Raw genomic sequence first — 72089 nt, forward strand, 5'->3', positions numbered from 1 at the left:
AATCGGACACCACTCAAAACTATTGAACAACAAAATGTGCTGTTTGCTCTTCTAGAGAGATACAAAGTCAAAAATTAAATGGTTCATTCCCTCCAGTGGCATATGTGTACGTATATATATTTGTATATGTGTGTGTATATATACATACACACATGTATATATGTGTGTAGTATGTATGTATATGTAGTACGTATGTAAGAATACACAAATTATATTCCAAACAAATGCAAGGTGATTTTTATATGGAGGGGAACACTCCATATAGACGGATCAGAAAAGTCTTCATGTAGAAGGTGGTACTTAAGCTGGATGTTGAAGAAAAATAGGAATTCTAAGAGACAGAAGTGAGGAAGCAAAGGCACAGAGATGGGGAAGCATTGTGTATGAGGGATGGTAAGAAGATCAACTTGACTGGACCATAGAATCCACTGAGGGGAGTAATGTAAAATAAGATTGGAAAGAGGTTTGGATCAGGGGTGGGAACCTGCAGCCTCAAGGTCACATGTGGCAGCCCTGTGACTGAATCCAAACTTCACAGAACAAACCCCCTTAATAAAAGGATTTGTTCTGTAAAACTTGGACTCAGTTTGTCAAAAGGCCACCACAAGGACTTTCTAGGCCATATGTGACCTTAAGGCCACAAGTTCTCCATCCCTATTGGAGAAAGATCATAAAAACTTTAATGATAAACAGTTTATATTTGATCCTAGAGGAAATAAGGAGTCACTGGAGTTTGCTAAGTAGTCATTTGATAATTAAACCATGGTAATGAAAAGATTGGGCCAGCTGGGTGGTGCAGGGGATAGATCACCAGGCCTGGAGTCAGGAAGATTCTGATTTCAAATTTGACTTTGGATACTTACTAGCTGTGAAACCATGGGCAACCCACTTAGCCCTGTTTGCCTCAGTTTCTTCATCTATAAAATGAACTGGAGAAGGAAATGGCAAACCACTCCATTGAAAATCCTAAAATAGGGTCATCAAGAGTCAGACACAACTGAAACAACTGAAAATGAAGATCAACTGAGATAATAATGTGTGTCAAGTATTTTGTAAATCATAAAGTACAAAATGTGCATTAGAGAGTCAATATGGTGCAGTTGCATCATGTTGGACTTGGAGTCAGGAAGACTGAATTCTGCACCTGCTGCTCATTAACTTAATCTCTTGAAGTCTCAGTTTAAAGATCTGTAAAGTAGGTATAATTCCTATAACAACAATGCCCACAAGACTGCTGTAAGGTTCAAGTGAGATACTACGTAGGTAAAAAGCCTGAAAACTTTAAAAAGCATCATATAAATCTCAGATATCACTATTAATGCTGTTGTTATTGCAATAACAATAATAAAATAATGATAAAACTCTTTGAAAATTTTAAAGCCCTGTTAAGTGTCCCATATTATTATTACTATCACAATGAAAATCATGGTTTTAATTTCAGAGTAACCTAGAATCTTTATTTTATAGACTCAAGGGACGTTAGTGATCTGGGTCCATTTTACACTTTTTGCAGATAAGTTAACTCAGACCCATGGCAATGAAATTACATGCTGAGCCTCACATAACCTAGAACCCAGGCCTAGACTCTGATTCTTAGTTCAGGGGTCTTTTCATCATACCCATTAAAACCCATATTTATTATGTTCATTCACTAGTTGGCTTCTGTCAAATAGGATTCATCAGGAAGACCAAAACTCTGCTGAACTCATCTACCAATATATGTCAGTCCCTGGCTTCATTACCTGTTAGAGGCCCCAGAAGGATAGGTACACGCTAAAACTGTGGTGTAATTTGCAAAGATAATGAAAAATTTTAATTTCATGTGCTTCTTTCATCTTCAAAGGTACATAATTTTATTTGATAGTTTTATGTTAAACAGCTTCCTTCTTTGGCTCTAACCCAGGTTAATGGTAACTAACCATTTACTATTGCGTGTCCCAAAAATCTTGGTAGAGTTTTGAACTGTACTTCATATGCTAAATCCATTTGATCAAGAAATGAAACAAATAAAACAAATTATTCTGAACATTTTTTGAATTTTTTGAATTTTTGAATTTTTCTCATATATTTGAGAAGGAAATATCCTTCATGAATTTTTGTGACAAAAATCTCTATAAGGTAGAAATTTCTGTGGTCACCTTTAGATAAATGTCTATAATGCGCATATAAATGACTTTTGATATAATTACTATTTTCTTCAAATTAATATCATTAATAAGAACTATTAGTGCACAAAGCCTTAAATATAGAGTGAAACAGAATTCTCTTGTCTGTCTTTTCATCATGCTGACAAGTTCTACGAAGACAAATTGAAACAGTGTTGGCATCGATTCATGTTGGCTGTCTCTACAGCCCAAAGGTGCTGCTGCAAATCCCTAGTTTTCTCTGTGTGATATAGGCTTTTTCCATGACAGGCAGAACAGCCAGTTATGGAAGAGAACCTGCATTACTATGAAACACCAGTTTATGATTTCAGCATTTACTTCCAAAGCACAAAGTACTTACTTGAACCTTGTAGACACAAATGTATAATAATTGGGGGGAGGGGGGGCGCTTTACAGGGGGAGGTAAGGGAAGAAGGAAATGTATGCACAAAATACTTAAATTTAATCTGAATTATTAATATTTTCTCCATTGGCTTCTTAAGTCTAGACAATTCACAAAAAAAATAAATCAATCAAGCTCCAGTTTGCAGCATTTTGCCAATTATCCAGGCGTAAATGTTCACACTAAAAAATTAACAATTAACTCTCTGCAAGAATTGGCTCTAGCACACTCCTGATCATCCTAGACTTAGGAGATGATTTCCCCTTTTGTTCTGTGCCAGATCTATAGGGTATGGATGAACCAGTTGTAAGACTATAAAATCGGGTTGTTTTCCTTCACCAGAAGCTCTCCTGATGCAAATAGCAGGTAGAATGCCTCTGAATCCCCACCACACAGATTAGTTGTAGAGCTGAGTGACAGAGAACCAGACAGATCTAATTTTTCAATCCAAGTCATCTGAGCTATAGCACAATAGCTAAAAGATTAAAATGTCTGTCTAATCTTTGTGTATGCCTAGTCCATGGCTGCCACTCAAAGGTGACTGATTGGATAAAATAACCATAAAGTTATTAGTTCCATTAATTGCCCGCCATGTTACTACCCCCTCAAATCACTGTTATAAATTTATCTTCCATACTGAGAAAAGTGCACCTCCCACTCCAAAAAAAATGTTGATTAGGTTGAAGTCTAAAGAAAAATCTCCTTCTTAAAAAACATTATTCTAGTAGAAGACATTTGAAAGACCTTAAACAGTAATATCATATTACTATATTATGTATATTACCTAATATATTACTTCTTAAGGGCTTACAAGTAACTTCAACAAGAATTTGTATCTGTCAAAATGATGGCTCATGCTGTGTCCATATTTCTTTATCCTTCCAGGAAGAAGACGTTGCTCGGGAGAGTCGTTTTAATTTCAGTGGCTATGGGATGGGTCATTGCCTGCAAGTTAAAGATGGAACAGCAGTCAAAGCCCCACCACCAAACCCACCCCCAGCACCCCCAAAGGATTCAGACTCCATCAAAAAGAAGTTTGTGGACCGGGCTAAAAGGATTGACACAATATCTCGAGCTGCCTTCCCACTGGCCTTCCTCATATTCAACGTCTTTTACTGGATCACATACAAAATCATTCGGCATGAGGATGTCCATAAGAAATAGGTGAACCCTTTGGGCCTAGGGACATTATTACCCAAATGTTGTGCTTGTAAATAAACGGTGAAATTGTCTATCATTTTGACTGAGGGGTTGGGGGGAGGTAAAATGGGTGGGGGCAGGATTTCATGACACTGAAAGAAGACAGAAAAGTTTCAGTCCATGAAGAAAATTGCACAAAATTAAGGTAATCACAGGACCATGTGACAAGGGTCCCCTTACAAATCCCTTAACATTGTTCTTCCAGATCTAGGTCAATCAGATGTGCACATCAGGCCAATTTTTTTTAACTAATTCTGGTACTGAAATGTTCACTTAAATAAGACCTAAAATATTTTACATCAAATTATCGCGGCTACCCTCCTGTGAGTTAAGAGGACCAAACTTTTTCAGGAAAATGCTGCCTTTGTATGTGAAAATAAGTCCACTGGGCTACATTCCATGATAACATCAGTAGTTAGTGTTTCACCAAGTCTTTTTGTGGCTCATAAATTTATACTCAAAAGGGGAAAGAAATGAACACTTCCAACAAAACCAGATCTCTACTTGATTAGCCTTGTAGGTGTGCATTTTCACATCATCTTGCTTTCCTAGAATTGTAATTTTGGGGTTAAAATTATGTACTATGTGATTAATTTGATAGTGTTCTCTCCTAGAAATCAATGAGACAACCCATGTTATTTTCTTTCCAAGATGGTGCACTGACTTTATTCTGGCTGTATTTACTTGCAACTTGAAGTGCCAATGTGTTCTTCCCTCCCCTCTACCACAGTATTCATGGACCTCTTGATTCCTAATTGGTGTAGCTCAGATTAGCATTAACTTCTCCATCACTGCTCTCATTGTAGCTGCAAATCATAGTCCAATAGGTTTACAGACCACTGATTTCTACCTTCATTCAAGTGGTTGTCATTTTAAATACCATTGACCTAAAACTGTACTGTGATTTTCATAACCTGTAACCTTTTGGTACCAGAGCTACGTGGTTTGAATCCTGGCTACGTGTTTTAAGTAAGAAAAAAAAAAAAAGGTATTTTTGCTTATTCAGATAAAGACAATCTGTAAAAAAAAAAATTATAATAAAATGAAAATAAATTTTACAAGTGCAGTAAAAGGGATTATTTTAAAAAAAAGATTTATTTGTTCAATTTCAATAAAGCTAAGTGTGCTACAGCACTTCTCCAAAATGTTTCCTTTTTTGCGGTGTCATATGAACAATGAGGATGAGGATGACGATAACAACTTGAATTTCTGGATCGCCTTTTCTTTCAATAATATCAAAGTGGTTTTACATTTAATTATCTTTTTTTTCCTTCTAATACCCCATCTAGGAAGAAGGAGCAACTATTATCCCAATTTTAGAGGTGGGGAAACTGAGGCACACAAAGGATTAAATATCTGATAAATAACTATATCATCCTATTGGAATGAATAAAATCTCTTTTATTTCTTATGTGAACATGCATGATAAACTATAGAATTTATTTTTGGAAAGGTCTTTCTTATGTGCATATACTGGGTAAACTCTAGAATTTATTTTCTTTAATACTGAATAAGAGGTAAGGGAAGTTTTGCTCAAAGCCAATGGAAACAGGACAGGAAAAGGTTGAGAATCCCCTGGTCTAGAACAATGGCTGTCAGTCTGTGTTCTTTCAAATATTAGGCATTAACGAACCCTCAACCAACCCTAGAATAGTGGAAAATAAGATCTCCAAGGGCAGGAATGGTTTCATTTTTGTCTGTAATCCTAGCACCTAGCACAGTGTCATTCACATAACATTCTTAATAATTCTTGGTAATTGACTAATTAGGAAAAATTGGTCTGATTGTTTTAGGACCTGCATTTCAAAAGGTCCTGTGATTCTAGAAAGTATCTTGGGAGACAGGCAGCAGAAAAGATTTGATGATGATGGTGATGATGATGATGATGATGATGATGATGATGATGATGATGATGATGACAATGATGAACATTTACATAGCACTTACTATGTTCCAGGCACTCTGCTAAGCACTTAAAATTTTTTTCTCATTTGATCTTCACAACAATCCTGGGAGGTAGGTGCTGCTATTATCCCTATTTTACAGATCAGAAAACTGAAGCAAGAAGTTAAATAATTTGCCCAGGGTCACCCAACTAGTAAGTGTTTGACACTGGATTTGAACTCATCTCCTTGAGAGGTCAGGCACTACACCCTGCTGTCCCATTTTACAAGCAAGTTCTATAAAACCCTGAGGCTCAATCATCTGCATACTTAAATGAACTGTTATTTCATTGGTATAGATACTTCCTCCAACAACCCAGCTCTCTCAGGCCCTAGGAAACAGTGGTTATGAATTTTTGTGGTCAAAAATTTCATCTCTTAGTAAGCAGCCTTCTGATTGACTCAGGCTGTCTGAACCTAGTTTGAATTGTTCTAGGACAAAAGACCCACAATCCACCACCAGGCCTGTGCTCCAGTCCCTTTCAGCTTGACAGGATCTGCCAGAGCTTGTACCTTACTGGCAGAGCATTTTGAGAACCCAGTGTTATTTGCTTACTACAACATAATGAGCCATCAGAATATTAAGCACCTACTTCATGCCAGGCATTTTGTTAGCCTCTGGAGATGTAAAGACAAAAAAAAAAAAAAATTAAACAATCCTAGATTTTAAGTATTTCATATTCTATTGAAGGAGAGAAGATATACATATTGTACATATATGTAGACACATGTAGGCAGATATATATATATTGTTTGCGTAAGTATGTGCAGACTAACTACAAAATAAATAAGAAAATATTAAAAATAAGGCAGTTGGTCAGGGAGGGAGGGCACCAGTAGTTGGGGAAATCAGGAAGGGTTTTCTTTAAAAGATGGTACCTGATCTGAGTCTTGAAGGAAGTGAAGGATTCTGTGAGGCAGAAGTGAGGAAAGAGTAATATTCCAGGCACAGGTGAGGCTTCTGTCCACGAGGAATGAGATGTAGCTAGACTACAGAGCACACTAAAGGGACCAACCTATAATGAATTTGAAAAGATAGGTTATTTAGGGTCTTTAAAGCCAAAGTAGGAGCTGATATTTTATCTGAGAAGCCATAGGTAGCTGATGTATTGTGTAGAGGATGGTCAGATCTGCTTCTAAAGGAAAATCTTTTTGATTGCCTGGAGTAGGGAGAGATTGGAATCGATAAGACAAATTAAGAAGCAATTGCAATAGTCCGAGCAAGAGGACCAACAATGACCCTCCTCTCAGTAGTCTGAGCTTGACACAACAGTAAGCTAGGGACCCCCAGAGCCTCAGAGGAAAAATGAGAGCTATCCTCAGGCAGCAGTAGGTGAACCCTTCATCCAGATCCTGAAAAGGAGGGAAACTCAGAAGGGCAAACTCAAGCTTAGACTAGGGAGGGTAGTTCTGAACCCCAAACCTAAATCAAAAGGTCCTTTTGCTCTTCTATGTCATGGTTTGGATATGATATGGTCCCTAGGATTCTTGATTTTTAATCACCACTTAGCCCCTCTTCTTCCTCCTTAGGATCTGCTCACTGGACAAGGCATTGGCTGAGGGGATGTTCTTCTTGGCCAGAGTTGGTATCCTAATCCTTCAGATTGCTGAGGAGGGCTATCAGTAGATCCCTGAAGGCCCAGTCTGGCCTACACGTGTAACCCCAGGAGAAGTTACTTAACCTCAGTTTCCTCATCTTTCCAATGAAAGGGTTAGAATTTAGGGCATCTGAGGTCCTTTCCAGATCTAAATCTATGATCACCTGAGAATTTCTAGTGCACATACCTAGACCCCTAGTTGATTGCAGCCTGAGGTCTCCCGTTTTCCATTTGTTCTAAGGATTCATAACCAGGACCTCTGAACATGTTTGGTGTCATGGACTTCTTTGGCAGTCTAGTGAAGCCTAGTGGATCCTATTTCAGGATAGTAGAAACAGCTAGATGGTGTGTGGTCTTGAAACCAGGAAGACTTGAGTTCAAATCTAAACTCAGATACTTGCCAGCTGTGTAACTGGGCAAGTCACTTCACCTTTGTCTGCCTCCAATGTAAAACGGGAATAATAAAGAACACATCCCTCCCAGGTTTGCTGTTATGAAGATGAAATGAGATAATACTTGTAAAGTGCTTTGTGCAGTGTTTGGCACATAGTAGGCGCTTAATAAATGCTTGTTAAAATTCAAATAATGTTTTCAAATGTATAAAATACTTTGATTACAAAGAAACCAATTATATTGAAATAATTATATATGTGCATGTATATATACTTATGTATATAAAATATACACATTTATATGTATATATTAAACAAATTCACAGACTCCAGGTTAAGAAACCCTATTTAGAGCAAGATTCAGATGTCTTTTTCCATTTCCCCCCTGATGTTTCTAGTCAGTAATTACCTTTCTCCTCGGACTTCGTGTAGCACTTTACTCATTCTTCTCTAAGGTACTATGGAATATGTATTAAAGTTCTTTTGGCTCCTCATCTGCACCTTGAGAGCAGGGGTGATATCTTGTTAACTTTTGTCCCATTCAGTGGAAAACAAAAATACATGTATTGTCTTGTTCACCTCCTGCATGAAGCCTTCCCTAATCCCTCCAGCATGGTAACTGCTCCTCTCTGAAGTTCCTCCATCATTAGGTTACCGTATCATCTTTTATCTCATGGGAGACAGTGTGGCAATATGGAAAAAAGCAGAGGAGCTAGAATCAGAGAAAAGAATTCAAATACCAGCTCCTCAATTTACTACCTGCGTGTCTTTAGTCGAGTCATTTCATCTCTTCAAACCTCCATTTCCTAATCTGTAAAGTAAAGGGCTGTACTTGATGATCTCTCAGATCCATTCTAAATCTCCAATCTTGTGGTGAGGATATGAATTAGTGATGGCTCTGCAAATAGAGAGAAGAGGCCATGAACATGAAGGATGTTGTAGAGGCTGAAATAGCAAGGTTTGGCAACTGACTGGATATGTGGGGTGGGATATAATGAGGAATCTATATGAATGAATCAATTAGCCAAGTCCTGGAGACACAAATAGAAAGGAAAACAGAACAAAGCAAGACAATCTCTGCTGTCAAGGAACTCGTATTCTAATTAAGAAAGAAAACACATATAAAAGGGTTATATCTGCAGGGCAGATATAAAGGTCCAGTATTCTTCAGACAACAATGGCAAATGGTAAGGCCCAATGGCCAACCATCTGTCCAGAAGGATGGTAGTTGATGAGTCCTTGCTCATTTAAGTGTGTGTGTGTGTGTGTGTGTGTGTGTGTGTGTGTGTGTGTGTGTGTGTGTGTGTGTGTGTGTATTCTATGCCTCTACTCCATAACTGGTAGAAATAGGGTAGTGGGACTTTGGATCCAAGTGAAGCAAAGGCTCTTGGTAAATTCTCACTGAAATGGGAATGAGTTGGTAGGGTCAGCATTTTTCTGGGAGGGGTCATTCAATACTTGGTAGAAACTGGGCAACAGGGGTTAGGGTGAATGAGAGGAAGGTTTCTGTTTCATTCAATAGATTGTTCTTAATCCTGCTGTGCTCTGAGACCACCTAATGACATCAAATGATTGCATCCTAAAGACAATAGGGAATCTTATTAAGATAGATGAGTTAGGAGAGGCAATGAAGAAAAGAGTTTAGTTTTAGACATAATGAATTTGAGATGTCTAACATACCCAGTTTGAAATGTCCAAAAAGCAGTTGCTACTATTAGACTATACTTAGACTATAGCTCAGAAAAGAAACTGAGGATGGATATATTGATCTTCAATTGCATCTTCAATAAAGATGCAATCGGAGGTGATAATTGGGAGCTAATAAAATTACCATGACAGAGAATGTAGAAAAACAATAGAAAATGACCCAAGACAGAGTTTTAGGAGACACATATAATTAGAGAGAGTGACACTACAATGAATTCAGTAAATGAGACTGAGAAGGAACAGTCAGACCTTTAGGAGAACCAGGGGAAAACAGTGTCATGAAAGCCCAAAGACGAGACAGTACTAAGAGAAGAAGGGGGTTCTTCAGAGAAATCCAGAAGGATGGAGGCTGAGAAAAGACCATTAGTTTTGTCCACTGAGATCACTTGTAACTTTTGAAAGTAGTTTTAGCTGCGTAATAAGTTCAGAAGCCAGACTGCAAAGGGCCAAGTAGTTAAAGAATGGAAAGACAGCTGAGGAAGGGAATAAAGATAGCTTTTTTCCTAGGAATTTGGCTGAGAAAGAGAAAAGAAATATAGCTTGATGGAGATGGTAGGGTTTAATGAAAGGTTTTTTTTTTTTAAATAGAAGAATAAGAAGACGGGCATATTTAAAGGAAATACAGATTAGTAAATATTTATATATACAGACAAAGTTATACATACATATAGAGATATAAATATTGTAGACATAGATACTGATAGTATCAATCAACAAGCATTTATTCAGCACTTACCATGAGCTAGGTCAGTTTTGTGCTGGCCATTGGACATACAAACAAAGAAATAAAACAGCCTCTGCCTTCAGGGAGCTTATATTCTGGGGTCGGGGTGGGGGTAGGAGGCATCTCCAGTCATCCTGGCTTATGTCTTGCCGCTGGACTCCAATGACTGGAGAAGAGAATGAAACTGATGACTTTGAAAAGCTCTGCCTCACTTAAATCCAACCCACTTGCAAGTCAAGACATCACCCTCCTGAGGTCATGCATTGGACCTCTTCAGAAATGAAGGACAAATAACAACAATTCTATTAAGGCAGACTATACAATAGGAGTATGCAAGTACACATACCAAATAAATGCAAGGAAAAAGGGGGAGCAGTGGGAACTAGGGAAGGAGGATCAGGAAAGATTTTATATAGAGCAAGTTTTGATGAAAAGAATTTGTTAAAAGGCTATGAGTTGTGAATGAATTCCAAGTATATGAGACCATCATTGTAAAGGGATAAAGATGCAGATGGATAAAATAAGGGTAAAAGATGCAAAGAGGTAAAATAGTATATTGAGGAAAAGAAAGAAGGTCAGGTATGTTGAAATATAGAGTAGAAAGAGGAAAGTAATGTATAATAAGGATAGAAAGGTACATTGGGACCAGACAGTAAACATTTGAAGCATAAGAGTTTATATTTGATCCTAGAGGCAAGAGACAGCCATTAGAGACTGTGGTTGTGGGTTTGTCCTTCTTTCTCAAAGTGGACATCAAAGTGTATCATCAGGATGATAATGACATGATTTGCAATCGAACTGGATTTAAGTGAGGGAAGGCTGTGCAAGGTCATCAGTCTCACTTTCTCCTCCAGAACCATCTGGGTCCAGTGACCAGACATTCATGAGGATGACTGCAGATGACCCAGGATGCAATGGGAGACCTTGATCTTTTTAAGCTGAGGTCTTCTGAGTTCTCACTTTGAGTGAGGCAATGTCCATTCAGCAATTAGGTCTGTTTAAGAGATGAATCAAGGGATGACCCCTTTAATAAAAAAATATCACACTGGGAAGGGAAGACCCTCAGGGTTTCTGGCCAAAAGAGAAACAATTACTATTTACAGGCACTAAGGGCCATGAGGTCCCCCAAAATAACCATTAAGTGGTGCCTGTGCAGAGACCAATAGTCTAATCAATGACACTCAGAACGAATTGGGTTTAAAGCATGGTCTTCCAGAAAAAAAGACCTAGCCAGAAAACCCCAAGATAACCAGGTAGATTTCATTGGAACTTATTGATTAGGGAAATAACATGGCCATAACCATGTTTTTTGGAAAATCATTTTGGTAGCTTTGAAGAGGATGAATTATAGATCAGGTAGATGAGGCAAGATGACTAAGGACATAGATTAAGTGACATCCAAGATCACACAGATATTAAGTAATAGAGACCAATTCCTTCATTGTACAGATGACAAAGCAAGATCCAGTTAGGCCAAATCACAAAGTAAGTGGCCAAGCCAGGATTTGAATCCAGGCCCCACTGCCTTCAAATCCAACATTCTTTCCAATGCATAAGTTTGTATAGTTTCCATTTCATTTTCTGTTAAATTAGAAAATTTCCTAAAAAACCAATAGAATTTCCTTAAGCCATTTGTCTTTGGCTACAGGATCTGAAATGAAATCCTCAAACGAGTGAAATGATGTCCTTAAGAAGAGTAATTTATATATTGTTCACAGCAATTGCTTGCAATCCTTCCTCACTTTGGTCTCTTAGGATCCCTGGTTTTCTTAAACCTCACTTAAACTGTATCCCCTGTCTTATTCTTAATTCAAGTCAACAAGCATTTATTAAGCCTCTATTCTGTAACAGGCACTGAGCTAAGTGCAACATGTAACAAGAAAGTCGAAAATAGTCCCTGCCCTCAAGGAGCTTAGAATCTACTGAAGGAGACAGATTGCAAACAACTAGGTACTAACAAGATATATTTCCATCTATTCTAGTCATTAAGCCTTCCTCCAAATTTGCCTTGTGTGGTAGAAACAATATTCCCAGGCCCTGCCCCATCTAGGCTATGCTAGTGGTGTCTTCAAAGATATTGAAATCACCCTTTAGAATTAATTGACAAAAGAAATCTCAGGATATTCATGCAGCTTCCTAGGGCCCTAAGAACCAAAGACAAGGTAGAAATAGTCAGTCACCTGGCCCACCTTTCAGGCTTCTGACTAGTGGACCAACATCATCATCACCACTATCACTTAAATAGCAGTTTAAGGTTGGCAAAGCACTTGGCACATGTTATCTCATTTGATCCTCACAACAAATTTGGAAGATAGATATTATTATCTTGAGTTTTACAGAGGAGTTAACTGAAGCTGAGAGAGGGTCAGTTGTCTAGGGTCACACAGCTAATAAACGTCTGGAACTCAGGTCTTCCTGACTCTATTTCCTGTGCCAGCATGGGCAATATGGCTACAACAAAGCTGTGCTCATCTGAATCAATGCTCCTTCCTCTGTTGGAAGATTATTTCCTTGCTATGGCTAAGTTAACCTCATTTTGTTAATTGTCTGATGTTCTGTGTCTCATTTCATTCCAGTCTTGAAACTGAAGTACCAGCCTGGACCATGTATCTACCTTGTATCTCTTTCGTATGTATTTATATGTATGTATGTTTTTCCCCTGATAGAATGTAAGCTCTTTCAGGGCAAGCACTGATTTGTCTTTGTACTCTCAAACCTGGCATTGTGCTTAGCACACAGTAGGCATTAAATAAATACTTGTTGATTGACTGAGTAAATGATTTAAATGAGCATTTTCATTAGATTATGAACGATTTCTCCAATAACACCTACTCTAATGCCTCCTTGTGACCTGGAGGCATCCCTAAGTTTCCAAAATTTCTATAGGAGAAGTACAAGTTCTTACAGGTCCTACAGCAAGCAGGAAAGGCTCAGGAATGGACACTAGGTCTGTCCTCTGAGGATCAGCCAAGTTATATTTGTCAGGGCTCATCACTAGTACCCTTCAGTAAACAGGTACTTTATACAGTGTACATAACAGAGAATTCCTAACATCTTCACTTCTTCCATAGACTTTAATTTCCACCATCAAGTTTGCTCTCTCCAATGATAGAGGATGCAAGCCCTTCATGTTTTAGTAGGTGTGACTTGCTGTGGCCCAAATGACTCATCACCTGGTAATCAGCACTCTAGTCCTGAACCTTTCTCAACTTAATCAGGCTGGTTATCAGGTAACAATTATAGTACCTAATATATGCTACACCCTACAACACAAAATCAAGCTGCCAGGTAAAAGCAACACCAGGGGTTGAACAGATTGACATTCTTTCCAGCATAAGAAACTGTTCCATAGGTTTCATAGCTAATGTGCCCAATTCTCTCTTTTCTTCTGATAATGGATTACTGAGGGATTAAAGTGAACAAACCAATCAAATCCCATTACACTTTTCAATCACTGCTAGGCACTGGGCTAGCTTAAGCCTCATATTCTGAAAGGGATCTTTGATCATCTTAGTAATAAGTGGGTTCTGAAAACCAGACTGATGATCATTAGCAAATCTTTCTCAAAGATATTGGCATTAAGTTCTTCTGTGTCACTAATGGAACTGCCAAATACTAAAGGCAGAAATTTCATTAAACATTAAAGAAATATCATTTTACATTTCACTTTATTAATATTCAATAAAAATTTTCCTCTAAAAAGAAAATAAATTTCATATGTAACATTATATGCACTCAGCAATCTCTAAAAAATAATTGGTGAAGTTTCTTGGCTGCTGACCTTAAAAAGTAAAATAATTTCCTAGGATAGGTCATAAAAATAAATCTAGGAATAAGTTCATTAAAAAAAAGTAGGTTTCATTTTTTTAAAGACCTGTTAGTTCAGATGCTATGATTTGTTCATGTATGCTATGAACACTATGATTTTCCATAAGCCAAGCTGTAGATAGGTAGCTAAAGACACTCAGAATACCCTCTAACTATTCCAACCAGTTTCACCTTTATATTGTCATTCATGACAGTTCTTAGTGCAGTATCAGGCACAGAGCAGGTGCTTAATAAATGAGTTTTGAGATTTTTTTGGTTTTTTTTTTTTTTTTACTGAAAGTGCTTTGTAAAACAGATAAGACAAACATCATTAACCCTATGTAACAGATAAGGAAACTGAGGCAGCATGAAATTAAGAAACATATTTATACGTAGTAAATTAGTGGTAGAGGCAGCACTTCCTGATTCCCAGTTCCTTTCCCTTAGTATATTGCCTAAAATTAAAGCTGAGAAATAATGGTCTTTGTACTGTTAAGACACCCACATCATAAAGACTAATGAAAATGGGTAGGCCTAAGGCATCAGAGGTATGGATGCTTGAAAGACTAACATGTTGAAAAATAAATTTAAAAAAGGACGTGTACATTTCATTGGCTCACGGATTGAGAACTGGGAGAGAATTCAGAGGTGATCTGAATCTAATTCCTCATTTATGGTAGGAGGTATACCAGTCTTCCTCCTTCTCAACAGCCTAAATAAGGGTGAGGGAAATAGATCTGTGAAACATCAGGAAAGACAGAAAAATATACATAGGAAAATAGATCACCAAACCCCTACATTTCTTATTCCTTTACCCTTAAAGAGACTTCTGGATAAATTCTAATTTGGTTCAGGTGCCCAAGAATGGGTGTGTGTGAGTGTGTAAGTGTGTGTGTGTGTGTGTGTGTGTGTGTGTGTGTGTCTGTGCACTGTGTGCATGTACGAAAGAATGACAGAGATGCTACAATTGAGTAGTTTGTTAGTCATGATGGTCACAAAAAGCAATTTCCCTCAGACTAACATAGGAAAATGACCATGCCTAAAGTAATAGCCCATCTATACTTGAAGGGACCAGGGAGGAGTCTAGGACTATTTTTGTAATCCAAGACTAATATTACAGAAAAGACTAGATCAAAGTGGCCTAAACTGGCAGTTTGTGGAAAATCTCATCAGAGGGTAAGAGAAGGATCACTTCCATTCTTCCCTGCATCTTCCCTTGCGGAAATCATAGACCTGGATTGGATTCCAAAAGCAGACAAGTATGATTCCTTCCCTTAACTGTTCAATGAACTTAAATTTTATATGTTGAGAAACAATTTGGAACTTCTCCCCAGCTCCACCTGTCTCAAGACCTTCCTCTACTCCCCATTACCCCAACCCCTTTGGTGAGGGTGGTTGGAAAGACTGTCAGAAGGTGATTAGGCTAAACACTCAACAAAATAAAACTTTATAAGCTTCTTGTTCATTTGCTTTGTGCAATAAAATGCATGGGGCCACACTGTGGATTGCCTGTATATTACAGAGAAGGTCATTCAAATTGAAGCAAGTTTTGCAGGTGGTAGATGGGAGTTATCCAGTCAATAACTCCAGAATTTCCATATTTCAGAAGAATATTCCGTGTTCTTTTCATATTCCTAGGTCAATATTGAATTTGGACCGGTGACAGCTATACTTTGAACTGAGTAAGACGGGAGGAGGCTAACCTGGTAGGCTCGTGTCCCGTGTTAGGGAGTGGGAATACTTTAATAAGCCATTAGGGAAACCTATGCAAGAACTCAGCATTCTTGTGAACTCATACTCTCACTGATAGAACCTTGGGGGGTGATTTTAGTGGAGCATCAACTGGTGAAATGAATATATGTTACTTAATTACTTAATTGACAACCTGTTTTTCTGGAGGATTGAAAAAAGCAAGATATGACTCCTACAGCAGTACTTCAAGGGTCATGTCAAGGGACATTCACTGAATATACCTGCACGTTGAATATCAAAATCATTATCAACAGGGAAACTGAGCCCATGGGAAATTATATATCTTGTTCAAAATTACACAGTTAATAAACGGAAAAATCAAGAACTCCAAATCTTTTATTCTTTCCATTGCATAATCCATCTTGCAAGGCATTCTAAGATCCAGCTAGCTGTCAAAAAGTATTGATGTGATCCCCCAAAAGAAATATACCAAAAGAAAATTCAATTTAAAGTGAGTTTAAGTACTTAGAGAAAATTGATCACTATGCTGAGCTATAGATGCCTTCTCTAAACCAAAGAAGAGAAGACACTCCGATTTTGATGGAATTCATCTTATAGCTATTTCTGGCAACATCTGGCAGTGTTACATTTCCTTTTTAAAAATTTTTTAAAATATATTTGTTATTTATTTATTTTTAACATTCTTTTAAAAAAAATTTTAGTTCTAAATTCTCTCCCTCCCTCCCACCCACCCACCCACCCAATGAAAAGGCAAACAATATATCAATTATACATGTGAAATAATGCAAACATATTTCCATATTAGTCACATTGCAAAAACAGAAGAAAAATAATTATATTTCACAGGGTTCATCAGTTTCTCTCTGGAGATAGTATTTTTTCATCATCAGTTTCTTGGAATTGTCTTGGATCCTTTTATTGATCAGAATAGCCAAGTATTTCACAGTTGATCATCATTACAACATTGCTGTTAGTACACACAATGATTTCCCAGTTCTTCTCGCTTCACTTTGACTCAGTTCATAGAGGTCTTGCCATGTTTGTTTGCTGGTTTTTTTTTCTGAAACTACCTCTCCCCCATCATTCCTTATACCACAATAATATTTCATCACAATCATATGCCACAATTTGTTCAGCCATTCTCTAATTGATAAATATCCCCTCAATTTCTAATTCTTTGCCACCACAAAAAGTTACTATAAATATTTTTGTACATATAGGTCCTTTTCCTTTGATCTCTTTGGGGTAAGATCTAGGAGTGGTATGGCTAGATCAAAGGTTATACCCAGTTTTATAGCCTTTTGGTATATTTCCAGATTGTTTTCTAGAATGAGTGGACCAGTTCACTATTCCACCAACAGTTCATTAATGTACCTATCTTCCCTCATCCCCTGCTTTAATTTTCCTTTCTCTAATCAATAGTTAGAACATTTTATATCACCATAGACAGCTTTGATTTCTTCTTCTGAAAACTGTTATAACCATTGACCATCAATTAAGAATGGCTGTTATTTTTATGAATTTAGTACAGTTCTCTTTACAGGAGAAACTTGCTGTATTTTTTTTTTTATATTCTTTCATTGTCTATGGTTCTATTCTGTTTGTTGCCATTCAGTTGCATCCAAGTCTTTGTGACCCCATTTAGGGGTTTTCTTGACAACAATAGTGAAGCACTTTGGCATTTCCTTCCCCAGCTCATTTTATAGGTAAGGAAATTGAGGTAAACAGGGTTAAGTGATTTGCCCAGAATCACACAGCTAATAAATGCCTCAGGCCAGATTTGAACTCAGGAACACGAGTCTTCCTCTCTATCCACTCTATCCACTGTACCACCTACCTGTCACCTCATTGTCTCTGGTACCTTTTAGCAAAAAGTAGTTTTCCTGATTATCCCTTTTAATTGGATCATTTATTTTTTGTTTTGTCTGAGACTGTGATTGCCACCCTTGCCCTCTTCACTTCAGCTAAAACATAACAGACTGCACTCCAGCCCTTCATTTTATCACTGTGTGTCTTTCTGTTTCAAGTGTGTCTCTTGTACAAAACATATTGTTGGAGTCTGATTTCCAATGCTTTCCACTATCTGCTTCATTCTATGGGCTACTCTCATTACCTTTCATGGTTAAGTTCAATAACTTTGCATTTCCCTCCATCCCATTTTCCTCTGTTTATCCTTCTCTATCCTGTACCTCTACAAAAGTCAGTCTTGCTTCCAACTGCTGCCTCCTGCAATCATCCCCTTTGTATCCCTTATCCCATTCCCCTCCCATCTCCCTATTGGGATAGATTTCTATATTCCATTGAGTGTGTGTGTATGTATATTATATATATGTATACACATATATGTATGCATGTATGTGTGTGAGAGTGAGTGTGCATATATATAAATAAATGTGTATATTTTTATATATGCATATATATGTATATATGTGGATAGATAGAATCTCTCTTTCAGTCAATTCCAATGAAAGTGTGTTTAAGCATTGCCTACCATCACACACAACCATCACACACACACACCCATTTTCCCCTCCAATGTAAAAATTTTTCCTAAACATGTTGTTTATGAGAATATTTTCTCCATTTTACCTCTCACTTCTCCCTTCACTTATGCATCTCTTTTTCTCACCCCTTCATTTTTTTTGAGATCATTCAGACATAATTCATATCCATATTCTCTGCCTATGCAAACTCCCTTTAATTGCCATAAAATGATAAAAGTCTGAAAAGCTACATGTACCTTCTTCCCACGTAAGAGTGTAAATAGTTTAACTCCAATCAGTCCTTTATGATTAGCCTTTCTGGTTTACCTTTTTACACCTGAGTCTTTTTATCTTGATTCTTCTGTTTGAATGTCAGAATTTTCTATTCAGCTGTTTTTTTTTTTCATCAGGAATGCTTGGAAGTACTCTATTTCATTAATTATCCATTTTTCCCCCAAAGGATTATACTCGGTTTTGCTAGGTAGGTGATTCTTGGTTGTAATCCTAGCTTCTTTGTCTTCTGAAATATCATATTCCAAGTCCTCTGCCTATAGAAAGGAGAAAACAACTGAGATATTTCATATGAATAAACATTAGAGGTAGTAAAAATGGAATGAGAAATATAGAAAACAGCATGATGTAGCAGAGAGAAGACTGGACTTTCTGCTAGATTTTCTGCATTCAAGGCCTTGCTCGCTAATTAACTTTAATAGCTGCAGAACCTGAAGCAAATCGCATCACCACTCTGGGCCTCAGTTTCCCCATCTGCAAAATGCAGATAATAATATTACTCCTGCCTGCCTTCAAGGATTATTGTGAAGAAAGCAATTTATAAACTTTGGAAAGGTATTTCCCAGGGTCCAAGGACAGAATTCCTACCAGGAGCAGAGTCAGGAATTGCAAGCATTATAAGAGTAGGTGTCAGAATCTAGGGCCTGGGTGTACAACAGATGATGGAGAATGCTCATTTAAGAGCATCGGGAGATTTTGGGATACAGTAGTTTGCCTGCATATGAAAGTTAATTGTTGGTAATTTTCTTTTCTTTCACTGTTACTTCCTCTTGTAGCCAGACAGTTGCAAGTAGAAGAAATGGAGATCAATCTGCTTTATTTAATTTTAATTTAATTAATTAAATTAATTTATTTTATTTTATTTTATTTAATTCATTACTCTTACAAAAACATGTTGCTATTACTCAGTGTTGATGGATGCTCTCCATCTTCCGCCTCATTGAAGTATATATGCCTCATATTAGGGTCTCTGGGTCAAAGGGTACAGACATTTTAGTCATTTTCTTAGCATCATTCCAAATTGCTGTCAATTATGGTCAGACCACTCCATCCAACCAACAGCTTGTCAGTGGACCATTTTGTGATTTTTTCCCATGTTTCTGAGGGGAGGCTCCAGTTACTCAAAGAGTAACATCCCTAAAAAGTGGTCTGGCTTTTTACACTATGTCTGTAAAGGATATATGTGTATACTGTGGTCCTTTAGTCTAATGTCCTTGCCTCTCTGGAGAGGCATAGTTTTTTTTTCAAGGCAATAGTACAGTGGATAGAGAGCTAGCCTTAGAATCAGGAAGACTTGTATTTATATCTGACCTTAAGGCATCAACTAGCAGTCTCTTAACCTGCCTCAGTTTCCACAACTGTTAAATTGGGATAATAATAGCACCTAATTCCCAGGGTTGTTTCCAGTGAAATTACATATTTGTAAGATGCTAAGCACAATGTCTGTGGCATAGTAGACACTTAATGCTTATCCCTTTCTCTTCTCCTTTTTAAAGTTACAAATATAACTAGACCAAACCCATGTATTGTGAGGATGGGGAAATGAGGTGGGGGGAGCATAAAAGTAAGATAGAGGACATTCCTCAATACCTCTCTTTCTTAAGTCTTAAGCTTATTTAAAGGTCCAGTTTATATATCCACCTCCTTCTTGCTGTCTTTCTGGATTATTTCAACTTACATTGACTTCTTTCATTCCCTTCCTGAAAAAGCACTTACATTATGTATGACTCAACAGAACAAGAGATAAACAGTGTCTTGTACTATTTTCTATTTGCTTCATTTGTGCATATAAGATATATAAGGCTATAGAGTTGCAAGAGATGTCAGAGAACATCTGATCCAAGGCTTTAATTTTATAGATGGAAAGACTTACAAAAATGGCAGAGAAAAATGAGCAGAGCCAAGAGAAAATTATATACAATAACAGCAATATTGTTTTAAGAATGACTTTACATGACTAAGTCATTTTGACTATTATAAATACAAAAATTAAAAGTAAAGGACATATGAAGAAAGATGCTATCTGCATCCAGAGAATGATAACTAGAAGTCTGTACAGAATAATTCTACATATGTACATACACATATTTTATATGTGTACACCTACACACATTTGTTATGTAATTTGTGTATCTATTTGTGCCTAATGGCAGCCATTGCTAGGGCAGGGCAGGGAGAGGGAAGAAAAAAAAGTAAAAAAATAAAGAAATATACATGATAAGTTTATTATATGTTTTAAAGGAATAGTTTAAGTTGTGCATAGCAGATTTGCAGTTTCATGCACAACCATCTTTCTTATTATACTATGTTATAGAAATCTTCATTTTCTTTCATAAAGTAAAAATTAAATATTTTTTTAAAAAAATTTGTAGATGAGTAAACAAAAGACAAAGAACAAAAGTTACTCAGTAAGCAGCAAAGTGGGAGTTTTTTGTCATTCTATCTTGTTTCTCAAAGGCAGGATCACACATCTTACTTCTTTTGGATCACTCATTGAAACGAGTACAATACTAAGTACATGGTTGATAATTTTTAAATACCTGTGGTAGGAGCAATATCTGCTGTGCAGTTAAGATAGTTTTCTTTTAAATCATATTGAAATAGTCCTTGAGATTTAATTGGCTTAGGGGACTAATGCTCAGGCCATTGATGTAGCTTCCTGATTGCATAGGCCAGCACAAGAAGAATCAGCAGTTAGGACCCTCAGGCTTCTGACCAGCATACCATCATAGTCAGCTCAGAGCAAGGGAGGCAATGGCTAACTGAATCAAGGTTATATCTTTGCTTAATATTTTTTCCCTGCTATAGGTAAGTAATTTTTCTTTTGTTAACTGTTAGATGGTATGGAAGTGTCTCATTTCATTCTGATCTCAAATATGAACTACCAGAAAAGCCTGGACTACAATCCATTCTGATTTGAATTGTTTTTTTTTTTTTAATTTCACACTAAATGAAGGGAAGAAGTGTCTTTTCTGAAATTAGCAATTAGGAGTTCCAGAATATAAAATTATATAGCTTATTTTAAATTTGAACTAATAGAAATATAGGTGACCAAGTTCCATTATCCCAGTGAATAAGTTGTTAAAGAATAGGAATAAATAGTTTTGAATAGAAGAATAACAAGTTATTAACAAAAGTATAATTGCTGCAGATCATTAAATTTTAATCCTTACAACTCTAAAGTTCTGCCTCACACTCAACAAATTAGCAAAGATGACAAAAGCTGGGAGTAATCAATGCTGTCGATGTTGTTTGTGTCAAGGGTTGTGAAAAGGAAGGCACACTTATGAGCTTTTGGTAAAGCTGTGAAGTGACCCAACCATCCTAGACAGCAATTTGAAATGATGGTAAGAAAAATATTAAAATGTTACCCTTTAACTCAGAGACCCTATTATGAGGCATATATACTCCAACAAGATCAAATATAGAGGGGATCCATATACACTAAATTATTTATAGCAACATATTTTGTAGGACCAAAGGATTGGAAACAAAACAGATTCCTATTGACTAGGAAATGATGAAACAAATTGTGATGCATGAATACATTGTAATATTATTGCATCCTGAGAAATAATAATGAATATGAAAAATACAGAGAAGTTTGAGAAGCGATCTTAATTGATGCAAAGTAAAGCAAATAGATCAGGAAAAAGAAACCATACTCAGTAACTACACTATGGTAAGTGGAAAGGAAAACAAAATAGCAAAACTTAACACTAATTAGAATGACCAAGCTTGATCTCTAAGAAGAGTCAAGAAAATGTATTTCCACTTTTCTTTTCAAAATTCGGAGACCTTAGGTTCACAGAATTACATGTGCCATCAGAGTAGGTTGAATGTTTTGGTTAGCTTTACTAAACTGTTTTATTTTCTCTTTCTTTCTCATTCTCTATTAAAGGACTCTCTGGATAGCATGTGGAAGGGAAAATATGAAAATCATGATGATATAAAAAACAAAAGAAATCAATAAAAATGTATATAAGAAATAATAAATGTAATCAAATTATATATATTTGTATATACACATATGAATCATACAATGATCATTACTTTGCATCCTACAGTGAGCTAAAGAGGTAAAAGTCTACTCTGTTCTGTTCTGTTCACATCTGGAATATTGTATTTAGTTCTAGACACACCATAATTTAAGGGGCTTGCCAAATTGTAGCACTACCTCAGGAGACCAGCCAGGGATGAGAGGACTTTAGACCATGCCACACAAGGATTGATTCACCGGGGATATTTAGAGTAGAGAAGAGAAGACTTACAGGAGATATGCTGGCTGTTTTCATCACTTTGCTGTCGTCATTGAAACTTTTTCTGTTTTACCAGAAAACCATGCATAGGAGCAATGCATAAAAATTGCACAGAAGCAGTTGTAGATTCAATATTAAGAGGAACGAAAGTCCTAACAGGGCTCTCCAAAAATGAAATGGTTTCTTTTGGAGATAGTGGGTTCTCCTTCATTGGAGGTCTTCAAAGAGAGGTTGGATGCTCACTCAATAGGGAAGTTGTAGAGTGGTTGATTATTCAGATGCAGGTTGAAGAAGATGGCTTCTAAAGGCCCAACTCTGAAATTCCATTTCTTTGTAAAAAAAAAAAAGTATGAGTCAAATACTTTTCTCTCTGCTTACTTTTTATCAGAGTGACATGAATCTATAGTAAGAAAGAGAGCTGGACTAAAAGTAATCAGTGTTTCTTAAACTGTGGTTAGTGTCCTCTTATGGGGTCACGAAAAATTTGGCAACAACAAAAGATTGCTGAATGCTCAGTGACCAAATTTAAATAAAAATCAAACATAATGGATTCGAGGTGTTTCTGACAGTGCTTGCCTGTGCTACATTTGCAACTTCACTGCAGCCTTGGGTTCTGAATACAAAGCATGTGCACTTTGCACTGCGCATGTTCTCCGGCCAGGCAACACCAATAAACGCCTAGGCGCCAAAAGGGGTCACAAGTAGAAAAAGTTTCAGAAACCCTGGACTAAAGGAATATCGGATTCAAGAAAGAAACAATAAGGGGTTTCAGAATTAAACTTCCTAAGGAAAACAAAAGAAAGAACGACTAACTATTGAAATGAAATATGTGTCTCTTAAGCTGAAATCTTGGGCAAATGGAATTACTTTTCTGGAAAAAAAAAGACAGATAAGCAGCTGTAGGAATTGGCACTGTAATTTGATTCTGATTTTGGGAAAGTTTTTGCAGTGTCTCTTGACAATTTTAAAAATATCCAGTCATTAGCATGGACTTCTATTTAGAGTACGCAAAAGAAAAACTAGCTGAAAACAGTGGAAAAAGTGATAAAAATCTTGGGAAATTTATCCTGGAGAATTCTATCTGTTCAGTCAGTCAATAAAACATTTAAGTGCCTTCTATGTGCCAAATACTGTGCTAAACACTAGGGATATAAAAAGAAGTAAAAGACAACCCCTGATGTCAGAGAGTTCACAATCTAATTGGGGTGACAACAAAGTAACAAATATGTAAAAACAAGCTATATACAGGATAAATTATGTGTGTTTGTCCTTCGTTGCTGAAGAAGACCATGCCATCAGAGAAATAATGACATGACTTGCACTTGACTTTGTATTGAGTGAGGGAGGGCTGTGCAAGGTCACCAGTCTCACTTCTCCTCCAGAGCCATCTGAATCCAGTGACCAGATATTCGTCAGGATGACTGGAGATGACCCAGGATGAGGCATTTGGGGTTAGGTGACTTGGCCAAGGTCACACAGCTAGTGAGTGTCAAGTGTCTGAGGTGAGATTTGAACTCAGGTCCTCCTGACTCCTGCACTGGTGCTCTATCCACTGCACCACTTAGCTGCCTTGGGACAGATATAAAGTTTAGGTAAATCACTATACCTATCCTCATGAAACAAAGTATATATTATGGAGATAATGCAAACACAATTGGAATATTATATGACAAAGTGCATTAGATAGTTGCAATACAAAGCACTATATGAGATCTGAGAGGGAAGGCAATTACTGAAGGGAGGAGGAATTGAGTGATCAATCAACCAATAAATATCTATTACTTATTTATTATTTATTAAGCACCTACTATGTATTGGGGAGTCTGTTGAGTACTGAGATCAGAGGTTTCCTGCATCAGGTGACATTATGATATACTAAAAAACAAGTAAGCCTGCAGGAAAGCAGCCACAGCATGGAGTCAGGGAGACCTGAGTTCCAGAAGCACCTGTGACTTATAGTATCTGTGTGACCCTCGTTGAAACCCTTAATCTCTCAATCCTCTAGGTAACTTTAAGACTATAAGCTTCAGACGTGTACTGATAGAAATAGTCCTTTATCAGGAACTCCTATGCCAGTGAAATCATAGGACCAGTCCCTATCTCTATCTGCTCTAACTAAAAATTACACATACATATATAGGTACATACATATACATATATACATATACTACACATATACACACACACACATACACAGAGGCTTCTGGTAACAGGAGCAAGAGATAATCATGATCAACTTCTTTCCAAATTCCCCATCTTGCTGTGGGGGAACATTAATCAAGTCAACATTAACATCTCTGGAAAAGACAAGCCAATCAATTTGCGTTATGATTCCACTCACTATACTTTTGGATTTCCCAAACCAAAGCACTCCTCCCTGGGCAAGACTCCCCAAATGTCTGGTCTTCTTCCAATAGAATGGAAGTTCCTTTAAGGCAGGGACTACATTGATTTTTCTTGTATCCCCAAACTTTAAAACAGTGCCTGGCACAAAGTCAGCATACCTTTTCATTGATTCATAGAAAGTCCATATGTACCATTTTGGTCCATATAGTACCAAAAGAATATAAAGAAGACCCCTGTTATCTTGGGTGGACTTTCTGTGTTAAACATGGAGGAGAGTCACAAAGGACAGCAAGTAGGCATATATTAGTGGCAATCTACATTGTTTGAGAGAATAACCACATCGATGATATCATAGATCTCCTGGAATACTGTAGCATGGCAGCTAGGTGGCACAGTGGGTAGAACATGTTGGACTTGCAATAAAGAAGGCTTGAGTTCAAATATTACCTTAAATACTAAATGTGTAACATTGGGCAAGTCATTTGTCCTCTCTGTACCTCAGTTTCCATCATCTGTAAAATGCAGGGGTTAAGGTCAAGTGAAAGTCACACAGTGAGCATCACTGGGAATCTGAACCCACATCTTCCAAATCCAGGGCTTGCAGGCCTTAAACTCTCCCATGGTGTTTTCCTCTGTTGAACTTCAGCTGTAAATGATAAATGAACAAGTGAAGCATGGAAGCCTTGAAAGAATCCTGTAGCTCCCAGTTCAGGAGTGAGTATGGCAATCAATATCTTGAGAACAGAAAGATTAACTTGGTTCAAAATGAGGAATTTTCTATTCTGCCCGAGGTCAGTGAGTGACTTCTCCTTAGCTGTGGCTCAGAGAGCTCCTTATAGTGGCCTGAATCATTATAGACACTATTCTAAGCCTTTTTTTTTTTTAATCAGAAGCAATTTCCAGAGTTGGCTATGCAGTCCAAGAGTACACGTGCATCATACAGGTCAAGGGTTAAGCAGAATAAGTTTCTCGCTGATAAACTGTCTCATTTTCTTGCCTTCTTTGGAATGGAAGGACTTAAACTTTCTCTTTTTACGTAAAGCCAGGGAGATCAGTCACAGGCTGAGGTTTGTGTTTTATCACCCAGCTATCAACTATTAAGAATTCACAATGCTAGGCACTGAGAATCTAGATATGAATGTGTTCGGCCTAGAGGCCGATGGGTTACCCGAGTCTGCTTACCTTTCACAGGTCTTCAGAGGCCAACCAGATAAACATATTGAGAGAAGAGACTTTCCAGAGTCGAACAAGGGTTAGGCTTTATTCAGGGTCTTAGTTACGTATCCATATGCAGGGCAAATTCTTCCCCAGGAGAGAGGAATCCTCCTCCTCCCAAGGGGCAAGGATCATACAGCAAGAGGATGGGAGCAGAAGAGGGAAGGGACCCCCGGAGGGGACTCCACTGCAAGAAGAGTGCCTTCAGGCTTTCCTGTCCCTACTTAAGCTCTCCCAGCCACATAGTTTGCACGTGAATACTGTGCGTGCTCTCAGCCCCTAGCTAATTAACAACAGGTGTGCTCAGACCACAGACCAATCTCAAGGGTGGGATGCTCTCCCCAGCAAGTTTCCCACTGAGAAGAGGTGGAAATACACAAGATAGCCTGTGTTTCACGCTTCAATCCCCAGTTGTTCCCTGGGGGGCCTCGTGAGAACTCTGAGGTTTAAAAGTCCTCACTTTTACCTGCCCAAGACTGTTCACATGAAAACTGAGCTTACACCCCCAACATGAATGAAATAGGTCCTGTCCTAATGAAGCTTTTATATAAATATTTACTGAGAGAAATCATTTTTAATCACCAACAGAGATTCCAAGCTGTCCCCTTCTTTTAAAATCCTGATTTTCAATGTCTTTAAAGAAATTATTAATAACAAAATTGAATTAACTCTCTTCAATCTTGGTCAGACTCCATGCAACCTTAAAAGAAATTTAATCTAAGGTGGGGTAGTCCATTCCATTATGTTTTACTCAAACTTGGGTGGAGACAGATCCTTTTGTGTAGATAACCCAAGACCTGGGGTGGTCTAAGTATAGAAATAGCTTCTCTGTCTAAGGGTGACATGATTTTGCTCTGGGATCTTCATTAAACATCTCCCTTTTTAAAAATAATAATGGCAGGAATTTATGGTTTACAAAGCATTTTGCATATGTTATCCTATTTGGTCCTCAAAACAGCCCTAAGAAGTAACTGTTAATATTATGTACATTTTACAGATGAGGAAACTGAAATTGAGAGAATTCTAGAAACTTGTCCAGTTCCACAAAGGTTCATAAAGGTCTAATTCCAGATATGAACTCAGGCCTTCAAGATTCCATATCAATTGATCTATCCACTGTGAGATGTAACTGCCTATGATTGATTGATAGGACAAGTCTACATTCCTGTGCTCATAAAATTTGTTCTGTTTTATAAGGTACGTGATATGATCTTTAATTTTCCTTTGCTAAATATTTTTAAATTTTTTTATTTTTGACATTCTTTTATTTTTTAATTCTCTCCCTCTCTCTTGCTCCTTGCTCTACTCCATTGAGAAGGCAAGCAACATAATATAAATTATATATAAGAAATAATAAAAATATATATATATATAATATATATTTCCATATCAGCCATTTTTCATAGTCAAGAAAAATAAAGTGAGAAAATTACACTTCAATTTGGACTCAGACATGTAGACAGATAGATGATAGATACAGGATAGTATTTTTTTTTCATTATGACTCCTTTGTAAATGTCTTAGATCTTTGTATTGATCAGAGTAGCCAAGTCTTTCACACTTGATCATCATTACAATATCATTGTTACTTTTAAAAATGATCTTCCATTCTCACTTCACTTTGTTCATACAAATCTTGCCATGTTTTTCTGAAACCACCCCCTCATCATCTCCTACAACACAATAGTACTCCATCAAAACCATATCATGACTTGTTCATCCATTCCTAATTGGTGAATATTCCCTTGATTTCCAATTTTTTGCCACCACAAAAAGAACTATAAATATTTTTGTACATATATGTCATTTTCCTTTATTGTTGATTTCTTTGGGGGTATAGACCCACTAGCGGCATTACTGGGACAAAGGGTATGCACAGTTTTATAGCCCTTTGGATCTAGTTCCAAATTGTTCTCCAGTAAACATCTACTCTTAGAAAGGCATATAAGCTATGAGCCCATCTGCCATGATTGTCTTTGGTCTAAAACAGACATTTGACAAAATGACCATTCTTTTATTAATAACAAAATGGTTTTATTAATAAAACGATTAAATTACCCATAAACTATGTCTCTTGAACCTTTTTAGTCCTCTCAATACACATATATATGTATATGTGTGTGCATATATACAAATATGTATGTATAAATGTGTATATACGTGTGTGTGTGCCAAGTGAATCTATGAGGAGTTAAGGTCAAAAAAAAAGTTCATCTGTTCAGCTGCAGTTGACATTTTTCCTTCATTCTCAAAGAGGACCATGACATTGGGGAGGTGATGCCATGACATGCAAGTGAATTGGATTTAAATGAGGGAGGGTTGTTCAAAGTCAGCAGTCTCACTTTGTCCTCTGGAGCCATCTGGGTCCAGTGGTCAGATATGGCTCAAGATAACTAGAGAAGGACAAGGAGGCAATGAGGGTAGGGGGGGAATTTGTCCCTGTCAAGCTAAGGTCTTTAAGAGGTCTCAGTTTGACTGAGGCAGCACCTGTTCAGTGATTAAGACTTAATAAAAAATGAGGCAAAGAATGGTCTCTTTTAAAAAATATATGTGTGTGTGTGTGTGTGTGTGTGTGTGTGTGTGTGTGTGTGTGTGTGTGCACGTATCTTGGAGGGGAAGATCCTCAGGGTTTCTGATGGAAACAGAAACAATTATTATTTACAGTCATCCTGAGTTAATCAGGGCTGGAATAGTGGCCAAGTAGGATCTGGAAACAGAGTGATTTGGGGTTAAGGCTAGTCTTTAGGAGAAAAAACCAAAACAAGAATAAAAAAGTTTCAGAGATTAAAATTTACATTCCCTTTGGGCAGAGCACCCACAGGTTGGGGTGTGAAATGCTGTGTGGAAAGAGAAGAAAGAAAGAAAGAATGAAAGGAAGGAAGGAAAGGAGACAGACAGACAGAGAGGGAGAGGGAGAGAGAGAGAGAGAAAGAAAGAAAGACAAAAAAGAAAGGAAGGAAGGAAAGACAGAGAGAAAAGAAAGACTGAGAGAAAGAAAGACAGAGAGAAAGACAGAAAGACAGAGAGAAAGACAGAAAGACAGAGAGAAAGAGAGAGAGAAAGAAAGAGAGAAAGAAAGAAAGAAGGAAAGAAGGAAGGAAGGAAGGAAGGAAGGAAGGAAGGAAGGAAGGAAGGAAGGAAGAAAGAAAGAAAGAAAGAAAGAAAGAAAGAAAGAAAGAAAGAAAGAAAGAAAGAAAGAAAGAAAGAAAGAAAGAAAGAAAGAAAGTGTTGCCCAGCTGGAAGTTTGGTCCTTAGTGGCCAACTCCTTCTCTACTCACAGAGGCTGTTCTTTGCTCTCTTCAACTACTGCAAGACAGAAAGCTTTAGGGATCTTATTTTCTTCAAAAAATATGTTTCCTTACCTGTGTCTCTCAGTTTTAGAAAGTGGGCATTGCTCGTCTTTTCCAGTCTCTCTCATCATTATATTACTACTAGGTGAGAACTACTCTGTATTCACTTCCTTTGGTTCTCTCACCAAAACTCGAAAAAACAAAACCTGCCCCCCAGAGGGACGTCTCTGAGTCTGTGTGGAGTAGAACAATGGGCAACAAGGTCGTGTGACCAGTGACACAGGGAGCCAGCCCTTACCAAACAACAAAGATGGTTTTCAATTGCTAGTTTTCTGCTCTGTCTTTTTTTCCTGGGAAAAAAACAGAAACTAGATTTGTTTGTTATTGTTGTTGAGGTTGTTTTAACCTCACTTTGGGAAGTTTTATGAAATAAGAGATCAATAAGATTCTCTTTCATATAGCTCCGGAGTCCTCAGAAAATTTAGACAGTTTTGTTTCTCTCTCTCTCTCTCTCTCTCTCTCTCTCTCTCTCTCTCTCTCTCTCTCTCTCTCTCTCTCTCTCTCTCTCTCTCTATCTCAGTAACATCACTTATTACAACTCTGCCCCCCTCTAACTTCCCATTCACAAATAATGAAACTTCAAAACTATAAGCAGTTATGATGTATAAAGTAATTACTTTATCTAGGGTGACAGTATTAATTAGCAGTATTAAAAAAGAAAAAAACTTTACCAAAAGGGAAAAAGAAATTGTACAATAGATTGATTTTTCATTGTTTTCTATCAAAAGGAAACAGAAAGGAGGGTAGAGGAAGTGATGAGGGGATCCCTAACTCATACTATAGAATACATTGTATAATATAATGTATTAAGCGTATGTTTATGTAAATGTTCTAGGTGGGTGAGGATTTGTTCCCCAAAAGCTGCCTTTGTTCCTCTGGGTTTAATGGCTACATTTCTTGCTCAAAGATCAAGACTCAAACCCAATTCACTCTGGAACTCGTAAACTGGACAACAATTCCCCACCCACCTAGCACAGAGTGGATTTTAATACTAAATAGTAATTGTTTCTCTTTTACCCAGGAACCCTGAGGGTCTTATCCTCCCAGTTTGATTTTTTTTTTTTTATTAAAGGGGCCATCTCTTGAGCAAGTACTTAAAGAAGCCTATTCATTAAATGGGTTTATCTCACTCAAAGTGGGAATGCTATAAGACCTTAGCCTGAAAGGGCCAGGGTCTCCCATTGCATCCTGGGTCATCCCCAGTCATCCTGATGAATATCAGGCCACTGGACCCAGATGGCTCTGGAGGAGAAAGTGAGGTTGGTGACCTTGCACAGTCCTCCCTCACTCATATCAAAGTCAACTGCAAGTCATGTCATCTTAATGTCAGTGTCCTCTTGCAGAACAAAGGACAAACACAATAATAACAATATAAATGTAAAATATATTTGCAAAAATTTATAAAATTCTATTGCATCCAAATGAATATATACTTATATATATGCTTATTTAGATTGAATATGCATATAAATATATTCATTTAGATCCAATAGTATTTGTAAATATTTTGAATTTGATTGTATCTAAACTTTGTTTATGTATACAGACAAATACATCATACACATAAACATACATACATATGTATGTGCATTGTCAGCTACAGATATTGGGCTTCTGGTAACAATGGATGATCCTGTCTCATTTAATTTTATTTTAAATGTTGGTCTTACAATCAAAAACAACTTATATGTATGTATTACAGATGATAATGTATAATCTGCTTTAACAGAAATAAATACTGGTAGAAGAAAACAAATTAAAGCACAGATAAACTTTGGATTTAACATGTTCCCTCCAGGTGAGAGAAAGCAGAGGAGGGCTCTGTATGAGGTCTCTATCAGACCAAGGGAAGGGAAGAGAGAAAAAAGGGAATCTAGTTCCCTAACAGGTTGGTCTTGGAATGCAGAACAGACACAGATAAAATTTAATATCCTGGTACATCCCCAGGCAGAGGGCCAAGGAAACTCAAAACCAAGCACCAGACAGGTGGGAGTGTGATACTCTGGCCACTTTCCACTCTGTATCATATATTTTCTCTCAGTACTGTTCCCATTGTTCTCATCTCTCATGCAAATCCTAATCATTATGTCACTTACACTGTTCCCTGACTGGTCATCAATTATGATTGCCTGCCCACAGTCCTACATTCTAAACTACTGTCTCACTTCAAGGCTATTATATCAATCAAATAATTTCCTTGGTTGGTGGACCAACATCCCAAAGGAAAATAAGAGGGAATGAGAGGTATCCTTGATAAGGAGAAAGGATCACATTATTCTTGAAAACTGTGGGAAAAGATAAGAAGGTAGAAGAAGATTTCGAGGTATTGGGGGAGGGGGGGGCAGGGGGAATAAGGGAGTTCAGTGAATAGCTCCAATTTTACCAAAACAGAAAACATAGTATCATCCACCATGAGAGACAGAGATGAGGATAAAATCAGAGTTTTGAAGAGAGAGGAAGTTTAGAACAGTCTTTGTGGGGAGTGTGGTGAGAAAGAAATAAAAGGATTTCTATTCAGCAACGAGGGGCAAGTAGGTGGCACGGTGTACAGATTGTGCAACCGGGAATTAGGAAGAATCATCTTCTTGAGTTCAATTGTAGCTTCAGACACTTACTAACTGCATGACCCTAGGCAAGTCACTTAACCTTGTTTGCCTCGGTTTCCTCTTGGCAAATCACTCTAGGATCTTTACCCATAAAACCCCAACTGGGGTCAAGGAAAATCAGACATGACTGAAATGCCTGAACAAAGACAGCAAAACTCAACAATGAGAGGAGCCTAGTTGTTGGTTTGCTGTTTTGTTTTCTTTTGGGTTTTTTTGTTAGGATTTATGTTTTCATCTGCGTATGAAATCTTCCACCATAGAAAATTCTTCAGAAATGCAGATGAAGATCTATCTCTTCTGGACATTTACAGAGTCTTACAGAGTTGTCTGGGGACAGTAAGAGGTTGTGTCTTCCCCATGAGCATGCTGCTAGTAAGTATCCAAGGCAGGACTAGAATCTAGTCTATTGACCCCAACATAGACAACCTTAGATGGCATAAATCCAATATGGTTTTGTAAATCCCTCCTAGAGATTTGTGAAACATGTTTCCCTACATATGGACATCTCCAGGATCCTGACAATACACCTTTGAGTCATGTATTTATATAGACCTCTTATCCCTCTTTTATAAATGAAGAAATGGAGGTTTTTAAAAGTTAAATTAAGTCACTTTTCTCTGATTATATTGTGTCTGAGAAGAGATTTGAATTTAGGTATCCTGATTCAAAGTTCTGTGCTCTGTACTCTACTAGAGATTCTTAACCAGGGCACAATAAATTAGTATCAGAAGATAGGAGGTGGGGTCTGTGAACTTGGATGGGAAATATATATATATGTATATATGTGCGTGTGTGTATGTATATATATATGTATATATGTGCGTGTGTGTATGTATATATATATGTATATATGTGCGTGTGTGTATGTATATATATGTATATATATACATATTCATATGTATATTCTGAAAGTAAAAACCTCTAACTAGAATTTAGCATTTCCTTTGATTCCTTTAAAATATTATTCTGAGGAGCCCATGGGCTTTTCTAAGCTGCTAAAAGAGAAAGATGAAACATTTTTTTAAAAATTTAAAACCTTTGCACTATTTACCAAAGCTAAAGTCTGTACTGTGGGCAAAGTACAGTTTGTGTTTGCTGGGGCAAACACAAGATACAAAAATAATAGGACACAGTGGTCCCTTCCCTGTTGTGTTACATTTTATACATGCTATATGATACATGTACAAATTAATGACCATTTCCACTTTCTTACTGACCATACAAGTATGAGAAAACAATAACTAATTTTGAAGTGGGACTCTACAACTTGTTAATAGGCTGTGTGATTGATCATTCATTGTAGCTAGATTCCAAACAAATTAAATTGCTAGTAATTATTAGATTTATGGGAAGGACCCTTGCTAAGGATAATTTAAACTTCATAATATATAAAGAAGATAAAACTAAGAGGACTGCAGAGGCCTTGTCTCAAGCAGCAGACAGTAGAGTATTTAAACTAGTGTGTACAAAATATTGAAGACTAAGAAATGGCTGGCGACATGGTCATCACTTACTAGTTCCAAAACTGAGTTCATGGGCAATGTAGCTTATCTACGAATGAGCAGCATACCAATAACATTTAAGAGAATATCTTGATGCCATCCTGGAATAGGACCAGAAAATATCTTGGGGACTATTTCAGGGCTTCATCCAAGCTCTGGAATAATTTTTTCTACATTGAGGTGGATAACTAGGGTAGACATTGAGGAAATATATTTAGAGATACAAGGTTTTAGTTCTTGGGCTTACCTTAATCAAATGGTAACCTTTTGGCAATGTTGGTTTGGGTTGTTTTGGCCTTAGAATGGATGTATATGAAATTTATAGATATTAAAAAATGTTATCAATGAAAAACAAAAATATGGGAGCAACTGTAAATGATTATATTTTCATAGCCATACATGGCAATGGTTGCCATTTTTTTTTAAATGAAAGCAGGCTGAGACAATAAAGTATAAGGTGTGGCCCCTTTGTGAGGTAATAGTGACCATACTCTTTAAATACAGACCAGCTGGGGGGTCAAGCTCAACCTTGGAAAAACACCATCCAGGTAGACAGGTTGCCCTTGCTCCTCCTAGGGGCAATGAAGCCTTTCTCTCTGGAATCAAAACAGTTCAGAAACTAAAAATGGCAAGATGTAGAAGTTATAATTCCCCAAGGCGGCGTCGGGTTAGGAGGAGAAGGAGGAGAAGGAGGAGAAGGAGAGGGAGAAGGAGGAGAAGAGGAGGTAGGTAAACTCACTCCTATTCCATATATCCTTGCAGTTATTCTTATTACTTAATGGTATTTATTTCTAGTGTCTCTCTCTGTCCCTACGGAAGAATGCCAGGCAGCAATTTCATTGTCTGTTGGCTTTCTCTTTATTTTGTGTATATTTCTAGCATTGAATAAAGAAATGACAGGAATAAAGAAATGACAGGAGGGGCATTTATAGGGAGGGACTGGGGGCCTAGAGCAAGTCACACTTTTATAAGCCCTGTCTCCACCTACATTTTTTGTTCAGGTGAAATCTGACTAAAATTAACAGCAGTTACAGGGAAAAATGAAAGAAGAGGGAACGAAGTACTGTCTGTTTTCTAAGTTGGAAAGAATTCTTTTTGTCCATTCACTCTTCATACACTCTACACTTTTATTTTATATGGAACAATTAATTTCTCTGACTTTGTACCATCTCCAATGATTGTAACGAGGATGCCAGTCCAGTTTTCAAGGGGGCTTATTTATTTATCTGTTTTCTTTTCTTTTTTTTTTCTTTTTTGCAGCAACAAGTGTAGCACGTACTACATGCTACTTCAGGAAAGCAAGATAAGACTCCGATGAATTCCTTTTCTCTTATCCGTGGGAACTAGCAATAAACCAGCCATCAATTTCCCATCATCCAGGCATAATGGAGCCATTGTCTTTTAAAACAATCCCAGAAGAAAGAGCAAGGTGGTTATCTTAGATGCAGGGTCCCTACTTAACAATGGAGCAAAGCCAGGACCTGTCTCAATAAAAGTGTGAAAAATGCAAATCTTGTTCTGTGTGGTCTCTGGAAGCCAGTAGTAAGGTCTTCAAAACTTTGAAAGGACTTCAGTATGAAAACACATCTCCTAGTCATGTATAGTTGAAAGCTATTTTGTTGATATTTTAGAAAACTTAAGGTTGGGGAGGAGAGGGTTCTGATTGGGAATGGATTGATGGTGGTAGTGGGAATAGAAGATGAAATGATGTAAGAGAATGTGGTGGATTTTGGATTCAGACACCTCTTCTCCCTCTCCTCTCCCACCTTGCAAAAGACCTCAGAAGAGTCCCTGGAGTTCCTTTTTCTTTCCACCTGAATAAAGCAAAAGGACCAATCATTCTAAAAAATTAAACAAAAATTACAAGAATGATCTCCTAGGAAATGGTGCTACTCTTTGCAGCACTTCTTTGCATACTAGCTGCTGTGTTGTGTATTTCCTTCCCTGGAAGACTGCCTTTCCCAAGATAACAGTTTTATTTATGTATATGTTGTATGTATATGTGTATGTATATGTGCATATATGTGTGTGTGTGTGTGTGTGTGTTGAGCTGATTGTTTGTCAAGTTAGACTTTTTAGACTTTGATGTATCTTCTAAGGAATTTAAAAAATAACAAACTAACAATATTTTACACAACAAACTAACATATTTTACACAATATTGATTAATACAAACAATTAGGGTATAGTTTCTGATTAGATCTCACATTATTCATAAATTTCCCTCCAAGATTATAGTACAGAATTATACAGGCATGTGATCTTTTGAAAAATTCATATTGTATTCATTTTGTTATAAAATGAAAAGTCCTATTAGTATTAATCCCTAAGTGGAAAAAAAATCAAGAATCAAGACATTACTGATTTGTATAAACTGTGTGTGTGTGTGTGTGTGTGTGTGTGTGTGTGTGTGTGTGTGTGTGTGTGTGTGTGTGTAATGTATGTATGTATGTGTGTATAACACACAGTATTTGCTCAATCATTTCAGTCAGGTCCATCTCTGTGACCTCATTTGTCAAAGACACTGGAGTGGTTTGCCATTTTCTTCTCTTGTTCATTTGTAAATGAGGGAAACTGATAACAAAAAAAGGTTTAAGTGAACTTGTCCAGAGTCACATAGCTAGCTACTAGTAAGTGTCTGAGGTTGGATTGGAAATCAGCTATTATAAGTGAGGCCTAGCACTCTTTTTCTACAAGAAGAGACACACACACATATACACATAGTCTCTCTCACACACATTAAATTAATATACAGTACTAATATATAATATTTAATATATATTCATATAAAAAGGGACAAAGCTTCAAACCTCAACCCAACCCATATTTTGTTATGTCACAAAAGAGACTAAAGGCATGCCATATGGGGAGAAGGGAGGAAAACCAAGGACTATAACAAACTGTGAAAGGAAAGGTGGGGGGGGGGGGGGGTGGTCAAGTTTCCTTAGAATACATTCTCCCAAAAAATGCCCCCAAGAAAGCAAACAAACAATGGGTTCTGAAAACTGACTGAAATCACAGCACATATTTTGAAAACACACTTCAGAAATCTAGCAAAATGCAGATTCTCTGACTGGTAAAAAATGTAAGAAAAAGGGTGGTCTAAATTTTAGGACCTGAAGGGGCAAAGCAGATCCCAATGGAGAAGATGTCAATGAAGTAACTTCCTAAGGAAGAATCTATATGAAAGGAGTCAAAGAACCAGGTGGTGTACCATTCACTTCAAGATACCAGAGAATAAGACTACTGGAAGAAGAGAAGAGGAGAAACGTGAGAAGATTGGTGTTGAAGCTGCAATATAAAGAACAAAGAAGGAAGGGTAAAAATGGGGGAAAATATTGTTTTACTTATGAAAATAAGTGTTGTAGTGTCCATTTGGACAATGAACTTGAGCCACTCCTTACCCTCATTTTTTTTAACCTTTCAAAATGAGTATCTACCAATCAGAATTTTAGAGCATAATGGGAGAAGAACCATTGGAAGTCAAACCATAAAATAATATTTTTATTTTATATCTGGGGGGAAAGGGGAACCCTGACCCTTCAAAAGGAATATCCTTTAAATCAGTTATTTATTGATTATACATTTGATTTATTTTTGGTTTTGATTATAGGATTAAACTCTTTTTTAGGAAAAGCTAGGCCTAATAGCTAAACCAGACTAACGTAGATATTCAATCTAGGTTACCTATAGGTTTAGTGAATAGATAGATATGACTTTATTATTTAGTAGCAGATAATTTTTTTTATTTTATTTTTAAATTATGGAATAAAACAAGCATTTTTATAACAATACAATAAAAAGACAACTGTATGTGAATCTGCAAATCTACAATGCGCACAACTTACTATTCCTTTCAAATATGTCTTGTAAATTTCTTTTTTTTTTCTTCCTTCACCCCTTTCCCCTGCCCTAGAGATGTGGCTATCATTAGACACAAAGAGGTGTATTATGTACATGTGTGTTATACATGTGTGTGTGTGTGTGCATGCAAGATTATTCTATACATACTCCTATTTATCAGTTCTTTCTCTGGATGCACATATATAATCTTTCATACATCCTGAGCCATCTCTGGCAGTCCTGATCTGTATCTCACCAGTGGATCCAGATGACTCTGGAGGACAAAGTTGAGGCTGGTGACTCTGTAGTGTATAGCCTTCCCTCACTTAAATCCAATTCATTTGCATGTCATGGCATCATTTCCCTGATGTCATGGTCCTCTTAGAGAATGAAGGACAAACAGCAACAAACAGCAACAATAGTTCATTTGGGTATTTATAATAGATAAAATAGCTTAAAGTAGCAGATAATTTAGACTAAGAATATATGTCTTTGTAGGATCCTTCATAGGATCAATAAGACTCTTTTTAAAGGTGGAAGTCCCCTTTCTGGTAGCAGGAGGTAAGACTCTTTTTAAAGGTGAAATTCCCCTTTCTGGTAGCTGGAGGAAAGTGGGAGGAGAGACAGTGCTGACTAAAAAGAACAATTCCTCTTTCCAGTCTTAGTGGATAAGATCCCTCTTTTTCTTGAGCCTAGAGGTTAAATCTAAGTTGAGTAATACAATCTTGGTATCTGGAAAAAGGGGTTGACTGCTAAACTACACATCACAAGTTCCCCTTTAAAGTGAGCTTTCTGGTTACAAAAGGTAACATTACCTGGAGGGCAAGGACTTCTGGGGTAAATCTCATATTGACAGCTATGCCAATAGTATGAATTTAGGTTAAGCCTAGGAGAAGCAAACTAAGTCAGATGACCTGTCCTGTCTAATTGAATTATGTTCAAAAACAAGTTTCCTATTTTTTTTATTCTTTTTTCTGCTAAAAAAAAATAAGGTCTGTAAATTACTCGCTTGTCACTCTTTACTGAAGGGGATTATTAGTTGTCCTGACTTTTAATGGTACCCTCTATCAACCATGACTATTAAACTATTATCAAACTTTGTAGCTTAAAATTATTTTCTATTTTATATAATTAATTTTAACACCCTTAAAAATTGTGTGCTTCAAACTCCCCACCTCCCCCAGATACACACACACACACACACACACACACACACACACACACACACACACACACCCTTCATTTTTATAGATTTTATAGAAAAAAAGAATTGTAAATTCTTTGAGGGCTGGCTGGGCTGTCTTTTGAAGGCCAGCGTACTTAGCATACTTAAATAGGTCCTTTATTGTAGTTCTTCATTTGTTTCATGTTCAATTCTTTTTTTTCTTAATAGCATTTTTTTCCAAATACATATAAAGATCGTTTTCAACATTCACTTTTGTAAAATATTGAGTTCCAAATATTTCTCCCTCCTTCCTTCCTTCCCCCCTTTCCCTCTCTCCAAGACAGCAAACAATCCAATATAGGTTTTTCTACGTATAATCATGTTAAACATATCTTCACATTAATCATGTTGTGAAAGAAGGAACAAAAGGAAAAAATCACAAGAGAAATAAATAAATAACAAAAACAACAAGAAAAGTGAAATTTGATCTGCATTCAGATTCCATAGTTCTTTCTCTCAGTGTAGTTAGCATTTTCCATTAACAGTCTTTGAGAATTGAGATCATTGTATTGCTGAGAAGAGTTAAATCTTCCATAGTTAATCACTGCACAATGTTGCTGTTGCCGTGTACAATGTTCTCCTACTTCTGTTCACTTCACTCAGTCATCAGTTCATGCAAGTCTTTGCAGGTTTTTCTGAAATCCACCTGCCCATGCTCATCAATTGGAAAATGGCTAAACAAGTTATGGTATGCATCTCCTCAATTTCTAATTCTTTGCCACCACAAAAAGAATTGCTATAAATATTTTGTACATATAGTTAGTTCCTTTTTTCTTATTTATGACTCTTTGAAATACAGATCTAGTTAGTGGTGTATTAGTTGGATCAAAGCTAGGCATAGTTTGCTTGCCCTTTGGGCGTAGCTCCAAATTGTCTCCAGAATGGTTAGACCAGGTCACAACTCCAGCAACAATGCATTAATGTTTCAATTTTCCTACATCTTCTCCAACATCATTTTCCTTTTCTGTCATGCTAGTCAATCTGATAGGTTGGGAGGTCGCCATTTCCAACTTTTAGAGACTCCATTTGGGATTATCTTGGCAAAAATACTAGAGTGGTTTGCCATTTCCTTCCCCAGATAGTTCACTTTACAGATGAGAAAACTGAGACAAATAGAGTTAAGTGATTCACCCAGCGTCACACATAAGTAGCAAGTGTCTGAGGTAATATTTGCACAGGAAGATAAGTCTCCTGACTCCAGACCCAGCACTTTATCCACTTTACCACCTTAACTACTCCAGTTAGGTCCTTAATAAATATTTATTTATGACCAACTTAACTGACAGAATTTTGTGAACCCAGAAGGATCATACAGCCTAAGGTCATAGAACAAACAGTAAGAGAACAGAAGCTATAGCTGGGCTGGTCAAATCCAAGTTCTCTAAGCATAAAACCATTGTTCATTTCTTCACTGAACTTATAATTATACTTCTTACCAATCTCAAAATCCATTTATTCAACCAATATTTTAAATTAAGCATTGTTTAATAAAATAATTCTTCATTAGGCACTGCACAAAGCCTGCCATAAGTTCAAAGATTTTTTTATCTAGAGTTCCAGCCTTATTAGAGGATTATAATGAAAGCTTATAAACATTACATAATACAAAATAATGCATGTTATCTCTCTTAGAAGTACAAAAAGTGCTGCAATAGTAATGGTTCAAGATGGGGAGTGGAACAAAAGATATCTCATATTACTCATATTACGTAATACTTGGGTGTGCTCCAAAGGAGGACAAAGACACTTCCATGGAGGAAGAGAAGGTGTGATTTTTTTTTTTAATGAGCTATGAGTTTTAAAAACAGTTTAGTGCAGGGATGGGGAACCTGTGGTCCTGAGGTGGTCTCAGGACCACAGGTGTCCTACCCCTGGTTTAGAGGAATCCATTGAGCATATGTTATAAAAGTGGTATTTGTCATTGAATTTAGCATTAATTATCACAAAGTACTCAAATTTGCCAGACTCCTTAGAGTTTTTCTCAGGAGAGATAGTAGGGAGTCATTGAAGGTAATGGGGGGCCAATGGAAATGACTAGTTACACGAGGAAGATCATTTATGCTAGAATTTGGCATATGGAACAATGGATGAACTGGAGGGCAAAGTTCCCAGAAGATTCCATAGAGATATTTATACCATAAGCCCATACGAACATGATCATATGGGATCGTAGGACTTTAAAAGCCAGTGATTCTGAACCTAGGCTCCATGGGATAGATTTCAGCAGGTCCATGAACAAGAATATGGATGGAGAAAAAAATAACAAGTTTTATTTTTTACTTTTAACCAAAATTTAGCATTTCCTTCAGTTACATGAATGTAAGCAACAAAAATTCTGAGAAGGATTCATAGGTACCATACTACCAAAGGTGCCCATGGCATGAAAAAGGTTAAAGAAACACCTCACTCTCATTTTACATAGAAGGAAACTTGTGGGGAGAGAGCAGGACATGTAAGGGCCAGATACCAGCAGAGAAGTCCAGTAAGATAAACAAATCTTTTCTTCTTATAAAAGCTAACAGAATTGCCTCATGGGAAATAGCAGTTCTCTGCCATTTTCATTATGGGCCTTAGTAAAATCTCCTATCTTATGGGTTTGTACCATATAATTTAATACATCACTAGAGAGTATTAAGTAATAATAAAAGTTGTTAACAGTGAAGAAGCTAGTTGGTGGCTAAACTTAGAAGTCCTAAATTCAAAATCCTGCTTCAGACACTTCGACCTTGTGACCTTGGGCAAGTGACTGTTAATCTCTGTCTGCCTCAGCTTCCTCATTTGTAAAACTAATATGGAGGATTTGTTGTGAAAATAAAATATTTGTCAAAGTGCTTTTCAACTTCTTAAAGTACTATATAAATGCTAGCTCATCATTAAACACATTTACTCATTTATTGACAATTATAGGTTAAAGGGGGCACAAAGATGAAATGACCTGGTTGAATGAAATGTAACCTAAAAATTGGCAAGTTGATAATCTGATTAAGTGCACTGAGAGAGGGCAAATAGAAAAATGGAAGAAGGGGAAAGGTGATCTAGCAGCTTTTATTACGCATATGTGTATATGTGTTTGTATGCCTGCATTTTTTGTATATGTATATATAGCTGATTATATATTGGAATGTGTGTGCATATATATATATGCAGAGAGAGAGAGAGAGCCAACACTGATATGCCTTCCTCTCCCTAGGAATTTCCTCAACTCTTATAAAATACATATATACATACATACAACTCATATACACACATGTATATATACATACATATATACATACACACAAACATACATATACACGCAGCTAAACATAGATAGAGATATCTATAGTGTATCTATATGGGCAGCTGAATATATATAGAGATAGGGATATAGGTATTATATATAGATGTAGATGTGGATAGAGATAGATATGCTGCTGTTCAGTCATTTCAGTTTTGTTTGACTCTTCATGATCCCACTGGGATTTTTTTTTTTTTTGGCAAAGGTACTGGTAGCAGTGGTAATTCACCATTTCCTTCTCTAGTTCATTTTTACAGATGAGAAAACTGAGGCAAAGAGGGTTAAATGACTTGCCCAGAGTCACAGATGATAAACATCTAAGGCTAGATTTGAATTAAAGTCTTCCTGATTGGTTCAGTGGTCACAACCTATTACACCATGGTAGCTTTAACTGCCTAACTACATCTTATTTCCCCCATCAGAATACACAGAATACATAGTGCATGGACTGTCTAGTTTTTGTGGGTTTTTTTTTTTGTATCTCCAGCCCTTACAGTGCCTATCATATCATGGTAAGTACTTTATATGAATACTTCATGACTTGATTAATTGGCAGTATCTTTCACTTTCCTCAGTTCTGTAAAGAACACTGGTTTTTGTAAACTGACTTGATTTGAAATGTGAGGGGAAGTGAATCAATTACTACTACTACATGAATAGACTGCAATAGAATAGCCTGAATGCTACTTAATAATATTATTTATTATTTGATTTTCTGAACCATGCATTCATTGGTAGATGAACTCCAGGGAGCAAACTCCTTTTACCAAGACAGACAAGGACATATTCTGCAAATTATAGCCTTAGAAAGTTGTCCAGGGCACTGAGGCTTAACTAAATTCAAGGATTTACTCAGCAAATAGGGATGGATGGATTTGAATCCAGGTTCATTCCTGACTCCAAGGCTTCTACTATGAAAGACTGCATCTCATATTGGTTATTTATCAATAAATTATTATTCAAGTTATGCATTTTACTGTAGTTCCAAACTATTGAAGCTATATCTCTTAAATGACATCCTGATGTCATTGGGAGGAGCAGCATGGGTGTCAACTTTGGTCAGCAAGAGAACAGATGGAAATTGCTGAAAGGAGGTTTAGCAATATCAGATCTTAAAGTATATTATAAAGCTGCAACTATCAAAACTATGTGGTACTAGCTAAAAAATAGAAAGGTAGATCAGCGGAACAGAGTAGACGTACAATTTACAGCAGCCAATAGAGTAATCTTGTATTTGACAAATTAAGACAAGCTTTTGGGATAAGAATTTATCATTTAGTAAAAAAAAAAAAAAAAAATTGTTGAAATTCTACCCACTTCCATGCCATGATTTTGCCAGCTCAATCCTCTAGAACAGACTTGCACAACTTGGTAGTAGGTAGGGGTCAAAACTAAAATAGGCAAAACTTCTTCCAGCTACAGATAGGTTTTAACTGGCTCACTTTCCAAGTAAAGGTATATTAATGATTAGATTATTTTGTAAATAAACCATATTTTTTAAAAAGGGGAAATTTCAATTAATATCAATTTATTACACTTATTACTTAAGATTTTTATTTATCATGAAATCGACAAACAGGCAGTGGCAAGCCAACTGCCAAGACTGGTACATGGTGGACACAATCGTGATTAGCGGAAGGCAGGTTAAGCTGGGCATTGACAAAGCTTATATCTTTACTTTCTTTTACATTCTCTACATTTTTCACCCTCCCCCCCAAAAATACTTTATCAGGCCATATGTTGTACAGGCCTTCTGTAGCAGGCCAAATTGTACTGAACTGTCATTAGCTCTCCCTTCCTCTCTTGACAGCAATTTGAAGAGAGCAGTTCAACACATAAGCAAAGCCTGCAGTCCCTGCTCAATCAAACCTGACAGTGATTCCTCATTAAACTTCAAGCAGCAAATTTCTGTTGTGATTTTATAAGCGCCATTTCTTTATCTAGTTATTCATGTAGCACTTTGATCATAGACTGACTAGTTGGAATCTTTGTGCTCTGGAAAGTAACCAATCATGTACCATTATTTTTAAGATGATGCAGCATTCACAGTGTACTGTACATACATACACAAAGACCCTTTTCTTTCTAATTCTTGTATTTTTTTTTTGTTTGGTTTTGGTTTTGCACAAACAAAACAGAATTCAGAAAGGCAGATTCTAAGGAAAAACTATGACAAACAGCTTTGAGGAAGAAAGCGTGTGGGTCAAAAGACCCTTACCCAAAATTTTAAATAAGTCAAGAGGCTTCTCAATAAGAACAGAAAGTGATTTATTCAATTCTCTCAAGAAAGGGGCATCCCACCACCAGGACGGAGCCGATGGAAGGAGTCAACTTACAAAGGATAAAACACCATTATATACCCTAATGCAGAGAATCCTACCTCCCCACTATCCCACCTCTCCATTGTCTGGGAGGAGGGTTTACAATCTAAGTGCGGAAAAACTAGACAAACCCTATCCCAACACATTTACCTAACTAACTGCTGATGTTGCTATTCTATAACTAAAGTATAAAGGAGGGGAGGGGCGGGGGAGCTGGTAGTGTTGATGTGGCAACAGCATAACAAACAAAGGAGAGATTTGAGTAACTTCCAAGTTTTGGCTACAGTCCGCAGCACTTTCACAGAGAGAAGGGAGGGTCCCAACTGCCCAAAGCCCTGGACTCCTGGAAATCAGGTATCCAGAAAGAGAGGCCTTATGGAAAAGAAATTTTATTTTCCTCATATTTTTCTATTATGAAAAGTCTTCATAATGTCCTTATTTCACTCAATAGGAAGGAAACAAGTTTTTATTAAGTGCCTACAATGCATCAGGTACTGTGACAAATATTATTGCACTTGATCTTTACAACAGCTTTGGGTAGGTACTATTATTATCTCCATTTTACATTTAAGAAACTGAGGCAAATAGAGGGTAAACCCAGGGCAACACAGGCAAAAGGAAATAGTCTCCAGATTCAAAAAGTTTACATTTTAGACAAGGATATGTAAAATGTCCATAGATAAGTAAATAGCAGGTATTTGGGAGGAGAGAGAGAACACAAACAATGAGAAAGGTTTCGCTTGAGTTGACTTTTGAAAGAAGAGGAGGATTCTGAAGAGGAACTGTTGGACAGAGCACTGGGTCTGAATTCAAGAAAACTTATCTTGAATTCAAATCTACCTTCAGATACTTAACTAGCTGTGTGACCCTGAGCAAGTCACTTAATTCTGTTTTCTTCAGTTTCCTCATCTGTAAAATGAACTGTACCACCTAAAACCCGTGCACGAGTCAAGAGGACCTGAATTCAAATCTCACCCTAGACACTTGACACTCTCTAGCTGTGTGACCTTGGGCAAGTCACTTAACCCCAATTGCCTCATCCTGGGTCATCTCCAGTCATCCTGATGAATATCTGGTCACTGGATTCAGATGGCTCTGGAGAAGTGAGGCTGGTGACCTGCACAGCCCTCTCTCACTCAAAACAAAGTCAAGTGCAAGTCATGTCATCATTTCTCTCATCGCATGGTTTTCTTCTGCAACAAAGTATGAACACACACATAAAACGATCTGGAAAAGGAAATGACAAACCACTTCAGTGTCTTCGCTAAGAAAGTATGCTGGGAAAATGACTTGATTCAAGTAGTTTATATTTTATTATAATTTGCATTCAGGAAATGGTTGCATTGTTAATGCTAGAATCCTGTTAATCCTAAAATCATGGTGGGATTCTAGGATTGGGACCAAAAAAGGCAGGAGGATGAGGGAAAGGGGAGGAGATGATGTAATGGCAAACAAAGTAGGATCTTTTGCTGTTTTTGTTTTAGTATAATCAAGTGCCTCTGATTGAATCTTGCCTTTATCAACCAAGAGTCTTTACTAGGAGTAAAGTACAGAAACAAGAGTTTCTTTAACTGGAAATAGTGTATGTATTTGTCTTGTTGATTATTTTAATGTGATTAAAGAAGAATTTCCCCACCATTAATGGGACTGGGAGGATTTGTAGGAAGGCCCATACCTTTCATTAAGTTTCTAATGAGGCCCTGGTTCTCAAGGGTTGTGATGCTCTCTTTCTCTAAAAGGCTCTGAGATGAGGTTTTATTTGGGCGCTTAAGTTTGTGGAAGAAGGTTTGCGTGCCCGATGAGACTCTGGGAAGCTGCTAAGCAGCCCCACATTTGAAAACCCAGATGTTGGTGTTTCCCTCTCTGGTAACTATGTATGTATGGTCAGGCAGTTGCACATTTCTATTGATTTGTGTTGTATGTATTGCTTACTGTCAGACAGTTTGGAATCGTTGTCTGTTGATTTAGATTTCTTTGTATTTTCTCTGAAAGAAAGGAATTACAGGAGTCCAAGAAGAAATAATTGAGAGGCCGAATCAACATAACTTGATAGAAGGATTCCAAAATAATGGCTTTGAGGTTTCAAGTCTGGAAGAAGGATGGTGCTGTTGAGACTAGGGGTGCTTGGGGCCCCAAAACATCAATACGACAGGTAGGCCCAAATGAATTTGACTCATGCCTTCTTTTAGTCAAAGAGAAAAACAAAGTTTATTAAAGATCTGCCATATTAAGTTGAGTTTTAAGAAGCCTTACCATTTGTGATGCTTGTATTGACAAGCAGGCCAGATAGAATCTGAGCTAGAGAATACCTTCATGGAAGCAAGATGGGTCTTATATACAAAAAGATTGTGGGAAGGGATCTAGGGGTGGTCTAGCAGTCTGGAAGGGTCTAAGGAAGATCATGGGAGTGGGGTGACTAGAGGTCAGAAACAAGACGGTGGAATTTTGATGGGATCAAGGGTGGGAAGCAGCCTGGGCCAATTGGACAAAGTCATAATGAAAGGCTTATGGCCTCAGATGTAGGCCAGATCAAGTGGAAAGATTCAAGGAGAGTTTAAGGGAGCTCCCACAGCCTATACCCCATCAGTGCCATTACCTAAAGCAGGGAAATCAAGAAGGAATTAGTGTTTGAAGGAGATGATGAATTTGGTTTTTAAACTTCTTGAACCTTGAGGTGTGGATGAGATGTCAAAGTGACTTTCTAGAAGAAAACTGAAATGAAAGTCTAGAGTTTGGGAAAAAGGTAAGACTTTGTTAAATACATAAATTTGGACTTCATCTACAAAAAGTGATATTTGAAGTAATGTGAATAATTATAATAATGTTTATATACCATATAGTATATAATTCTTCTATCATGTACCATCCCCTGAAAACTTACCCGAGACTCAAGGTATTCTATGAGTCAGGACCTACAGATATGATATATTATAGTTTAAGAGTCCCCCACTAAGATGTTTACTTTTACCAACCAGCAAAAGGACACAGTCTTTGGGTTGAGGGTAGAGGGTAGGAAGGAGTGGGAGAGGGAGAGAAGCATTTAATTAAGCAATACAGTGTTGAACTTTCAACTCTGGGATACCAAAAACTGCTGAGGTTTCATGATGTGTTGTGGTAGAACTGTCTCAAAGAATTCAGTCAGACCACTCTAATCCAAGTATAGGCATTTATTGAGACTGATGCTTCTCATGAAGCAGGGTAAGTTCCAATAGGAACCAGCAACTTCAGAGAAAACAAGATGGATTTTTATAGGGTAGAGATGCAATTATATAACAGAAATTTACATAAAATGTAGGAATATGACTAATATTAAAAAGGCACAAAGAGTTTGTTAAGGGATTAGGTAATGGAGGAGGGGTCCCATCTATGGTTTGGTGGTTAAACATTCCGGTCATGCTACCCTCCAACTGGCTAGTTATTGTGGTCCTGTCTGGTCAAAATGGATAGTTAGGTATGGTGGTTGAGTACAAGAACACACCTGTTTCTCTAGGAACTATGAGGAATGGGTCTGGGGGCAGTGCCTAGGTAGAAGCAATGGCTGGGTTCCCATGTCTGCTGTTTCTGTGAGAACTATGAGTTTCAGGGACTCACCTGTTCTAGTGAGCAGTGAGCCATATATGAAGAAGTTAGGACATTGGGGGTTGGGGGCTAGGTACAGTGGACCTGTAATGAAATCAGGATATTGGGGCTGGGGGCAGCTCTATTAGGACTCCATCAATAACAAATAATTTGACAAGAGTTCTCTCATGTGCACACAGGGTACCTCTCCCATAAATTACCATAATACTGATGGGGTACATACTCTGGGAACTCCCTTGAACTGAATCTTTCTACTTGATCTGGCTTCTGCCAGAGGGCATAAGCCTTTCATTACCTTTAACTGAGCCTAGGTCTCCATTTTCTGTTACCTCTGGATTGCCCCCCACGTACTTCCCACCCTAATATCTACTGTCTTGTTACCTCCCAAATTGCCTCCAGCTGTTTTCCTCTCTTAATCACATCAAAATTCCACTCTCTTGGTTCTGACCTCTAGTCACCCCAGTCCCATTCAAGATCCTCCTTAAGAGTCCTTCTGAAGATCCTCCCTAGATCCCTCCTCCCAGACTACTAGATCACCCCTAGATGGCTCTCACAGTCTTTCTGCATATAAACTCCTTGTCTCCATGAAAGTGCTCAGATTCAATCTAGCTCAGATTCTATCTGGCCTGACTATCAATACAAGTGACACAAAGGGTGAGGCTTCTTAAAAGTCAATCCAATATGATGGATCTTTAATAAATTTTGTTTTTCTTTGGCTAAAAGAAGGCTTTGATATGGAAAGAAACTGTGCCCTAAGAGTTAAAAAAAAAATTTTCTAACCTGAAGGTGCCCTAAAGTCTCCCCTTACCACAATACTTCCCTTTATCCTGGGGACACCATAAAATTTCTTGTCCCCACCCCATCCTGGGGAATGAGATTTCCTTATCTCCATTATGTCATTCACAGTCCTCATCCTGAGTCTTTTATCTTCTAAGACTTCTTTATCTTGCAAGACTTACCCTAGATCTCTAATTGCCTATAAGGAAACCCTGAAATCATGGTATATAAGTCTAGTCCTTTTCCTATATCACTGCCTTTGCTTAGCTCCTTGCTAAATCTCAGGCATTCTGCTTTTGCATCAATAAAGCTCCCTATGGCAACAGAGAAGGTCTAAGTGAATTCATTCACATTTTGAACCAGCTCTCCCATCTCTCTCTTCAACAGCTTAAGTAGAATTCATTTAGGCAGGACTCAGGGTGTTGGTATTTTGGGGTCTCAAGCACTCCATACCTCAATGTATGGCTCCCTGACCTCAACATTACCATTGGAGAGGGGACACATAGGGAGGAAACACATAGGAAACCTGTGAAAAGAGGAACAGGAGAAAAAATATATATACATATACATACGTGTGTGTGCATGTATACACATGTATGTGGCCAGGGAGCACATAAAAGGAACATCATGAACATACTAGAAAACTATGTCACCAGAGCACACTGCTGATATCATTCATATCTGATCTCACAATCACTGTGGGCCACTTAATCTCTCTTCAGTGTTGCTCCGCTTGCTCTGGTGGGCTCAGTTTCATGATATACCTTGATCATTGTTTGCTTTTCTTTGCTATCAGATTTTGAGATTTTTTCTCTTTGGAGATACTTAATGATCAGAATCTCAGTTCCCATTTCCTCTGATGTAGTGTGTAGAAAGCCTCTCCCTGATAACAGTAGGTTAACAACTCTTCTTATAGCCAGAGCTAAGGGTTGCTGAAAAAAGCCAGTCAGAGTGTCCTAGCTCAAAAATAGGTCTTTTTACATTATTGTGTCTGGACCTGAATCAAGTCCTTTGGCCCAGACTGTAGATTAGAAATTTTCAAGAAATCCACTCCAATTGAGAATGTAAATAAATTTAGCCACAACTAAGCTGAGTAGGGGAGGCAGTTATTTTTCCCACTGTTCTGGATAAAATTATTGCAAACTCAGATTTTGGTGCTATTTTTTAGCTAGTAAAAAATATCTATCTCCGGATAGATAGATGTACACACACACACACACACACACACACACACACACACACACACACACACACACACATAGTTTTATAATTTGCAAAGCAAATTTTTAATTACAACTCTCTGAGAAAAGTCATTTTTATATAACAAAAGGGAGAGACAACGGCCCAATGTACAGTTAATGAGCAACGGAGTCAAGAAATATCTAGATCAGGCAACTCTAAACTCAATGTACTTTCTCACATCAGTATAATGTCTTAGAACATGTCTGGAAGTTCCTTTTTGTGGAGCACACCAAGAAAGCAGACTAACCACTTGCTTGTTGCCTATCATAAAACACCTTAGTAGTAACGTGCACAATTATCTGAGAGTTATTAAAATATTTCTTAAGGTCAAAGACTACCTGTGCTTTCATTTTAATTGAGAATGGATGGACACCTAAAAGCTTTAATCTAAAGGAATACATCTCAAATGGTGGAACTTGAGTCACTGAAACAGTGTAGTGGGGAAGTTATTACCACATCAGCATTCCCTACCATCAAGAATAGTCCTGCCAAGACTATTTTCTCCTGTATTATGTTTTGTTTTCCTCATGGTTTCTCCTATTCGTTTTAATTCTTTTATGCAACATGACTAATGAGAAAATGTGTTTAATAGGAATGCATGTGTAGAACTCATATAAGATTGCATGCCATCTTGGGGAGGGAGGGGGAGAAAATTTGGAACTAATGGAAGTGATTGTTGAAAACTGAAAACAAATAAATTAATAAATTGGGAGGGGTGTGTGTAAGAACAATCCTACCAGTGATTTTAGATGGAGAGTGAGGGATGGATAGCTTTTTGTTTTTTTGTTTTAGTGGTTGTCTTTAACATGAAAGACTAGTCAAGAATTGTTCAATCATTAAAAAAGAATAACTCCTTTTATCCAGAAGATTGGAAACAAGAGCTTAGAAATGATGGTGATTTCTTTGTTAATCAAGTCAGAAGGAATTTGGGGACTCTGCTTACTAAAGTTTGAGTCAGGAGCTTCAAGTACTCAACAAAATCTGACAGCTTGATTAAACTCTAAGAGCCTGATGACAAGAGAGTGATGGGTGCTCCAAATAGAAGGTCCCCTGTTTCCTCAAGCATTGAAGAGAATGGCAAGCATGTACAATTCAACAGCAAGGGAAACACAGAGTGTGGATCTACCTTCGGAAGAATGAAAACACTTTCTAAAATGATCTGTACTTAATTAAGTGTGATTGCTAGGGAGAAGGGAGGAAATAAAAAACAAAAGTTACTTAACAGAGGCTGAAATTTGGTTGGAACATTAGTAATATTATAGAGTCTGAACACAATGAACCAAATTCTCTCCAGGGTCCAAATCACAACCTGGCATTCAGGGATCGGCTGTCTACAAAACACAGGACATTCATTTATTCATGCATTCATTCATTCAACAGGTGTGTATTAAGCTCCTGCTTTATACAATGAAGAATACAAAAAGATGCATAAGACATGGCTGCTGCCTTCACAAGGCTGAATCAAGAAATTTTGGACTTGGAAGGGAGAAAAAACTAACAAATAGCCATTAAGTGCCTACTATGTGCAAAGCACTTTGCAAGGCACTGGGGATACAAAAATAGATAGAACACTATCGAAATACACTTACGAAGCTTACACTATAATTGTATATTAAAGATCTTCCAGTCCAACCCCTCATTTTACAGACAACTGAGGCCTAGAGAGTACAACCAATTTGTCCAGTAGTATAAATATAAGACATCAGTGGCAACTAGGACTTGAATTCTAGTCACTGTGGTTCCCAGTCCATGGCTTTTTCCAACATGTATGTTGTCTAACTTCTATACCACCAAGGAAAGAAGAAAAGGAAGGAAATAAGCATTTATTAAGTGTCTACTTTATGTTAAATAACTACATGTTATTTAATTTGGTTCTCACAATAATAATTGAGATGTAGGTACTATTACTATCCCAATTTTAAAATTGAGGAAACTAAGGCAAACAGAGGTTAAGGGATTTTTGCACAGAATATCACAACTAGGAAGTGTTTGATGCTGGATTTAAATTGAGGTTTTCCTGTGTCCAGACCCAGTGATTTAGACACCTAAATGCCTCTCGGGACATTAGGGATATATGGGTTTTATACAAATAAAATAACTTATTTACATAAGGCTTTAAGGTTTACAAAGTACCCCTCTCATAAAAATATGAAGTATTCTCATTATTCTCATTTAGTAGATGGGGAAACTGTTACTCAGAGACATTAAGTAATATTCACATTACTTGTGATTATCATAGGTAGGATTCAAATCCAATCTCCCAACTTCAAATTCAAATTCATTTCTGTGGTTCAATAGTTTTTTAGTCATATCTGACCTTTTGTGATTCCATTTAGGGTTTTCTTGGTCAGGACAAAGGAGTGTTTTGTCATTTTTTTCTCCAGCTCATTTTACAGATGAGCAAACTGAAGCAAACAGAGTTAAGTAACTTGCCCAGGATCATATAGCTAGTAAGTATTCTGAGGGCAGATTTGAACTCAGAAAGATGAGTCTTTCTGACTCTAGCCCCTTCACCCTATGCACTGGGCCACCTGGTTTTCCTCATAAATTCAATTAACCATGCAATTTAATTAAATTCATCAGATATTAAGAGCATACTGTGGGGGCTTCCAGCCACCTTCCCACCAAAATTTTGCCTTGGAAACAACTGATACATAGGAAGTGCTTAAGAAATGCTTGTTGACTGATGATTGATTGTAAAGGCACTGCCTTGTGCTAGGTGCTCCAGCTAGGTACTAACAATACAAAATAAAAATTATGCCATTTTTGCTGGCAAGGAGGCTTATTATATTTCACTACAGAGATATAATATGAAGATGAATTTGTAAAACCAAGGTGATTTGAGGAGCCGAGGAATAACTGAGTACATTGGAGGTCTTCAAGGAGGAAGGAGTCTTCAAACATACTAAGAAGGATGGATTTAATTTCAGGCATGGGGTCATTACATTGACTTTGGAGAATAGATAATAGTCACAGAATCCTAGAATTTCAGAGTTGGAAAGAATTTCTGAGCACCATTGAGGCAAATCCACAGATGAACAAGAATTCCCTTTACAAAATATCCAGCAAGCAATCATTTCAACCTTTTGCTTGAAGACATTCCGTTAAAAGCAATGTCTTCCTTTTTGATGTAGCCCATCCTACTTTTGGTTAGTTCAAATCATTAGGAAGCTTGTACTTACATGAAATCCAAATCTGTCTCTCTTTAACTTCCTCTCATCATTTCTAGTTCTTTCCTTTGAGGCCAAATAGGAAAAAAAAATTGTCATTCTTCCTCCACATTCACAGCCCAGTTTGACTATTACATGGAATCCAAAAGGAAAGTAATATAAAATAAGATTAAAAATGTGAGCAGAAGTCAGACTTGTGGAAGCTAAGGAATTTGTTTTTTTAATCTTAGAATAAAAGATATTTTTATATCTAGAGAATTTTGAGCGAAGGACTGATGTGATCAGACCTGTGCTTAAGCAAGATTATTTTGTCAAAAGTAGGCTGGAGAGAGATTGCAAACATGTAGAACCATTAGAAGGCTATTATAAAAATCTATGTGAGGTTATAAGGGCCTGAAATAAGGAGGTGGCCATATTCTGACAGCACTGTGAGTCAGAAAGACTGTGCAGGTCTCTCAAATGGAGGGAGAGAAACTCGTTAAAAGCAGGAAACAGATGCTGTTGAAATCCAGAGTCTGGAATATAAATGCTTTCTGCATCCATCACTATATAAATAAGACCTTAAGAACTACAATCTTGAGCTATCTAGAATACTATGGCAATTCAGGAGACTCATTAAAGTTTGTGGGCAAAAGAACAATTTCATCTCCTATGCTTTGAGCCGTCCTTGATAATATCATTGGTTTGTAGAAAATCCGAAACACAGGTTGGAGGTTTTCAAAGCAAGTTCCTAAAGGTCACATGGTCTGAATCACATAAAAATCTGGGCATCAAACGTAGGCTTTTTCTTGCATATTAAGGGAGATTTTTCATTTGGAACTTACTTATCCAAAGCAGTAGGTATTTTTAAAATTTTGTTTTTCCTTAAGATGGAAAAGCAGTTTCTTGAAACCAGTCCAAATTCCTAAGTTCCCAATTGGGAACTTAATTTTAGAGAAAATCAAAACAAAAAAGCTCTCATAATATTCCACTATTTCCCAATGAAGAAAAAAAATATTCAGTGAGGATGAAGAAACTTAACTCCCAAATTATTACTGGGTCTCAATTATAATAATCTGGTAACATATATTACTGTTCTGTTAGGTTGATTTTCTTTTCAAAAAATATTTTTTAGATAAGCTAAAATGAGCCAAAGGATCATTTAAAGGTGAGATAACTGGACAGTATTTTGTCTGAAAATATCTTTTCTGAAAGGTGCCTCTTCAGAACCTTAGTCCTATTGATCTTGCTTTAAAATGAAGGAGACTGGTACATACTGTCTTCTCCAATAAAGCTCATTTGGTTCCCACCTTCCCACCAAAATGTTGCCTTGGAAACACAATCAAATTGTTCTGGAAAGGATACGCTCTCAACACTTACTCCCTAAATGAGAGAGAGAGAGAGAGACAGACAGACAGACAGAAAGACGGACAGAGACAGAGACAGAGAAAGAAAGAAAGAGGAAACAGACGATTTCTGACTCTTCTAGGATTTTGGTTAAAAGACCGTATACCACCTCTCTATGCCTCATTCCTTTCCTCTCACCTCAAAGACAATCTTACAACATCTTTCCTAGACTTCTGTATTTGGAATCCTGGAAGTAGATATCAGTCTTCAGAGAAAAAAAAAGGCAAAAAAATATACATGAAAAAAGACTGTCTAAAAGAAAGGAATTAAAAATTATTTTCAACATTAAAAGTTGACCCATTTACTTACCCTGAACAGTTTCAGAGATATTAATTAACTATGTCCTGCCTTTTAGAGTTTTCTGTTACTAATAACAACACATTTCTATGTCACTTTCAGGTTACAGATTACTGCTTCAAAATCTCATGAGATACTATTATTTTCATTTTAAAGATAAAAAAATTGAGGTTCAGAGAAGTTCATTACTCAAAGTCACATGGCTAATATGTCTCAACAGCAGTAGAGGTTGAACCCTGTCTCTTGATATTTGGTCCCCTACTATTTCCATTACACTGCATTTGCCTTTCAATTACCCATTAGCAGACTTTTGCAGTAACCCAGGGCACTGTTTTTGAGATGATTGTTGTGTGAATAGTAAGGAGAGTTCAGGTGTGACAGATATTCTGATGACAAAATAAGTAGGATTTGGTCATTAATTAAGTATGACAAATGATTTGGGGCCAAGGAGGGAGAGGGCAGAGAATGAAAGACAATATCAGAACTAGATAAACAATATTACCACCAACAGACAAAGTCTAAAAATGAAGTCAGTTTAGGAGAAAAGATAATTTGGAAATGTTGAGTTTAAGGTGCGAGCGCAACATAGAGATAGATTGAGTAAGCAGTTGCGATGGGGTATATAGACTCTGGGAACCCCCTTGAACTCTTCTTGAATCTCCCCATTTAATCTGGTGTTCCCTGAGGCCATAAGCTTTTCATTATCATGTTACCTCCAGATTGCCTTAAGCTATTTCCCACCCTTGATCCTACCAAAATCCCATTCTCTTGGTTTCAGGTGTCTGATTTCTAGTCACTCCAGCCTACTGGCCACTCACATCAAGATAGCCCACCCACCCCCACCAAATCCCTCCTCTAGTCACCTCAGACTACTTGGCCACACCTAGATCCCTCCCACAGTCCTTCTGTATATAAGATCCATCTTGTCTCCATGAAGGTCCTCAGATTCTGTCTAGCCTGCCTATATTAGTGTTCAAAGGTGCAGATTTCTTAAGAGTCTGGCCAATATGGTGGATTTTTAATAAACTTTGTTTTTCTTTGATTGAATTCATTGTTGCTTGGGTTGAATTCATTAGGGCAGGACCCGTGTCACTATTTCAGGTGTGTCACTATTTCAAAGTCCCATACCATAACAGTTGGAGATGCAAGTCTGGCATTTAAGAGATAGATAAGGACTGGGAAATTAAGTTTGGAAGTCAACTGCATAAAAATGAATTGAAACTGGAGTGAATGAAATCATTTGAGGAGAAAGTGTAGAGATAGAAGAGAAGAGGGGAAAGAACAGGAGCGTAGGGAAAAAGAGCATTAAGGGCTTAGGAAGTCAAAGGGGTCAGTGACACAAAGACAAAAGAAAACAAGAGAGGTAAGAGAGAAAAAGAATGAGGGTCCTCAAACCAAACAAAGACTGTCCGGACAGAAACAGTCAAAAGGAAGAATATTTCTGAGAAATCAAGTAGATGAACACTGAAAAAAGATCTCTGGTTATCTTAAGTGGTAAAATGACTTTGAGGTTATATTCTAGAGAGGAGATTCAGGAGATTGGTGAGAGAGGACACCAGACGCCAGGGGTCTGAAGAGAGAATGTCAGTAGGGTAAAAGGTAGGCAGTGGGTATAGACAACTTTCCCCAGAATTCTGACTTTGATAGGACAATAACTCTATAGGGGGGCAGATAGGTGGTGCAGTGGATAGAGCACAAGTACAGGAGTCAGGAGGACCTGAGTTCAAATCTCACTTCAGATACTTGACACTCACTAGCTGTGTGACCTTGGGCAAGTCACTTAACCCCAACTGCCTCATCCTGGGTCATCTCCAGACATCCTGATGAATATCTGGTCACTGGATTCAGATGGCTCTGGAGAAGTGAGGCTGGTGACCTGCACAGCCCTCCCTCACTCAAAACAAAGCCAAGTGCAAGCCATGTCATCATTTCTCTCATGGCAACAAAGGACAAACACACACAAACTTTATAGGATTCACGGGTTCATAGATTTAGACCTGGAGAACATGAATTCATCTGTTCTGCTGTGGTTACTTAGTCATTTTCAGTCATGTCCTACTCTTCATGACTCATTTTGGGATTTTCTTGACAAAGATACTACAGTGGTTTTCCATTTCCTTCTCCAGCTCATCTTACAAATAAGGAAATAGAAGTAAATAGGTCAAAGTAACTTACTCCAGGGTCACGCAGCTAATGAGTGTCTGAGGCTAGATTTGAATTCAGGTTTTCCTGACTCCAGGCCTGGTGCTCTATCCACTACATAACTCTCTGTCCTTCATCTAGTCTAGTTTTTTCATCTTAGAGATAAGAAAAACTAAGCTCCAACAAAGTTAATTGATTTTCCCAAGCTCACCCAAATAAGATAGTAAGTGATAGAGAGAAGATTCATAACAAATTCAGCATTCTTTCCACTGACTTTTTTTTGATGATGGGCTGGGAGAGAGGAATGTCAAAAAAGCTTTTTTAGGATAGGGAAGATATAAGAATATTTGAAGGGATATAAAAAGCAGTTCAAGAGGGGGAAATTGAAGATGCCTGGGTGAGAGAGTATGATTGCTAGGTTCTATTTCTGCAAGATCCTGAGCAAGGTGTTAAGGAATGGGGTCAAGGACACTATTAGAGGAAATTAGTCTTAAGGAGTAGTCCTCATGAGTGTTAAGTTTATTATACTTCTTCCTCTAAATATAGAAGGGAAGGAGGAGAAAAGAGGCAATGGCACTGAGAAATTTTGACAAGCTGAGGAGAAAAAATGAGGAATTTCTATTGTATGGCCTCAATTCAGTCACGTGTGAGGTTAAGTCAATTGCTATAAATTTGAGGGTGATGAGAAGTTGGAAAATTCAGAAAAAAAATTAGAATAGTCATGGTGGAGAATAAGATAAGCCATGTCAGTAATAGCAGAAGAGAAGAAATGTCATTAAAAATGCCATCATTAAAAGTCGAGAGGAGGTTATACACTATAAATTTAGACTGGGCAAAATCAGCTCGACAGTGTACTCTTCTCTTGTGATTTTTCAATCCACACAGGTACCTGGGTGGAGTTAACAGAATAGAGGTAATAGCTCAGGGTTTAGAACTAATAAGTCAAGAATTACTGAAGTTTCAGGGAATGAGGCATTCCAAGATGGTATCAGGAGAGTCATTAAAATAGCAGAATATGATATCTGTAAATGAAAAGAACTTGAAGAACAGGAAGAGATCCTGATGAAAGCAAAGACAAAGTTTAGTGTGAGCTGGAGAGGTAGAAGGTTAGCAAATGATCAGAGAATGAAAAAAAATTAAGATAAGGTCTTGGAGTTCATATAGTTTCTATGAGATGGTAAAGCCACATTTATAATTAGCTTAAGAAAGGCAGAGAAGCTGGTCACTAGAGGTTAGGATATTGAGTAAACATGTGGTGAAGTTGTTAGAGAAGTAATCAACATGAATATCAAGGCTTCTAATGATGATGAAAGTAAATAAGTTAGAAAACATCTATGTGTTAGGTGCTGGCCAGTGAGAAGATGGGAATTCGATAACATAGATTACCCTAAATAGAGTCTATGCTAAATGCCAAATGAGTGGTAGAGACAAAAGTACAATTGGAATTCAGAATGTAAGAAACTTATCCCACTTTCTCAATAACTACAGAGGCTCCATACTGACTGGCTGAATAAACTGGGTATAAACAAAGACTAACCATCTCCATTGATTCAATCAGAGTTATTAATAGATGTGAACAAGGACGAAGTTATGTTGAATCAATCAATTAATTATGTTAAACAAGAACATTGGACAGGTTTGAGAAGTCCTTGAAATCAGTGGATAAAAATGAATGATGAGTCATTATGTAATAGGATTGGTTGAAGAAACAGTCATGCCCCAAGGGACTTTTATAAAAGGACAAACTAATCCAAAGAACCGGGCATTGAGGGGATGTCCATCAATTGGGAAATGGTTGAACAAGGTGTGATATATGAATGGAGTGGAATACTGTTGTGCTATAAGAAATGATGAGGAGGATAATTTCAGAAAAACATGGACTGATGCTGAGTATAGTGAACAGAACCAAGAGAACATTGTACATAGTAACAGCAATGTGGTGCAATGATCAACTATGATTTAGTTATTGATCCAAGACAATTACAAAAAACTCATGATGGAAAATCCTATCCACATTCAGAGAAAGAATTGATGGAGTCAGAAGGCAGATTGAAGTATACTATTTTCATTTTATTTTCTTCATAGTTTTTTTTGTTCTATTTCTTTACAACATGATTAATATGAAAATATGTTTTATATGATTACACATATATAACCTATAGCAAATGGCTTACCATCTTAGGGGACAGGAAGAAGCAAGAGGGAGGAAGAAAAATTTGGAATTCAAAATCTTATAAAAAATGAATGTTAAAAATTATCCTTACATGTAAATGAAAAAAATACTATTAAAAATAAAATAAGCCAAATCAAGAACCTCAAAAATTCGCTCACTAGAGGAGAGTGTAGTTCAGTCAAATCTTTGAGAGGAAATTACAGAGAAATGAAAGAGAAGGAATTTTGTTTTGCTCCCCTACTCCCTTGACTGAAGAATGACCTCATGCATGAACTTTGGAGAGTGGGAGGGTTTGGATTTCTCATCAGCATCCTAGCAGCATCACTACGTCATCAGTAGCTGGCATTAATGCCTGCATTGGGAGTAAAGGAAAAATGAGACATACTAAAAGAATGAGCTCCAAGACTCTTTGAGGGCCTTTATCAGAAAGCTAAACCATGTCTAAGGGGAACTACATGAGTGTCTTAGCGAGGGGAGAAAAGGTGTTCCAAAAAGCACATTTTGTAAGTTAGGGCTTTGTCACATGTATACTCTAAACTTGAGCCCAATGCTTCTTGGATTTTGTATATGGTGGGTTCTGTATATAGTGATTAGAGAGTATATCACAGACTTTTGGGGAAAATGTTTTGTACCAACTCTATACCTTCTTAGTAAATATCAAATACCTCTTTCTAAAGCTATTTAAATTTGGGTATTTAATTGATATCATCATCAATATCATGGAACTAATCATGTCAAAAGGAGATTGTGAGTTACAACATTAGAAAGATGATCCCCAACCCCTTGGGACTATCGCTAGAACTTTTGTGGAAGATAGAGCAGCATCCTCTGGAGAGCTGACCTGTCAGTTCAAGTGGCATTTGGGAGAGGACTCAGAAAACATGTGATTGGAAAAAAGAACAGGGAAGGCATTTACAAATCAGAAGCTTGAGCTAAGCAAAGGTCTAGGAATAGGTATGTGTGAGTCATGTTTGGGTATACAAGTATACTAGTCTGGCTGGACTGGAGGATATATTTAAGGGAGCAGTTTTTGGAGAGACTTTAAAGATTCTGGATTTTATTCTATAATCCAAGGAACAAATACATTTATCTTGTAGCCTTTTAAAGGCTTTATGCACATGGAGTATATTTGGCTTTATGAATCTATTTGGATGTTAAAATTGAATATCTATGCTGAAAACTAAAAATAAATTAATTTTTATAAATTATTTGAAATGAAAAGAAAACTGAAGACAAAGCTACTGGGCCATCTGTCCATCTATGCATCTATGATTTAATTTGTAGAGCTAGCATTTTCATACCAAATCAGGTCACCTGACTCTTCAGAGGTCAGAGACAAGGACTGATTTATAGATCTGATTTTGATAACAAACCAAAAAAAAGGAATGAAAAGATGACAGAAATTTGTTTTGAACATAATTCAATTGGACAAGGCAGGTCACCTGATGAGTTAGCTTCTCCCAGACTTTCTTAATCCTATGCCAGAAGGTGCCCGGTGTAAACCAGAAAGTGTACTGGGAAACAGGAACTTGCATTTTGTGGTCAGTAGTTACACACACTTTCCACCCCCATACCCCTATATTCCTTAGAAGAGTCCAATATTCAATTTATACTCTAACCCATGGTGGGAAACCTAGATTTTTTAAAAGGGTAATCCTATGATTATTTTATTATATCTTATTCTAAATTACCTGCTACTAAATGATTAGGTCATCTCAGTCTATCTATTAATTAAATCTATAGGTAACCAAGACTTAGGAGTATATCTATGTTAGTCTAGTTTAGCTCTTAGGGCTAGCTCTTTTTAACAAAGGGAGCCTAATCCTATAATCAAACTAAAAATAAATCAAAGTAATAAAAATAGCTGATTTCTTTTTCATGGGATTATTTTTGAATAGTATTACCAAGGGACATGTATGTGAGAACGAGGCATTTAGTATAGTGAATTGAGACCCAACTTCAGAGTCTGTAAGACATGGTTCAAGTCCTGGGGAGTCACTTAATCTTTCATTGTCACAATAAACTTTTTAAGACTATAAATTGCAGAGTGGATGCCTCATTGAGGAGTTTCCTATACAGTGACTTAGAAGTTCAAACTCCAAGAAAAGGAATGGGAGTGAAGACATCTTAAAAGTTAAATAAAAAAAAGTAAAAAACTTGTAAGTAACAATTATTGTCTAATATGGTATGCTATAGGAATACATGTCTAATATTCCTTAATTCACTTTACATGGATAGGTAGATCACCAAGCTTTTAATCAACAATTCTTGCTAACCATAAGAGAATAGTTGGCATTGTACGTACATACATATATACATACATATATATGTGTATATGTATATATGTATACACACACATATATAGACATACAACTTAGAATAATTAATATGTATACATTAATTATTTTAAGTTGGCAAAGTACTTTGTGTATATTATTGCAATTGGTGCCTTGCAACAATTCTGCAAGTTAGGTAGCCTACAGATATTATTTCCACCTTATAGGAAACAGACAGAGAGTCTGCTAGAGAGGCCATCTTGTTTGGGATCACACAGAAGTGAGACCCAGATAATTCCTGATTCCAGTCTAGCATTCCATTTTTAAGTCCATGCTCTGTCTCTGAAAAGGAAACAGTTCTCTTGAGCCTTAGGTCCACAAGTTCTGTTAGGAGATGACACTTCTTAACCATGCTTTACAAAGCATTACCAATTACCTATTATTCCAAAGTAAAATACTGATTAATCCTTTACCCTGAGGTGAATGAATTACTATAGCTCACAACAGGTAGGTAAAATGGAAAATAAGAGTTTGAGATCCTTCCTGACCTGTCTCATTCTAAGCACAGAAGGACATTTCATCAGCTTCTAAAAGCTCCCATTGATACAGCATTTTACACTATACAAAGTAATTTCACAATTCTTTCAGTTAAATAATGAAACTATTAAAATCTCTATTTTACAGAAAAGGAAACTGACATTCAGATGTCAAACTGAAGTCAACTGATGTTAACTGATGTCAAAGGTCATACAGCAAATCAGTAGCATAGCTAAGAATTAACCCCACTTTTGTGACTTCAAGTTGAGTAATCTTTCTACTACAGCACATTTACCTAGACTGTGATCAGTATTGCAACTCGTGTTTTTTGTTTTCAGTGGGCTACAAAGTCCTGGAAGGCATTTTGTTCTTTTAGAAAATTCTTCCTTATTTTGGAACAAACATGGTTTGCCTTAGAGTTAAATTCAGTGCAATTCAGGAAGTAGTTATTGAGTGTTTGCTATATGCTCTGTACTGTGGGCTGAATACAAAGTATAAGACTTAATCATACCCTCAAGGAACTCAGATTTGTTGGGAAGATATGCTAACTCCCTAGGAACAGAGAGTAATTGGTGGCAGTGGTAAGTATTCTACAGAGTGGTACAAACATGGCTATATCATTTAAGGTTTAGAACAGGTTTTACAAATATGATCTCATTTGATCCTCACACAACTCCTAAAAATAGATATCGCTGGAGTAAATGAGAAAACTTCATGGATAGATTTTTAGTTAAGAGTCTGAAGGCAAAGAATGTTTGAAGGGAGGGCAATGAGTTGAAGAACATTCCAGGTAGGAAGAATAACATGAATAAAGTATTGGAGGTGGGAATGAAAATGATATTTTTAAGGAGATAGTGATTATTCTGCACTGTCTAGAGAAGGTTGCACCGCAGGAGTAAAAGGCTTGCGTAGATATGCAATCCATTACGCTGAGCAAAATCATGAAAGGGTTTATCCTAATCTAGCCTAAAAATGCTGGGCTTTATTTTGTCAGTACATCTCCAAGCCTCAGTTTCCTCAGTTGTAAAATGAGAGCAATAATTTTTGTACCACCTACCTCATGGGAGTAATGGTGAGGAAAGAGCTTTGTAAACTTCAAAGCACTGATTATGTTGTTGATAAATGACAGTCATGTTTACTCTCCTCTAAAATGATACTAGTACAAAATTATTCAATTGCAGAACAATTTTGAATTTTGACTATGTTGTATTTTTTAAGGATATATGTTTTCTAGGAATATATGGATATATAGACAATGAAGATTACTTATACCTGGAATCCTTTCCCTTAGATTGTTTTATACAAAATCACTGCATGTTAGAGCTAAAGGGGATCTTAGAGAACCTCTGATCCAATCTCTTCATTTATAGTAAAGAACCTGATGATGAGGTTCACACTCTGGGAACTTCCTTGAGCTTCCCTGGAATCTCCTCACAGAATCTGGCCTTTTATATTCAAATTGAGCTCCCCTTGTATCTCTCCACAGAACCTGGCTTTTCATACTCAAATCTGTGACCATTGTCTGTTATCTCTTGATTGCCCCACCTGCTTCCCACCCAAACCCTCCATTGTGTGATATCTCCTGATAGCCTCCAGCTGTTTCCAGCCTTTGACCCTCCTTGGACTTCTCCTCAAGACCCTTCCTAAACCCCTCCCTCCATCACCCTGGACTACCAGACCACCACCACCCTATCCCCCCAGACCCCTCCTATACTCTTTTCTGTATTTAAGTTCCACCTCACCTCCATGAAGGCACTCAGATTCAATCCAGCTCAGACTCTGTCTAGCTGGGATTCTACCTGGCCAGCTTGTGCATACAAGCGTCACAAATACTTAGGCTCCTTAAGAGACAACTGAAGGTGGGGAATCTTTAATAAACTTTGTTTTCTTTGGCTTTAAGAAGGCTTGAGTCGAATTCATTCGAGCACGACCTGGACTGTCGGTATTTTGAGGTCCCCCATTACCCCTTAACCTCTTCACTGAGAGATGACATCATGCCTTATCCACAGTCACATAATCTAACAAGTGGCTACTTGTGAATTTCCCTCTGATCTTCTGACTTCAAGTCCAGCACTCCTTTCAGTATTCCCTAACTGCATATACTGATGTGGTCTGGGGTTGCTGGGAACCCCTAAATGTAAGCGTATAGAGCTAGTCTGCCTAGAAAATATTTAAGCACTCAAGCCTTCTTTCAGTCAAAATATAATACTCCTATTGTAATACCAATAGGAGCAGGCTAGATGTAGTGAATCTGAGCCTTGAGAAGGTGAAATTAATACTTACTTATAAAAAGACAGTGAGAAGATCTGGATGGAATTAAGGTAAATAGCCTGGGGTGGCCCAGGTATAACAATGAAAGGAGTTAAGTGGTCTGGAGTGGGTCAAGAGGACTATGCAATGAGTATTACATGCTTTGGATAGGCCGAGAATGAAAGGACTGTTGAGTATCTAGGTGGGCTGGGCTGGACCAGATCCCTCTGGTGAAGTCAGCGATGTGGGCTGCTAAAATATGTGGGCAAATTCAGGGTCCAGGTCCCATCACCCCCATCAGTACTTTGTGAGTACTTTAGGAGATTAGAAGGTTCTTCAAATCCTACTAGAATATAAATTACTTGATTATGAGAAGGAAGACTGGTGTAGTGAGGAGACAGCATGGGATACTAGAAAAGAGACAGTAATGAATGGAAAGAACAACACCTAATGACCAATAGTCTGACTGAGCTTTTTTTTCCACCCAAAATTGATTTCTTCCCTTCTTAGGCAGCACTGACAAAGTGATTGTCCATAATGGCTAGTGAAAGCTTCCTTTGTGTTTACATATAGAGTTTAATAAACCATACACTTTTTCTTCTTTAAAGTTTAGAGCACTAGTATAAAACTCAAATAGAAACAGGGGCCATTAAACCATAAGTATCTCTTCAAGACCACATATTGACCTAGAAAGCTGCATGTTAATATTGTCTGCTTTATTGTATTTTCATTTATTTTGCTAAGTATTTCCCAATTACATTTTAATCTGTATAGGTTGCATTCTGGAGTGCTAGAAACCATACATACCCCATGTGTGACCCCTTTGCTCTGGAGCAAATCTCAGGTAGCTGCTTGTTAGATTATATGACTGTGCATGAGGCATATGTCATGTCTTATGTTTCTTCCTACCCTCCCACTTTGCATTTCTCCTTCTTACATCTTTCTCCATAGTAAACATTCACTCAGACTGCAGAAAACCCATAATAAAAGTAGAAGTAACAAAGGAGGTTTTAAACATAGTGGGAAACTCCTAAAGGTAAGTAATGTTAGTTCACCAGGCAGTGATGAAGTAAGTAGGTAAAGGGCAGGGATGGGGGGAAGTATGTAGATGGTGTGTAAATTCACTAGGTCCTAGCAGTTCTGTGAAGTAGGCACTCAAGTGAACAGCATGTTCTTTCTAGAAAGATCACTCCTTAAGTGGATTAGTGAACCAGGCAAGGCTACAACTATTCATAAATATATGAGATTTAAATTAGCAAATGTACTTCATTTGAATCAGGGCTGATCACTGATAAAATTCCTTAAGCTTCTTCCTTTGTATCCCTTTTTATGATCTTTTCTCTCCTTTCAGCCAGTAAAAAGTACACTTTTCAACAGTCCTTAATGATGACACAAGGTTATACTAAGACTTGCATGTTTTGGGTGCATTACATATAATCTCAATTTATGTTAGAATTAATTAATTCTTCATCTTAGAAGAATTGTGGTGAACTATATGAGGGAAATTGCCTTGTTCTAAGATCTAAATAGTTCATTTCCTATCCCTATCCTCTGGCAAAAAATTTTTTGGGAGGGTTTTCTTTTTTGTTGTTTTTAGTTGTTTCATTCATGTCCAACTGTTCATGACCTCATTTAGTCTTCTTGGCAAAGACACTGGAATTGTTTTTGCCATTTCCTTCTTCAGCTCATTTTACAGATACAGATACTGAGGCAAACAAGGTTAAATGATTTGCCTAGGGTCACACAACTATTAAGTATCTGAGACCATATTTGAACTTAGAAAAAAAAATGTGACTTCCTTACTCCAGGCCTGGAACTCTATCCACTACCCCACCTAGCTGCACCTATTCTAAAGGGAGATGCTTTTACAAAATTCTTGCTTTCTAGGATAGAACTCATCATTCATCTGAATTCTAAAGTCTAATAAACTAATGCACTAATAACCAGAATAACAATTTTGGGTTAATAACACAAGGCATAATAACAAAAGAAGTAATTTTTATTAAGCAATGCCAATTCCAAATAGATTCACAAAACCCAAAAAGGAAGAATTAGGTCTGTCATTCTAGTTTTCCAATGGTAAAGTATATCATGGTAGGGAGCAAGATTTCTTTTATCTTGGGCATGGGAGAACTGAGTTATAATCATGAGAGATTCTCATAGTTTTGACTTTATTAATAAGTCATCTAAACTCCTAAAAAGTGGAATAAATTCATCACATGACTCAGAACCATTTACTATGCAGGCTATGCAGGATGTGATTAAATAGACATAACAGACTTGGTAGAAGCAGGAACTTTTTCTATGAGACAACTATTTTCAGTCAGTTTCTTTTTTTTTTTTTTAGAATTTGGTCTGTCTCTTGTCCCTGTTGACAGATAGAGAAGAGTCATTGATTAAGCAAGAGTCAAATTCATTAGCAGTCAAAGGAAAGGATTGGGGTGGGGGGGAATAGTGAATGCATTTAAGGAAGTATCTGCAAACCTTGCCAGGCAGCACCACCTGCTGGTCAAAATGGCATCTCAATATAATGATTCCCATTCTAAGAGAGACTATCTGTGCTGTTTCTGAATATTCATTTGTCCCTCAGGTCTTCTAAGGAAAAAAGTGAACAAACTACATAGAACCTCTTGAATAGCATTAGATTGTGCAATATGGGTTTTTCATTGTGTGTAAGGTTGGTCCCTTTATCAAGTAGTGAGACTTCTTACTCAGTAGTTTCCTTTCTATTTTCTTTCTAAAAATATCTTTTCCCTTCAAGTGAGCCATCAGGATGCTACATACTTTTCTTAAGGGAACCAGAAAAATGAAACTGAACAAAATTGTAGAACAATATTTTTAACAGCCAAAATTCAATTTCATCCTAGCCAGGAAATACTGCTGAGACCACCTGCCATTGGAAGCTGGGACATAGGTCCTTCCCAGCCATCTGAAGTTAATCATCTGAGTTAATGATATCATGACTAAAGATGCTTTATTTATCTCTGATACAGTTATCTTGAATTTTCCATTCCTTCAGCTTTAGAAATAAATCCAGGCTAAACAGTTTAACATTTAAAAAGAATCTTCCAAGCTTTGAAAAGGTTTGATCTGCAGAAGAATGCAGATCATCTACTTTTCTACTGTGAAGCTAATAAATATCTAAAATTTAGCCAGGATCTACTTCTTCCTTACTTGTTCCCTGACAAGTGCTCACAGAGGCCATTGCAAAGTTCTGAGCTCTGTTAATTGAACTGCACCTCCATTTCAGGTGTTTTGTTAAATTTTACACAATAGATTTTATTACATCTTTCTAAAAATGTTAATCAATATATAAAAATTAACAGTGACCATCCAAAAGGGAAAAACAGATTTCAATAGTATTATTTATTTTTATATTTGTAATACTTTGAGGACATGTTAATAACAACATAACTTACAAGTTTTATATGTATTAATGATGCATTTCAGTAAGACGCAAACTGGTACAGTGGCTAGGCATCAAATCTCAAGTCATGAAAACTTGGATTCCAGTCATGCCTCTGACATCTACTGGCTGTGTGACTTCCATGAAGTAACTAGAGGCAGGTAGGTGGTATAGTGGTTAAGGTCAGAAGAACTTGAGTTCACATCTAACCTTAGACATGTACTAAACTGTGTGTCCCTGAGCGAGTCATTTAACCTCTGTTTACCTTAATTTCCTAAACAGAAAAATTGGCATAATAATAGTACCTATTTCCCAATGTTGTGTTGTGACCATCAAAAAAGATACTATTTATAAAGTACTTCACAAAATGTCTGGTACAAAGTAGGCACTTAATAAATGCTTGTTTCCTTCCTCCCTTCATTTCTACTCAATTTCTCAGTATCTCAGGGCAGCTCTCCAAGATTATATGAGATGCTTACCTGCTTTAGTTAAGGGAGTTCCCTAAACTATTGAAAGTACAGATCAGGAAGCAAAACGCAAAGGAATTTCAAGTATGGCATTAATCTACCATAAATTCCCATAATAGCTATTAACCCTCTGTAAACTTACTACTTTACCTTCCTTCATAGAACTTCTAAAGTAGAAGGTAATTTGTGGCATTCAATTTATTGTTACACAGAGAGGTTATTATCATGGCTTGAAAGAACATAGTTTATGACATGCAATTTATTCTTTTATGTGTCCTCCTTGAAGAAGAGCAACCACAAAAATGTTGACTAGCCTCTTCCTGTATCTCTCAGTGTTAGAGTTTGCATATGCCCATGCCAAATAAAATGTACTGTCTCCTTCAATAAATATCTTGGGAGATGGAATTTTTTTTTTTCATTTTTAAAAATTATTTATTTATTTTTAGTTTTCAACATTTATTTCCACAAGATTTTGAGTTCCATATTTTCTACCCATCTCTCCCCTCCCTCCACCCCAAGACACCGACACTGTGCATTCTGATTACCCCTTCCTCCAATCTGCCCTCCCTTCTGTCACACCCTTCCCTTCCCTTATCCCCATCTTCTCTCTTTTTTTTGTAGGGCAAAACAGATTTCTATATGCTATTACCTGTATTTCTTATTTCCCAATTGCAAAAGATGGAATTTTTTAATATGAAAAGTATTTTTTTCTGCGTTTGTCAGATTATACAAGTATAATTCATGATCATTGGAAACCAGAGGAATTAGTAGCTTACTTTGTCTTTCCAGATGAAATATGCAATTGTAATTTGCTTTGATAGTTGGGTAAATTACATATGGATAAATTTTTATCTTGATTTCAGTCAAATGGATAGTAGGATTTTAGCTGGAGGTAAATAAATGTATTTTATTTTTAATAATTTAAATTTCCTATTGGTTTTGAAAAATTTAAATGGGCTAAGCCTATACAGAGTCATAATAAGAATAGAAATTGGACCTGAGATTTTATTGGTTTAAGACACTATCAAACAGCACTACCACAGGAACATTCTATAAGGGACCACCTTATAAGGAAATTCTATCCACATAGATTAGCACTTTTCTTTGCACAAGTCTTTTCTTTTTCCTTAATAGTATTTTGTTTTCCAATTACATATAAAGATAGTTGTCAACATTCACTTTTATAAGATTTTGAGTTCCAAATTTTTCTCCCTTCTTCTCTTTCCTCCCCCTTCCCCAAGACAGTAAGCAATCTGATATAGGTTAAACATGTACAACATGTTAAACATATTTCCATATTAGTCATATTGTGAAAGAAGAATCAGAACAAAAAGAGAAAACCAAAAGAAAGAAAAAACAATCAAAAAAAGTGAAAATAATGTACCTCACTCTGCATTCAGACTTCACAGTTCTTCTTACGAATGTGGATAGCATTTTCCATCATGAGTATTTTGGAATTGTCTTGGATAGTTGTACTGCTGAGAAAAACTAAGTCTATCCTAGTGGATCATCGCACAATGTTGCTATTAACTACAATACAGTATTAAAAGAGTTGTTCAGGAGAGTGAGAGAGTGACTTGCTCAGAGTCACACAGCCAGCATATGTCATGACTTGAATCCAGATCTTCTTGACTCTGAGGCCAGCTCTCTCTAGAGCTGCCTCTCATAAGAATTGTTGTTGTCATTCAGTCATTTTTTAGTCATGAACAATTCATCATGACCCCATTTGGGGTTTTCTTGACAAAGATACTGAAGTGGTTTGCCATTTATTTCTTCAGTTTATTTTACCAGTGAGGAAACTGAGGTAAATGGGGTTAAGTGACTTGCCTAAGTATAAGGGGCAGATCTGTTCTGGCCTGATTATGCCAATTGTAGGGTGGCAGACTACCCTGAGGGTCAGTCCCACCTCCAAGATACTGAAGAAAGAGGGGCAGTCCATGCTAGCATGAAAGTGAATCTATTTTATTCAGGGAAGCTTACTGTCTACCAAGCTAGCCCCAAGTCAGGCCAGATAGTATACAGAAACAGAACAAAGAATGCATAGTACCAGGGATGACCCAGAGCAACTTGCAAGTTTTTGTAGGGGATGGAGCTGATTTCCGCTGTTTTACATTTACTATGATACCCAAAGTCTTATTCCCACACTCATAACCACCATATACCAGGGCCACACAGCTAGAAAGTGTTGTGTGGGATGGCTCAGGTCCCTACTTAAATCAATTACTGAGAGGCCTCTCAAAGTGATGACAGAAAGTTTATTTATTCGATTCTCGAGAAGCAGGACAATCCTATACCAGTTCACCTGGAGTAGGAAAGACAAAGACAAAGAAAAGGCAGTGATTTATATAGACCCCAATGCAAGTTCCTACTCCCCCACTGACCATTATCCTCATTAGCTGAGAATATGATCTTACATTCTAGACACGAAATCTAACCAATCACTTTTGAAATGAAGACATTGAGGAATTATATAAGTTTCATCCAGTCATTGAGACCCTACTATACTACACAGTTTTATATCCTTATATGGAACTATTCTATTCTAAAAATATTGTAACCTTGAGCCTCTAGGTCTTACCTCACCCCTGGGAGAAGAATTACAATCTGAGAAGTCTTCACTAAACCTATTCCACTCAGTGTCTAAGGCCAGATTTGAACTCAGGAAAATGAGACTTCCTGACTCCAAGTTTGGCACTCTATGCACTGCACCATCTAGTTGCCTTTTATAAATTGCAAATGTATTTCATATTTAAAGATGTTTGCTAAGGACAGAAAATGTACAAGGGCCTAAATCATTCAGTAAACTTGAACTGTAGTTTTCAAAGAGCTCAAAATTAAGTCTAAGAGAGGGCTGTCAAATTTTCTTCTGATTGGACAATGATAGTCAAGAGGACTTGTACTACAAACAAGAATCTGCATTGTATTATCAGTACTCAAATTATTGGTCAATCAATGAGTCAAAAAGCATTTATGAAGTCACATAATTTCTTCCAGTCAGCCATGTTCAAATATGGACATGAAGAGTAAACACCACAGGGAACCAGGAGAAAGGTTTCCTCAGCATTAGTCATTGTTTTTAGTTTTCTGTGTTGTTCTCTTTGGTGGAAATATATCAAACACTGCCCTGTTCCAGGCAAAGTGGCTTAGATACAATATTCCTGCTTTTGTCAAGCTTCCTCATTGAAAGTTTTCCGGTTTTCCACTTTTCATCTTCCTAGTACATTTCAGTTGATGTGCCCTACCTTAAGACCTGGCTTGGGGTTCTTACCACGAGTCTAGCATGAGAGCTATCTCATTTGTACTCAGGGTTTTCTTATGAAATTCTACTTGTTTGTCTAGGCTACTAAAGGAGGAAGACCAGCCCACTGTATTATTCCATACAAACATAATGATGCCAAGTAACACAGGTTGTCAGTTAAGAAACATGCCAGCTGATGCTCAGATTCCATTCTCAGATACCATTCTACAAACCCAAGGTTACCCAGAGTTCTGTCAGGTGTGGCTACAATCTTTTCTCCCTTGTGGTTTCTGCCAGACTACATGGAAGGGAAGAGTGGAACTCTGACCAAATAAAACTAAGAACTTGAGGGGAGCTTTAAGTAGCTAAGCCAGTATGTGGTTAAGATAAGCAGATAACCACTGTTACAGGTATACCTTGCTTTATTGCAGTCTGCTTTATTAAGCATCACAGATAATGTATTTTTTTTTTAGAAATTGAAGGTTTGTGGCAACCTTGTGTCAAGCAAGTTTATCAGCACCATTTTTCCAACAGCACATGCTCATATCATGTCTCTATGTCACATTTTGACAATTCTTGCAATATTTAAAGTTTTTAATTATTATCATATCTGTCATGGTGATCAGTGATCAGTGATCTTTGATTTTACTATTGTAATTGTTTTGGGGCACTCTGAACTGCATATGAGATGGCAAAAAATTTTTAAACTCTGTGTGTGTTCTGACTGCTCAGCCAACAACATCTCTGCTTCCCTCTCTTCCCTTATTCCCTGAGACATAATATTGAAATTAAGCCAATTA

The 72089-nt window shown here is 37.2% G+C and overlaps 1 protein-coding gene and 2 long non-coding RNA genes across 5 annotated transcripts in view; 2 read left to right on the plus strand and 1 right to left on the minus strand.

Moving 5' to 3' along the window:
- The window catches only part of GLRA2 (glycine receptor alpha 2), a 296188-nt gene extending 290449 nt beyond the window's left edge, over nucleotides 1-5739 (plus strand). The window contains exon 10 of the mRNA XM_072617038.1: nucleotides 3433-5739. Within this exon, the coding sequence (XP_072473139.1) occupies nucleotides 3433-3711 (279 nt within the window). The 3' untranslated portion in view covers nucleotides 3712-5739. The remainder of the gene's footprint in view (nucleotides 1-3432) is intronic.
- Nucleotides 5740-16370: 10631 nt separating this feature from the next.
- Nucleotides 16371-34054, minus strand: LOC140506773 (uncharacterized). Of its 3 annotated transcripts, none has more exons than XR_011968079.1 (4): nucleotides 33931-34054; nucleotides 25458-25656; nucleotides 22677-22993; nucleotides 16371-18662 (listed from the first exon to the last, which is right to left on the minus strand). It is a non-coding gene; the product is annotated as an uncharacterized lncRNA (long non-coding RNA). The 3 variants fall into 3 exon arrangements; XR_011968080.1 differs by lacking the exon at nucleotides 33931-34054 and adding an exon at nucleotides 29588-29685 and having other exon boundaries at nucleotides 25508-25656; XR_011968078.1 differs by lacking the exon at nucleotides 33931-34054 and adding an exon at nucleotides 29588-29685.
- A 154-nt stretch (nucleotides 34055-34208) lies between these two features.
- On the plus strand, nucleotides 34209-35194 carry LOC140509301 (uncharacterized). The gene is made up of 2 exons (XR_011968634.1): nucleotides 34209-34408; nucleotides 34944-35194. It is a non-coding gene; the product is annotated as an uncharacterized lncRNA (long non-coding RNA).
- Nucleotides 35195-72089: the final 36895 nt, after the last annotated feature.

Source organism: Notamacropus eugenii, chromosome 5, assembly GCF_028372415.1.
Source record: "Notamacropus eugenii isolate mMacEug1 chromosome 5, mMacEug1.pri_v2, whole genome shotgun sequence".
NCBI classification, from domain to species: domain Eukaryota; kingdom Metazoa; phylum Chordata; class Mammalia; order Diprotodontia; family Macropodidae; genus Notamacropus; species Notamacropus eugenii.